The sequence below is a fragment of the Petaurus breviceps genome, unplaced genomic scaffold (genome assembly GCF_028583685.1).
Source record: "Petaurus breviceps papuanus isolate PSGF00001 unplaced genomic scaffold, PetGlider_PUasm1.0 99, whole genome shotgun sequence".
NCBI lineage: Eukaryota > Metazoa > Chordata > Mammalia > Diprotodontia > Petauridae > Petaurus > Petaurus breviceps.
In genome coordinates, this window is record NW_027187465.1 from 772,059 (window position 1) to 842,700 (window position 70,642).

At 49.7% G+C, this 70,642-nt stretch overlaps 2 protein-coding genes across 4 annotated transcripts in view; one reads left to right on the forward strand and one right to left on the reverse strand.

Annotated features, from left to right (window-relative positions):
• Positions 1-1,144: 1,144 nt before the first annotated feature.
• On the reverse strand, positions 1,145-33,379 carry RNF185 (ring finger protein 185). 3 transcript variants are annotated; one of them, XM_069081679.1, is made up of 8 exons: positions 33,051-33,169; positions 13,489-13,578; positions 12,950-13,179; positions 8,368-8,386; positions 6,963-7,075; positions 6,557-6,611; positions 4,889-5,006; positions 1,145-3,506 (listed from the first exon to the last, which is right to left on the reverse strand). In XM_069081679.1, the coding sequence occupies exons 2-8, from the start codon at positions 13,498-13,500 to the stop codon at positions 3,409-3,411; spliced, it is 645 nt and encodes a 214-aa protein (XP_068937780.1). In that variant the 5' UTR covers positions 13,501-13,578; positions 33,051-33,169; the 3' UTR covers positions 1,145-3,408. The 3 variants fall into 3 exon arrangements, with proteins under 3 accessions (XP_068937780.1, XP_068937781.1, XP_068937782.1); XM_069081680.1 differs by lacking the exons at positions 13,489-13,578; positions 33,051-33,169 and adding an exon at positions 33,226-33,379; XM_069081681.1 differs by lacking the exon at positions 13,489-13,578 and having other exon boundaries at positions 33,051-33,213.
• A 35,778-nt stretch (positions 33,380-69,157) lies between these two features.
• PLA2G3 (phospholipase A2 group III) overlaps positions 69,158-70,642 on the forward strand; it is an 8,988-nt gene continuing 7,503 nt past the window's right edge. The window contains exons 1-2 of the mRNA XM_069081906.1: positions 69,158-69,843; positions 70,292-70,424. Coding sequence (XP_068938007.1) covers positions 69,303-69,843; positions 70,292-70,424 — 674 coding nt within the window. The 5' untranslated portion in view covers positions 69,158-69,302. The remainder of the gene's footprint in view (positions 69,844-70,291; positions 70,425-70,642) is intronic.

Consider the following 70,642-nt stretch of genomic DNA (forward strand, 5'->3'; position numbering starts at 1 on the left):
CCCACCATTATACCATGGTGCCTTTTGGTAGGTAACCGGTTGCAGGCCAACCACCCTTTTTGAATCTGTTTCCTTCTCCCCTGAAAGGTTAGATTTCATCTCCTTTGGGTGACATTCTTTGATCTAGTTGTATTCCAAAATTCACATTAGCTTTTGCCATCAGAGGAAAACAAAAACAGGTTCCTCAGTGAACTGCTGTGTCAATAAAAACAGCAAACGTTCACTCTTTTTGCTGGCTTTTCCCCCTTCCCTATAACATACTTAACTCATGAAGACCAAGAGAAGAGGACCATAGACATGGTAGGTGCTTAATAAATGCTCACTGACCGTCACAATAAGGTCAAGGAAGCTGACAGCTGAGGAATTGTAAGGACCAGAAGGGAGGAGCCCACAGGTAGGGAATGAACTGTTGCCTTGACCCCAAGACTTGGTGCTCGTGGGCTGGTTTTAACAGGTTTCTTTGTTTCAAGAGAGGGGTCTTGGGGTATACTTGGGAAGAGGCCTGTATCTAAATGCCAAATGACTGTAAAGTAAAAAGAAATCCCCTCTCCTCCCCCCACCAGTTCAGCTAGATAAGTAAATGTTTGCTAAATTAAGGTTGGCTAAGGAATGAAAGGATGACAGTCAATGCTCTGCTTTGTCTTAAAACCACAGGTGAATGATCAGGTTGGTAAGTTCGTTAAACCCACCAATCACAAGTGGCACCACACCCTGCTCCTGGTTATATGGCCCAAAGGAAGAACCCACTTCTCCTCTCCTATGTAACTCTGGGGTGGGTTTAGCTCCTAGCTAAAGAATACTTAGCAGTGTCTGGAGAACAGGTTTGGGAGCTGTGCTCCCCCTCCAGGCCTGTAAAAGGGGGCAGCTGGACTAGGTGTCTACTCATGCAGGCGCCTAAGGAGGAGCCCAGGAATCTGACCCTTGGCCCCAAGTCAAGGTACTCTTCAGACATAACATGTCAAGGGTAGGGCTGATGATGGAAAACTCCAAGCCTTAAAGTGGGCTCTCGCTGATCTAACTCCGGGCTGGGCTGATATCTGCAGGCAGCTTTCATGTGCCCTATATCACCGAGGGGGACAAAGGTGCTTTCCAGAGGACTCCGCCCTGCTCAGCCCTCTCCCACAGCAAATTCACACCTAGCCACTTTCAATGTAAAACCATTTTTATTTTTCTCCTAAATCAAATCACTTTCACAACAGTGAAAATTAGTAACTGATAAATGTATCTCAAAGTACATAATGTCATTGATGGTGTGTAACTGTGGCCAGGGCACAGTCCTAACTAATACAATGGAATAAAAGGGAGAAACAGGGTGAAGAGCTCCCAAGGAAGAAATGCATTAACTTGGAAAAGAAGCTCAAGTCACTGAATGGCCAGGTGGAGGTGAAGGCGCCTCCAGCCAGGGGCTGAGCCAGCAGGCCCCAAAGTGCTGTAGCAGAGCCTGCCCCGGGGCCAAGGCAGGTGAAGCTTAGCCTGCCTCAAGGAAATGAGAGCCAGGCCCAATTCCGAGAAGCTCCCTCCCTCTGGTGGATTCCAAGAGATTTCTCTTTCTTAATCAAACTGCCCTCCTCCTGCGCCTCTCTGTCACAGGCAGGATGGGGCATGGGACCACTATTGGCCAGTACCCAGTCCTGAAACAGCCCCCTGGGCCAGGTGATTCTTTGGGGGCCTAATCAAAGAACGCGCATCTGAGATTGAGGGGGCTTTCTGATCATACACACGGTGCCAGCCAAGCACCAGGCTCCATGAGCCTTCCCACCACAGACTTGGCCAAGGTGACAGCTCCAAAATACTGGGTCCTGATCATTTCAACACTGGGTTCGTGCTTTGCCAAGTCTGAAGCTGGAGAGGGGAGCTGTGGGGGAGGAGAACGGTTGCAGAGGACATGTTCGTTCCCTTTTCCTGGTCTCTTTGGACTGAAGGCTTGAGCCTGCCCCATCACCAAAGCAGGGAGGGACTGAATTCCTTCCAGAGCCTTCTATCTCCAGAATGAGGAGCTGGGCCAGAGGAAGGCAGACCTCACAAACGGGAAGAGACTCCCCAGAGGAAACCCAGGGCATTTTGGCAGGTGGAGACATAGACACAGAGATATGGACAGATAATTAGACAATTAGTCGTGAGCCATCCAGTGCCCTACCTTCTCACTGATCAGATTCAAAGAAAAAGCACTTTGAAAACAAGAAACCAAACCAATGGTTCTACCCAAGTACCTTTCTTCCCAAGATTCTGAATGAAGAGGTATGAGGAAGGAAGGAAAGCCCACGAATGACCGTAAGGCATCTCTCTTCCTTGCAGAGGCAGCAGGAGTCCCCTAAGCCTGGCAGGCATCAGGAAGCATCTCTTTTAATAGCCTATATGGAAGAGGTTCTAGGGGGACGGGCAGAGCTTGTCGCTTGGGAAGCCCACAGCAACCCGGGCTCTGAACAAGAGCCCCACTCCCTGTTGGGCTGTCTGCAGAATAAGTCCAGCCAGGACTGCTGTGAGTCTCACCACCCGAGGGGCCCGAGGGGCCCACATGGGCTGCTTCTGGGAGAGATGCCAATTGCTGAAGCTTATACTGCATCTGGAAAGAACATTAGTGACTCCAATTTCCCCTCACTTTTAGGTTTGTCTTTAGGGCCCAGGGGAGCCTTCACCATTCCTCCTCCTGCTAGAGAGAAGCCATACAATGCCCAGGAAGTCCATGGGCAGAGCCAGCTATCTCTACCAGGGAAGAAGGTGGCCAAGGCCTCTGCAAGGCCCAAGCCCGCAGGAAGCCAGAGCGTCCAGGCTGCTCAAATGTGCCAAGCTAACAGAGATAGCTTGTGCTGATTCAGACAGCCCTGCTGCCTGCCTGCCCCCGGGCTCATCTGCCGAATCATAAGGAAAAGCAGAGAGGAGGGCAGGCATGGGAGGGGTGGGTTGGGAGCAGAAGGTCAGCTCCCGGGCCCTGGCATTGGGCTGCTGTGTGCACGTCCACACGTGCAGTCAGGAATGGTGTTTGCAGAGTCTAAGGAGTTTCAAAGAATACAGTTTAGTCCTTCCCTTTACTTTTGTGATGAATGTGGATAGTATATGGGGGTTCCTCTCTCCCCAGCCCCTCCCCACCTCAGGTCAGTCCCCCCCAAGCTGGCCAGCTTGGGGTCTCTGAGCTGTTACACTGCTCAGGCAAGGCCTGAGGCCTGAGGCCTGAGGCCCAAGTGGGACCACACTGAGACGTGAACTTGTCAAGCAAATTGAGTTCATTTCACTCCAAAGCTCTGCTCCCGGCAGCCAGGGTCCTCCCTGTGTCTCTGACCTCCCTGATTCCTGGGCCCTGGGATGAGCTCAGGAGCCAGGCAGTGAGGGCTGCAAAGGGGGGTGGGGTGAGGGCTGGTAACCAGGTCAGAGGCACTGCTGCTGCTGACGACCCAAGACACAGACACAGAGTTACGCGATCAAAAGCCAGAACATGATCACCAGGGCCACAAACAGGAAAAGCCGAGACAGGAACTGCTCATCCACATACTGGGGAGTCCCAGGGACAGCTGTGAAAACAGGAAGGAGAGTGAGCGCTCAGCGGAGTCCCTGAGGACAGAGCCCTTCCGCCCCACAGGACCCTGCCGAGGATCTGCTTCCCATCCAGCAGCATCCTGGACGACCTGCTCTCAGGGCCTGCGAGGCCCCTCTGCCACAGAGGGGACAAGGTGCCAGCTGGCTTTGGGTGGAAGACCTTTGGTGATGGGGAGCTCACTACCTGCCAAAGTAGCCTAGTAAGCTCTGGGAGGGTCTAACTACTAGGAAGATTTTCTGAAAGCAAGACCAAAGTGCTTCTTTATAGATACAATGAAACATCAAGAAGCATGTAAGAATTGGGAGAATCCATTTGAGTTGCATGTGAGATGATTTTCCACACCAGCATAAACAAGAGTTGATTAAGTAACGGCTCCTAGAGACGGGCCTGGGAAGGTGACAACAGCCCAGGCATGCCAGTGAGACTTGGGAGAGGCAGCAGCTGTAGGCCGAGACTCCAGGCAGGAAGCCCCATGCTCAGCTCCTGTCTCTGGCACAGGCTGGCTGTGGGACTGGGGGACGTCATTTTCTGCAGCCAGCCACAGGGAGGGAGTGTTCACACCAGGAGATCCCCACCCTGGGGAAGCCACTGGTCTGGGCCAAGGAGCCATCACCACAAGGCTCCTTCCCCAGTGAGGTGGCATGGTCACCCTGGGTGTTCACAGGTAACGCCCAGGGGCCCAGGCTGAGGCAGGAAGGCCGCAAGGCTGGCCTGGGAATGGTTGACTGGCTCCGGACCCCTGTGCCTGTGTGCACCACACTGGCAGGTGATGAAGGCCACCTACTAAAGGAAAGGGGGCTACACCATGAATTGGTGGAAGGATGGGCTCCCGGGGATGGAATCTCAGCACTGAAGGGAGGCCATGGGGCATGGCGTGTGTGCTACTCCCAGCCTGCCTCAAGGAGCACTTCTAAGGTCTCACCGAGGCCAGCTCACAGGAGGCACCACATGGAGCAGGTGGACGCTGGCCTTCAAGGCCTTGGAGTCCCCACCCACCCACCTGAGGCTCATGGTAGGCAGACAGCGTGCAAGCTCAGCTTTCCAAGCTCTGGAAGCAGGGACCTGGGGGTCACATCTGGCCCGTGGTCAGGAACCAGGCCTCCAGCTTCCCTGGGCCTTCGGCTCTGGTCTGCCAATGAGAGGGCCGGGGAGGAGACATGGGCCAGGGGGTAGCAGGAGACTTATTCGTGGGACAAACCCAAGGGGGCAGATGTTTTGTTTGATCCTGCATGTGTTGTGAGGTTTGGGCCAGAGGAGCTCTTGGGCCCCTTGCAGGTCGAGGCCGACTATTCCACCAATCAAAGAAGGTACCTGAACTGGGCAGTGAGTCAGGACGCGGAGGGACAGGCTGCCTACCTGGAGGGGGGCGCCCATCATTTATGTTAAACGCAGTGGCAAAGATCCCAAAAGGAAAGGCTCCGATCCCAAAAGACATCTGGAAGCCGCCATCTCCAAAGCCAAAGCCTTGAAATCCCTGGTAGAAGGAAAGGAAACTAATGAAGAAGATGCGGAGGAGACACAGAGGCCTGGCTCCCGCCATCCAGCCTGCTCCCCTCCTCCAAGCAGCCCTCCAGCTGCCACCCAGTGCCAGCCTCCTGCTGGGCATTACTGGTCTCACTTTACAGAGAAGGGAGCAGGTGCATCCCAGAGGACACCCACAAAACGGGGGTCCTGTGAGAGCTGCCGCCCACATCCACAAGAGGCAGGGCAGACTGCCTGGGCAACGGTCACACGACCACGTTTCAGGGCATCACTGACCTGCTCAAAGGCCTTTACTGTGGCCCTTAATTCCTTTCCCCCATTTTGCTTTGTGTCTACACCCAATAGCGCTTACTGGTCTCTGACCCTGTCTTTGCTCCTGACAGAATGTCGGCTGCCTGAGGGTGGGCACAAGGGCCTGGCACACAGGGGGCCTTGAGAAATGCTTGCTGCCAGGCTGGTCTCTTTTCCCACCCTCTCCTTACCACCTGCCTCCTTCCCTGCACATTAGACAGGACCACGGATGCAGCCAGACATGTGACCCAGTGTCCCTCACGCGGACCTGGGTGCAGTAGACCTTTCTGCGCCTCCTCTGCCTCCCCTCTAGACTGACTCCCTACTGACAGCATTGGGGCATTGTGGATAACTGTGGCTCCCCGGGACTGCTGGTCCAAGGGAGGGAGGCATGTGGCAGGCAGAAGCCTTGGAGGAGCCACGAGCTTTTGGGACCCTTTCCAGCTCTGCCCAAAGATTCACAAGAGGCTGGGGCTCACTGCCACAATGGTGACTGTGGTGGAACTGGGAAAAGCCCTGTGTAGAGCGCTGTTGGTCAGGGGAAATGGGCAGGGGAAGTAATGGAAGGGAACCCCTGAGGGAGAAGAAGAAACACAAAATACAAGAGAATCTGAGATGTTGGAGCAGGCCATGGCCTCAGAAGAGGCTGCCTGTGTGTGTCCATGTTCTTCCCAAAGCCCGGGGGTCTGGGGGGCTCCTACCCAACTGCCCTGGGGAGCTGCCTATCAGCTGATTTAATAAAAGCACAACTCCATGGGGAAGAAGCAGTAGCAGCTCTCCACCCCAGCACGCACAGACACCTCCTTGTCAGAGCCTGCAGGGACCAGGGACCAGGAGGCAGTGCAATGATTTCATCAGGACCCGTGTCCTTGGGTGAGCTTGGCTCAGAGCCGCCGACACACCCCCCTGTGAGCCCTGGTCAGGCCGGACCCAAGGATTTCAGATACTGGTGCCAAGCTTGAGGGCCAGGCCAGGATGGTAGGGGGGCTATACCCTGGAAAGGGCACCCAAGGAGCAGGCACTGGACACGCTGCTCACAAGGCAGGAGAAGCTGAGTGACAGGTGAGGGCTTCCTGGTGCAACAGCCCAGACCGGGCTCTAGACTCAGGCAGTCTGGGCTGGGACAGCCAGAAGGCCCTCTGGGGTCTAGTGCCAATTCTGCCCAGGGTGAGCCCCTCAATCTCTCCAGGCTGGTAACATCTGCCCGAGGTGGAGGCAAGGCTGTGACCATCCTGAGAACCATGTCCTCACCCCTCTGTTTTCGGGCTCTGGTCTCTGTCCTTGAGGGCGGGGAGGCGTCTTCTCCCTGAAGAACAAAAATGGTGCCAAGTTTAGAGAGATTTGAAAGTGGCCAGTGAACACCAGTGTGAATGCTTCATGCCAGCCTTGTTTAAGGGTAATTCTAGCTTCCCCAGATATACTGTAACAACTGAGAGAGAGCCAATGCCTTAGCGTCATGTGTCTGATGAACCACCCCCCCCCCCGCCCCCCCCCCCGGCCCATACAACACAGAGGAATGGCGTGGCCCAGAGCAGGAGCCTGCCTGGGCTGAGAGGCAGCCAGAGTAGAGGGACTTGGCAGCAGCATCCCCGGGGGCAGTCCCACCAGGAGGGAGCTGGCTGTAGGCGGCCACAACAGGGACTGGGGGCGGCCTCACCTGGGATCCTGCTGCCCGGTGCTGCCCCTTCCATACAGAGGGATTACTTTATCTCGACTGATCCCAGCTTTGCAGACGGGACACACCTGCCTGTTTGGTCTGGTCTCCAACCACTAAAAGGAAAAGAGAAAAGACCAGGTGAATGGACTGAGCTGAAACTAACCTACTTGGCTCCTCACCACCTGTGGGACCTTGGGACAGTCAGTGATTACAACTGGCCCAGGGACACATAAGAGCTCAGGAGCGTCCGGCTGCCATCAAAGGACCTCAAAAAAGAAGTGTTCTGCTCAGCTCCAGAGGGTGGGATGAGGCGCGATGGGCAGAAGAGGCAAGCTGCGGCTGGAGGTGAGGAAAAGCTCCCTCACAAGGAGAGGCTGGAGGATGAGCTGTCTCAGGGGCTCTTCTAGCCCTGCAGTCCCCTGACTCTTGCCTCCTTCCCTTTCCACGGGCCCAGCAGCCCCACAAACACCATCTCGTCCCCCTCTTCAGCACAGCGGCTCAGAGCCCTGGCCTCCCCTCGGCAGACTGGAGCCGTCAGGTGCTGCAGCGGCACCCCCTTCCAGAGTCTGGTGGGCCACCCCGAAGGGTGGATGAGGTCGGTGGTCAGAGGTCCTCAGTGTGCTCCCCTGGCAGGGCCTCGGCCGCCTGCACCGCAGGATGGCCTCGATGGCATGGCCGGGACCCTTGTAGAGCTCTAGGAAGGTGTGTTCTTTTTTTGGCTGTAATCACAGTGGAAGCGCCTGTGAACCATCCTGAACATAACCCGTGTCTCCTGTGCTGGCTTTCTGGGCCCTGTCCTGCAGGCTGATCCAAGCTAACGGATTATGGTTGTGACCCTCTATCTCACGGCCACACTGGCTGGAAAGGTGACGTGATGGGAAGGCTCGGACGAGAGGGCCTACTCTGCACATCTCAACTCGCTCCTGAGAGCAGCCCATCAGGAGCAAAGCTCCCCAGCATGCCTGCCACCACAGTGGCCTAACACTCAGCTGCTCCAAACAAACTCTCAATAAACTTCATTCTGACTGCCCATTTCTCCTTTGTAACCTCTTCAAAAAACCCAGTAAGAGCAGAACTTTCCTAGCACACCCAATCCTCACAAACATTCCTGTGCAGCAGTGAGCCTAAGCATCACTGTGCCCATTTGAAAGAGCAGAAAACTGAGTCACCGAGATGTGGAGGCCTGGCCACCAGTGCACCACGAGTTAAGTCACAGACTGGGACCTGAATCCAGGGCCTGCTGCCTCCTGAAAAAAGGTCCCCTTCTCTATTCAATGAGCACCTTCTGACTCACTAGAGGTGCCCAAAGGGGAGATTACCATTTCTGACAGCAGCCTCGGGGACAGTGGGAGCTATTGTGCAAGAAAAGCTGATGAAAGACAAGGTAAAAAGAAATGCGTCTTACCTGATGCAAACACGGCCAACTGCAGGTGTCCCCAGGGTGGGCGGTCCAAGGGAAGGGAGAGGGGACAAACAGAAAAAGAGTGTTGTTAGCAGCAATGCTGGGCTGGCAGGCAAGCGCCCATGTGATGGTGCCCCCACCCTCTAGCCCTGTACCTCCCCTCTCCTCTTTAAAGTCCTCAGCACCACAGAATATAGCACCGCCAAGTCAGCCAGACCCTCACCGCCAGGAAGCAAAGTCAGGAGGGGAACTGGGAGGCCGTTGAGCCTGGCCCATACTGACCAAGACACTCCCCTGCCACCCACCCACGAGTGTCCAAAGGGCCTCCAGCCTGCCAAGGCAAGCCATGCTCCTTTGGGATGGCTCCAATTGTGAGGAAGCTTTTCCTTACAGACCAAACTGCCTTTTCTGTGTAACATCCACTGACTGACAGGCTCTGGTTTTGCCCAGGCCACGCACAACGGTGGGCAGGGCAACCCATTCCCAATACGTTTCCCTGGTTTTCTGCTGCATTCTCCTACAGTGACCATCCCCCTCGGGCCACTTTCTAATCCATCAATAACCTTCTCCAGGAGCAGTGCTCCCAAAGGACTACCCAGGAGGGCAGCAGGCCTAGCGTTTCCTGGGTTCAAGACATGGCGCCTCCTCGTTTAGTGTCATGCTTGGTTGAGGGGTGCCCCGTCCTCTGCTTGCCTCCTCCTGGACCGCAGTCCGCTTAATCCCCCCGGGCCTTGTCACAGCCAAGCAGGCCCATCTGCACCCTGTACTCTGCACCTGCCGTCCCTGGGCCCCTCACGCTGCCACTAGCCAGGCCTCCTCAGCACTGAAGCGCCGTCACACGGCACAAGGATGAGCACAGGCCCCTGAGGCCCTGCAGCAGCACCTCCACCACTTCCTAGTGTTTATATAATGCCTACTGTGCGCCAGGCAATGTGCTTGGTGCTTTACGATCATCATCTCATCTTCAACCTGGGAGGAAGGGGCTGTTATTATTATTCCCATTTTACAGATAAGAAAGCTGAGGCAAACAGAGGTTAAGGGACTTGCCCAGGGTCACACAGCTAGGCAGTATCTGAGATGGGATCCGGACTCCAGGCATGGCGTTCTCCCACAATGCCACTAGCTGCCTCCCTTCCCAGACCTCCTTTCCTCCCCAGCTGACATGACACCACTCATGATTCCTCTTGCGGCTCAGTCCTTCCATCACTCCTCCTGGGATCTCTCATCCCTCTTATTGTAATCCTACCCCCCCGTCACTCCCTCCATCATGGCTTTTCTCCTTCTCATTAAACTAGAAGCTACCTGAAGGCAAGGCCTGGGCCTGGGCCCTTCTCTCTCCCCCAAAGGGAGCCTCAGTCCCACACAAGTACATCTCAGAAGCCTTGGTTCTGTCAGCAGAGGCTTCCCTTCCACCAGGACACAGCCTAACCTTTCCACCTCAGAGCAAAGTTAACAGGTTGGTGAAGCCAAGAAAATGTAAGCCCTGGTGGCCAGGCCTGGCCTACCGTAACTGCTTAAGAAGTGCTCTCTGATTGCTTGGTGGGCACTGAGCCAGTCTGTCCTGGGCCCACCCCAAGTGGGGGCACAAGCTGAAGGAGCCCAAGCTTGACCCCTGGGAGGGGACTATGAAATGCGGGGGAAGTGAAGCGCACAGTGTTACAGAATGTGACAAGTGCAGTGAAGACAGAGGAAGCCCAGGCATGGAGAGGCTGGGAGGGCCGTGGCACGAGGCAGGGCCTCCTCGCTGGGCTCTGGCCTGGCCTTGTCTTGTGTGAAGCCCTGCCTTGCTGTACTGCCAGGAACTACTTGTGAAGAGTGGCACATCTGGGGATGTGGGCTGCTTATGTGGTTTATTCCAGAAGGAAAGGTGAACCGGCTCTATGGACACAGATCCCTGAATGTGAGCATAACAACTGACCACAACTAATCCAACACCCCCTTTTCCCAGATGAAGTGACTTGTCCAAAGTAATGCATCGAGAGGCAGAAACCAAGTCTCCTGTGCCCAACCTGGGGCTCCTCCCAGTCTCCAACCCTGCTAAACCTCTAGTCACAGACTTTCAAAAACAAGAGGATCATGAGAAAGGATTGTGACAAAGCCAAGGAAGAAGTGGACAAGTCAGTTTCTTCATCTGTAAAATGGGGCTAATGCTCCCTAGAGGGCTTCCCTGCCACTGTTGTGGCCTGGGAGGGCAGTTCAAGGGCCCAAGGCAGAAGCGGGAGCTCTCCTGCTTCTGAGTCACCCGCAGCCAAGAGGAGGCCTCTGTTTTCCACCCACTGGGCCAGGGCTGTCATGCAGCCCCAGCACCTGGGCCCCCGGGGGCTGAGTCAGCAAATTCTCCCAAAGACTATTGAAGAGGCCGGAGGCCCCAAAGCACCATGGGTCATCCTCATCCAGAGCCCAGCACAGGCTCATTCCCTGAAGTTGGTGAGGAAAAAGGAAGCCTCAGGATGGAAGGAGAGGACAAGCTGGCTGGCTGAGTCTGCAGCCCAGACCACGTAATGGGTCTCTATCTCTCACTAAAGGGCTTTTCTGGTTTTAAGGCCTCTGGCATCACAGAGTAGCACAAAACTCACAGACCACTATGTAATTACTTCAATTCAAGTTTTAACACCTTGGAATGGACCCTGAAACTGTCCTGCTCCAAAACATCACTTTTCCAAGGCCAGTTTCCTGCTCAAAAAATTTCCATAGCTCCCAGTTTTCTCCACTAGGAAACCAAAGTACCAAGGCAGCCTGCTGGGGTGTCAGGGCCTTCCTACCTACCCAACCTTATCTTCTACCAGTCCTCACTAGATGCCAGCTGAGGTCCAGTCATACTGAGCCCTTCCTTGTACTTCGCGCTGTGCCTGGAGCCCAGGAGGCACTTACAAAATACTTATTTTCCCACTGACAGGCTCACACAAATGGGCTGTGAAGCCTCCCATCTTCACTCAGGTTGTGAATGATGTAAAGCATTTATCATTTACCGTCCATGGGGTCAGAGCACAAAGACAGAAGAAGTCAGGCAGCATCTGCCCTCAGGGAGTTTATACTGTTAGGGGCTGGCCACAACACCAACAGTCAAGTGCCCTCTGATGTTACAGGGAGGGATAATGGGCAGCAGTAACCATGGAGGGCTGCAGTCAGCAGACAGGAAGGTGGACTTCCTGTCACAAAAAACAGCAAAAATATGGAAGCCAGAGATGGACAGGAGAAGGGAGTCTGGTCTAAATGGAAGGAGCAGTGTGAGAGAAATGGGAGAGGCAGAAAGGGGCCTTGAAGGCCAGCCTGAATCATTGTGAGTTTTATTTAATAGGTCATATAGAATCATTGGAAGTTTCTGAGCAGACATAGCTGGATCCATGTGCACGGAAGAGTAATCTGTGTTGAGGCAGATGGGGAGAGGAAAAAGGGCACCCAGAAGCCGGGACACAAGGTGGCTACTGTAGTGTACATGGGCAGTGATGAGAATGGCATTGGGAATAAAGAGGACTCCAGAGCGAGTCCTTTCCTTCCCTACCTGGAAGGCCCTCCCTCACCTCCTTCTAACCCCAGCCCAGGGGGACAGAGGCAATCTGGGACAGCAGGAGAGCGCTGGCCACATCCCTTCCTGTCTTGGGGCCCAGGAGCCAGGGTCTTGATAGCTGCTGGCTACAGGAGTGGTGTGGGCCCTCAGAGCCTAGGCCCCTCTCTAAGGCTGCCCACCAGCCATGGCAAGAGGGAATCTTTACAAATCAAACCAAGCCCAGTCCAAACATCCCCTCTTCCTCCTGACCACGCAGCTCCACTGCTCTCCCTCCCCTTGGATATCCAAGGCCATTTCCAGTCATAGACCCCTACCCTGGTAAAGCAGGAAAGGGGCCTCAGAGGGCATCGAGTCCATGCCCTTCACATGAGGGACGAAGACCTAAAGGCCACAAAGATCACGTGATGCCCACATGACCCCCCCCCCCCCCATGTAGCTAGTCAGCTCAGAGCTTTCCCCACTACCCTTCAGGTCCTTTGCCACAGAATGTATGCAGATTATTCATTCTGGCTTCAGCAAGGGCACATGAACTCTCAGAAATGTCCACTTTCAGGGTCTTCTCTAGCCCCTGGCATGGCTGAGTACACAGCGGGCACCCCCAGGAAACAAGGAGCTGGGAATCCCTCTTCTGACACATCGAGGCTCCTCTCCTGCTGCCTGGGAATCTCTACAGGGACTCAGCTACAAGGGGCAGGCCTGATCTGAAGAGGGCTCTCCTTGGCAGACTGGATGCCCTGACTGCTACTGCAGAAACAAGGCCAGGCCTTAAGAGAAGCAAATGCACTGCTTTAACTGGGCCTTTTTGGAATGCCCAGTAAGGAACCTCCTTGGAAAGGGTCTGAAACAGACCTGCCTGACAGGCATGCCATCCAAAGGGAACCACAGTGCAGCAAGGCTCCAGGCTATTAGCTACTGGCATTTGGAAACATCCTAAGATTTACGAAAGGCTTTGGTCATGCTGGGTCACTGCGGCTGTCCACAACCAGCCCCAAACCAATGCTCAAAAGCTCGTAGTTAGCCCAGGTGGGCCACAGACTTCCCAGACTCCTCCCCCCGGGGTCCAGTGGCAATACTGACCAGAAGAGGTGACCACAGAGGCTGATGACAGCGTCTTTGGCCGTGTCCAAGCAGATGTTGCACTCAAAGGTACTGTCCTGACTGCCATTCTCGCCAGGGCCATTGCTGCTGCTACCACTTGTGCCCCCTGCACTGGAGTTCTCAGGGGATGTTGAGGTTGTGGGCCCTTTGCTGGCCATTTTCAGCCGTCCACAGAGAGTCAAGGCCAAGGCAATCTTCCAGCTGAGCTCCTAAAAGGCAAACAGATTTGGATTGACGTCCAGTTCTGCCCACGTCTTCTCCTGGACCCAGGATATCAACCCGTTGATAGCTAAGTCCTGCCCCACCCAAACATCCTAATACTGAGGTAACAAAAAGCAGAAGACCCAGGCGAGCCAAAAATTTCAGGAAAGGCCCTGGCATTAATGGCTACATCAACCCAAGAGAAAGAGCTGACACTGCTGTAGCATGCCCTTTGTCTCATGTGAGTCCCCCAACAACCTTGTGAGCAAGGGATTCCGACGAGACAGAGAAACCCAAACTCGAAAGCAGTGACTCGCCTGCCCGGTCATTCAGCAAGGAGGGTCTGGACCAAGGTCTGGATCCCATTACTTCTGCCCCACATGGGCAGCCATGTCCGGCGATGAGAGCTGTCCAGGAGAGCAGTCGGGATCTCATGACTGATGCCACATGGCAGAAGAAATCAATAACACCACCCCATCTCCAACCAACCTGGCACAAAAAAGGATGCCTCCCTCCCACCCCACCGGTTACTTCAGGCAAGGCCAAAATTGCCAACTGCTTTACACTTCACAAAATGCTTCCTTCTACATTCCAAAATGCCATTTGCAGGGTCACCACTGGGCCAGAGCCAACACTGGCCTCCCAATTCCAAAGACAGTGTGCTGCTTCACCCAGTACCATCCCCACTCAAAGAACAAACCAACAGAGAGAGCGCGTGCACACACACATGCACCCTCACACACACCCCCTCACACTGACACACATAACCCTCACCCTCTCACACACCCCCTCACACTCACACCCTCACCTCACACATGCACCCTCACACTGACACACACACCCCCTCACACTCACCCTCACCTCACACATGCACCCTCACACACACACACACACACACACTCTTACACTCACTCACCAGTTGAGAACTGGGGCTGGCTTGGGTTTCAGCTCCTACAGCAAGAGGCTGCCCCCGAATCCCAGGTCTTTCCCTCACATTGGTTGATTCAGACCCTGAGAGCTCAGTCAGCAAGCATCCCCTCAGCACAGACAGCAGCACAGTGAGGCGAGGGGAGAGGAGGCTGCCTTGCTCAATGCCTTTTCACTCTGTTACATCATTTTCCACGAGGTCCCAGAAGGGCTGAGAGCAGCAGCTCCGGGGCCATGCGGAGCTTGTTTCTCTACAAGCCACCAATTCATTTCTACCACCCCAAAGCCAAGGACCCATTTGCTTCCTGTGGCCCACTCCCCCACAGGTCCACAAGGCCTGTCTCCCTCATCACACTTTTAGTCACATTCACTCTTCTCAAGAGCCAGGCCATGGGATTCTCTGGCAAGGTCACTCATCCCTCACATAAACCAGCCTCCTTTGTGGGGGCAGCGACATGACCAGGTGGGAAGAAGGTGGAAAAAACAGTGGGGTTTCTCTCCCTGCCCCTCCCCCATTTTTTCTTGTGAAAGGAAGGGTGGAAAATGGTCTTCTTTGAAGCATTTTTTCTCCAGACTTTTGGGGCTTTCCCATTTCCAGGCAGCTTTACCTTCCTTATACAGATTCAGTCAGGAAGCTCCTGACTGTGTCACAATCTCTTGGGTTAGCCTGGGGTCCTGCACACAGCTGGTGTTTACTAAATGCTTACTGAATTGAATACATCTGGGCACATCACTCATTAAGTGTCTGTGTCAAGCCCCAATTTGTCAGCCTTGACTTCAGGCTGCTCCACAGGCCACCCCTTTCCTCCCTCTCCTCCACACGAAGAGCCCACTCTGGGTCTTGACTACTGGGCCTGGAATGCCCTGCCCACTGCATTCCCAACATCCAACTCAAATTCCATCTCTTCTGGGAAGCCTTGCCCATCGCCCTGTGCCAGTGGCTGGTCCTCCCTGGCTCTAAGCTCACTCAGCACCATCTATTCCTGTCTGAGGACACTTATGTATAGACCCCAAACCTTCACTAACCTCTGCATCCCCCCAGGGGCAGCTGCCCCTGCACTAGGTCAATGTCCATCAAGCCAAAGTAATCCATTTTTTTCACTCAGCAAATTCAAGTTGTCCCCAAAGTCTTACTGCAGTCCTAAGCCTCTACTAAAGCTTAAAACGTCATTTGTTGGGTCCCAGCTAACTCTAACACACTGTGAGGGGGACTGTGGGTGACGTGGAAGCCACTGACTAGGAGACTGTCCCCCAGGGGGCGAGAGAAGACGATGGGATATGGATCATTAAAAAACAATGCAGAGTTAGGAAGGGCTTCTGAAGGGGAAGAGGCCCCGTACAGCTGGCAGAACCAAGGAAAGCTTCATGGAAGAAGTGCTCTATGAGGGGGACCTTGGAGAATGAGGACGCCATGAGCTGATGCAGAGAACAGAACCAGGAAGACAGTGTCCACAGTAAAAGCAACGCTGTTCGAGCATCACCCGGGAAGACCTGGCCGTTCTCTGCAATACAACGATCCAAAGGCCTCTGGATGGAAAACACTCGGGTGGACTCGGAGGGCAGAGGCATCTGTCCCTTGTTCTTCTCGCTCCACCACGGGGCTGAGGTGCAAACGGGTTTGGGGACTTCAAGGGATAATGCCTATCAGGTGGCTGGGGAAGGGGCAGAGAGACCTTGGAACAGAAAAAGCAAACAAACCAAAACCCTCGACAGAGGGAGGACAGTAGAGTTTCCTAGGTCAAGAGAGCAGCACCTAAAAAATGAGGGAAGGCCCACTGGGCCCAAGATAACGTCCATGTAGAGGAGGGGGCAGGTTCCGAATCCTCCAATCCAATACACATTTATGAAATGTATGCTGGGTGATGAGGTAAGTGCAGGGCATGTGACCAATAAAAAGAAACACAGGCCCTGCCCTTAAGAAGCTTGCAATCCAATGGGGGGGGGGGGGGAGACACCAGGGGCAGCAGATGCAGAGTGGAGCCAGCTGAAAGTCCAGCTTCTACCTGCCATACAGGAAGGCATTGGGAGGAATTTGGTCTGGCCTTCCAGTCTTCGGGGAGGAGGCTGAGTCAGCAGCTAGATGATGGAATCTACAAAGTTTCTACTTGAAGACAGACACCTTCCCACCTAGACCCAGATCTCTCCCTGTAAATATCCTGTTTACTTTTCTGGGTCCATGTGGTTCTTTCCCCCTCCCCCAGTCCCAAAGGAATCCAGGCTCCTTGAAGGCAGGCCCTGCTCTCTGAATTAACATTCCAAGTGAGCAGGCCAGGCAGAGGGCCTGGGCCAGGGAAGGCCCGGAGTCTGTGGGAACAAAGCCAGGCCCAGAGGTGAGGATGTGGCCCCTTGATGCTTCATCAGGCACCCAGGAAGCAGAAGGCCCTAATACATACATGTGAAGACCCTCCACCCAAGAACTTTAAAGAGAGGAGAGGCTTCCCCCTTCCCAAGTCAGCTGCTAACCCATTAAATGACCTCTGAAATGCACCACTGGCCAGATGCAGTCCAAGCGCCCACGAGGCAAGAAGACACAGGTGGTGCCCTTTACGTGTAAAACCTGGGGCCCAGGCCCTACTCAGAGCAGATTCACAGAATCTGTGAGAACATCACACAACCAAGGGCTTCCAGATGGGTCACTCTGGGACCACCTGAACTTGGAAATCCCTGGAAGAGAAGGGGAGAGGCTCATAAGCATTATAAATTCAGGTGCTAAATAAATTAAGCATTAACAGAAAGTAAGGAACAATGAACTGGGCAGGCTCCTTAGTGCCACAGGTGACCGCACTCCACCAGGCAGGCTGAGAGACTGCTGGAGACAGAAGAGCTCTCCCTGAGGCCCCAGCTCAGGTCTCTTCAATCCTCCTCCATGACCTAAATTAGGGGGCTCTCAGTCAGCTAAAGCGAACATGGAGACCCCTTTGCCACAGAATAGAGTAATAAATGGGGGCTAAGTTCCCAGGCTATCGCACCCACAACACGGCCCAACACCTTGGGCCGTATGGCAATACCATCAGTATGAAGAACTCCTGGGGTGAGAGCTCTTGCAGACCCATGACCCGTCACTCACCACTGCAGCAAAGGGCCCTGGTAGGGGGTAAATGGTTCATGTGTGTCAGCCAGAGGACCTGAGCCAAGACCTTGCTTCCCCCAGAGATCCCGACTGACTAGGAACAAACAGAATCTCAAGTCAGGATTCCAAGTACAAAAGGCCGGGAAATCAGTGAGCAGAGTGGAGAAGGGACCAGAGAAGAGGGAGGGGGGAAGAGCCAAATTTCCTGCCCTTGGGCCAGGCCAGGGCAGAATTTTTTAATGAACCAAGTTGTCTGTGGAATTTTCCCCAGTCCCTTGGAGCATTGCTCTGCTAAGAATCCAATTAATCCTTGGGTCCTTTCATACTGTCCTTTACAAGCACCCTACCATGGCCCCACCTGGGGTGGCCCTGACTCCTCTGAGCCTTTCCCAGGGCTTAATCCTGGTTAAGGCTTGTGAATTTTAAAAAAATATCTATTTTTATAACTGTATTTGACTACAGGTTTCCTTTGTCATCCAATGTATTTTCTTTTATGCATTTGAGCATGATTGAGAGGAGTCCCCAGGTTCCACCAGACTGCTTGCCTGAAGGATATGGGACCCAAATCGGTGAAGAATCTTGCTCTGTCCCACCAGGAAAGACTCAGTGGAGCCAATTTCATCACTTATAGGAGGAAACTCTCTTGGTTTCCTCTCATGCAAAATGAGGGAAATGACACAGCTGTCCCATAACCCTAGGAACTTCTCAGGCCCACTCAGCCTCTAAAGCTCCAAGTTTTCCCTTGACAACAGGCTGTGGATTCTGGGGGTGCACTAACACAGTGGGGCTGTGACAGAGGCTACTTCCATGGGGGTCACTGCCAGCAGGACCTTGGGACTTGCGACAGAGGTCTTGCATAACCATTCTACACGGTGGTTAGGTTGTTATTTACACCGTTGGGATGGAAGTCTCTGCTCCATGACTCAGACTACAAAGGGCACTCATTTCAAGTCAGGGCCTGAGGCCAAAGCCTGCTTTCTAGCTATGTGACTGGCTAAGTCCGGGCCTCAGTTTCCTTGGTAAAACTGAAGGGCGACAGCTCTGCTCTTAAGATGCTCTCCCAAGCCTCCCACCCTGGGAAGGGCTGGTGTGCACATTCTTGGGCAGTGTGAGCTGGGAAAAGGGCCTGAATCTGCAGGCAGGAAATCTTATGTCAGGACTCACTAGGGCACCGATCAGCGATGGGACCCCAGGCCACAAGTCACTCCATGCCTCCTCCAGCACAACTCCCTCTACCTCACTGCAAAGTGGCACTAAAACCCACCCTACTCCCACCCCCACATTGCCTTGGCCAGTGGTGATCCAAGGGCTGAGGGAGGCCTACCATCCAGGGATGGGCAAGCAAGCACTCAGGAGAAGAAAGGACTATCACATGCCTGTCTGGATGAATAGGATTCCTTATATCCACATGAGGAAGCCAGAAGAAATGCATGTGTTTTTAGATGCTGCTGCTGGCAAACCCAGAGATGCCCCACCCTGCCCAAAAGGGTGAGAGTCAGGCCTGGCGGACCCACCTGATCATCCTAAACCTACCCATTTACCTTTGGGTCAGTCTGGCAAATCAGCCCCAATCATGCAAGCTGTGGTCAAGAAAGCCAAAGCAAGGGGCGGCCAGGTGGCTCAGCGAGTAAGAGCACTGGCTCCACTGTTGGGATGACCTGGATCAAATCCGGGCTCAGATACTCAGCACCACATCCAGAAATAATAACTGGCCATGTAACCTTGAGCAAGTTACTTAACCCCAATTGCTTAAAAAAAAAAAAAAAAGCCAAAGCACTGTGATCCAATGTATGTGCACCCTTCAATGCAACTCCCTCCACTCTGTCACGTGCGCGTGCGCACGCACACACACACACACACACACACAGCCCTTGGCAGACTGTCTTCAAAAGCTGTCATGGCTTCATCCCCCCTGGAGGTGAGTGGTAGAACCTAAATATACTGGTCAGGAGCCAGCAGAAGGAGGGGCACTGCTGGGACTCTTACCAGGTTCCTTCCTTTGACAAGTTCAGGCCACCAGGAGTCTGTGGAGGCTGGAAGGCCCGACAAGAATGGCTCAGGAAGGTGCCAACAGAGATCAGGCCTTGGAACCTGCAAGACGGCAGGGTCTAAGCACCGCCTCTACTGTCTCTGAGCTGGGACACTGAGCTTCTCAGAGATCTATTAATAGTAGAGAAGGTGCTAACCTGGATTAGGAGGGAGTGTGTCCTCATCTGGGAGGTCCTAAAGCAATGAAATCCCAGGGCCAAACTCTATCCACGACTACACTGCACTGTAAGGGCTTTCTTCCTAAGAGGCTTGGGAGGCAGTTATAGTACAATATCAATATTTAGTGCCAATAGTTTTAAAGATGCAAAAACTCAGGCTAAGAGGTGAAGTTACAGAAACGTTATCTATGAAGGCACTTGCCCACAAAGTGTCTGAGGATGGATTTGAACTCAGCTGCCCAGACTCCAAGTCCTTTACTTCTCCATTATAACACAAGCTTCTCACACAATGGGAAATTCCCCCTCCTTTCTCCCATGGTCCCTCACTTTGGGCAAAGACTAAGGGATCATCTTTGGGTGGGGGAGGGAGAGAGTGAGGAAGAGGGGAGGGGAGAAAAAAGAGAGGGAGGGAGGGGAAGGAAGGAGAGAGAAGGAGGGAGAAGGAGGGAAAGGGAAAAGGAGAGGGAGGAAAAGAGAGACAGACAAACAGACAGACAGACAGACACCAAGGATGGAAAGGGCCTGTCCAGGGAGGTAAGAACAAGAACCTTGGTCTCTTGATTCCCTGTCTGGGTCTCTTCCCCTCAGGAGATGCTGCTTATCCATCTTGGGTATTTTTTCCTTTTAGCTGCTCAGTGGGAGCCTCCCCTCCCTAAACTGTTTTCAGAAAGTCCAATATTAGTCAGAAGCAGCATCTGCATCAGGACTGGCTGCCCACTGGCCAAGGATCTGGGAGAGGGCAGAGTTCTAATACAGGTCAGATTCCATGACCTCTGAGGTCCTGAGGTTCTCTACGGTACAAAATAGCCACCCCACCAAAGATGACATATTTTAACTATTGCAGTTGCATTAAATAAAAACAGATATATTTACCTGACACCTTCAATAAATGAACAAAAAAATAAGAAAAAGCACAAATACTTGGGTTTGCTACAAATCAAGCCTTTACAGAAAGTACAAGGGAAGACAATGCTTCCAATGACCAGCCACAAGCCCACAGCTGGGCAAATGCCCATCCCAGACGAGGAGCACTTCCAATTAATTTTGTTTCTGTCCCTACCTGGGACTTCCTTGGTGTGAGGATGTCTGGGGTGGGGTCTTCTGCTCTGGAAGGTAGGGTCTTACAGAGTTACCTGAGGGACTGCAAGGTAAAGCGCTTTCCCTTCTGTGGTCACATGGCTAATATGTGTCTGAGGCAGGACTAGAGCCCAAGTCTCCCTGGTTCAAGGTCAGTTCATCGATCACTCTTCCATGCTACCTCACCAGGAAAATTGATAAAGCTCTTCAAATTGTTCAAAACCAAACTCAATTTTGGTGGAAGTGACTTCATCTGCCAGGTTTCAGCTTCCTGGCAAAGGAAGGGGCTGGACTAGATAAGATTCCTTTCAGGGCTGACATTCAATGATTCTGTGAACATTCTCTAGGCCTGTCAAGAACTCCATTATCACATAGCAGTTCTGGAATTTTCAAGGAGAGCATAACGCCGGTACTGGAAGGGACCCCAGAGGCCACACAGGACCTCAGAGATTGCCTCTAGCCATGTCTGATGCTTCATCCCTATCAGTAATTTTTTCTCCTTGATAAGTATTTGGGGGATGGGGGTGAGAGAAAGGTAAGAGGGACAGGGGCAGCTAGGTAATGCAGTGAATACAGCACCGTCCCTGGAGTCAGGAGGACCTGAGTTCAAATCCGGCCTCAGATACTTAAAACACACACACACACACACACACACACACACACACACACAAAAACTAGCCGTGTGACCTTGGGCAAGTCACTTAACCCCAATTGCCTTCCAAAAAGCAAATTAAAAAAAAAAAAGAGAGAAAGGTAAGAGGGGTTGGCGATTCTCCCCAACGGTGGCTAACACCTGCTACAGTCAGGGTAAGGTTAGAACTTCCCTGGGGGCCAGTAGAAGGAGGAAAGTGGCAAGTGACACGGGGGCAGGCCTGCATGCAGTGGGGATGTGCTGTGCCATAATGGGTGGGGGGCAGGTGTAGCTGTATTATCAAGAAGCCCCAGGATCTACTCTATCAGGAAGGGTGGGGTGAAAGTCATCTACCCTCAAACCAGTTGGGGTCAATCCACACCCTCTTTGGGTCAAGTCATGGCTACCGCCCTTGGAGATCACTAATTTAGATCAACTGCCCTTTTCAGGTACGGAAAATGCCTGAGCAAGTTTATGCAACACGTGCCAAGTCACAAGACCAATAAAGAGAACCTGATTTGGCCAAGCCAACCAGCTTGCCATAGAAGTGACAAGCAGTGTCCCCTCTGGGGTCCTCAGTTTCCTCCTTTGTAAAGTGTGAAGACTGGCCTCAGAGATCTCAAAGGTCCCACCCCATCCATCTCTACATTACAGAGCTGGAAAGGATCTCAGAGGACACCTTGGCCAGTCTAGACCCAAACATGAATCTTCTCTACCACACACCCTACAAGGGGTCATTCAACCTTTGTGGGAGGATGGATCCCCAAGGAAACCTACCACCTTCCTCTTGGGAAGACCCATCCCCCTTTGGGATGGATTTAATTGTTAGAAAGCTGACCACCAGCCCAAATATGCCCCTCTGCCTCTCCACCAAGGCTCGTGGGGCCAAACAGAACATGTGACAGTCCTTCAAAGACTTAGGGCAGTACCTGTCATATATCTGACCCTCTACCCCAATCCTCACTTTGCCAGGCTAAATATCCCAAGTTCCTTGAGCCAATCTTTTCATAACATGGGATTGGTGCCTTCACCGTCTGGGCTGCTCTCTGCTCAACATCCCCTAGCTCATCAATGAGGAAGGGAGGGAGGACAGTTGCCGCTGACCAGGGCCTACAGAGATACTCACTCGACAGGCCCAGACACCTTTCTCAGCTGCCATCTCCCATTGTAGGCTCATGTTGCTGTGTAGCCAATTAAAAGTCCAAGATGTTTTCCAGATGACTGATTTATCGCCACGCTTCCCCTATCCAGTACTTGGGAGCCAATTTTTGGAGGCCCAGCGGAGGGCTCTGCATTTACTCCTCTCACTAGATCCCATCTCCACTCTGGCCTCCTAAGGTCTTTCTGGGCCCTGACCAGTAGCCAGTTAGACAGCATTCTTCCTCACTTTAGGTCTCCTAAAAGTGGCTAAGCCTGTGCCGTTTACACTTTATCTGCTGGATCTATGGCGTCTACACCTTTGCTGGAGTGGTTGATAAAAACGTCCAATGCCACCCAGCCAAACCTTCCTGGAACAGGTGGCTGGAGCCCACACCGTCCTGCTCATTTTGTCAGAAGAACATCCCTGGAACAGGCGGCTGGAGCCCACACCGTCCTGCTCATCTTGTCAGAAGACCAGCACAAGAGACTCAGGCTTCACTACAATTTAGGCAAACAACACTTACAGCGTCTCCAGCTAGACCAGCTTAGTGACCCAGGCACCCAAGGAAGTGAGGAGAGCATGGAAGGTTGGGTTCTGGACAACACCAGCCTGGCCCAACACCCCACCTGCCTTTTCTTGAGGTTCACTTCCCTTAATTGTCTAGAACTGTTCTCGGAACTGACTTCATGCTCATTGGACAACAGCCGGCAGACTCCATCCACTCAATTCCTTTTTCTGGAAATGGAGACAGTTGCTTATTTCTCCAGGCTGGCTGGCTGGCAGTCCTCCACCAATCCCCCGCCAGCTCCACATTACTGATCCAAGATCACTAAGCTCAGTCCAGCAGTCACACCTGCTGGGTCTCCCAGTCCTCCAGCACCCGATTCATCTGGTCTAGGTAGTCAAGCCTGCAAGGGCATCTCTGGGCTCCTACTCACCTTGAACACTACGCCTCCCTCCAAACTTTGTGGGCCCTGCCCTGTCCGGTTCTCTTGGCCCAGAACTCAGAAGCAAAGGCCTGACTAGCCTTGCCTTGTCTCTGATCTCAGCTCCCAGCAGACCTAGCCTTTTCTTGGAGCCGCCACTCTTCCAGCACAGCTTCTGAAAACCCTTCTTCGTAGGCCCCAGCTCGTTTGGCTCCTTCCCACTCTTCATCTGACGCTTAGAGAACCAGGCTATACTTGGGTACTTATGCTTTTATTTGGCCTTCTAGCCACGTTAAGCACCCTTTAAAAGTCTAGGTTGGGTGGTAAATTCCTCATGCACCCACATTGGTCTTTTTGGATAATGCCCCCTTTTCTTCTGTATCAGAACTGTTTCTGTTGGTGTCTTCAGGATTTCATTCTGGACAATTTCTATCCATCCTAAACTGACTTTCCTATAGAACTTTAGGCCGGCGGATCCCTACCGATCCTTTCTCTGCAGCTTCTAAAATCTATTTTCCCCAAATCTAGGAGGCATGCCAGATTACTCATCTTTCTTTTCCTTCTCTATCACAGATTCTGAGATAGAATGGTCACTTCCTACCAAAGTTCAATGAAATTCAATCAGCATTTACCGTGTTTCCCCAATAATAAGACCTATCCCAAAAATAAGCCCTCCCCTTACTGTGTAAGATTCCTCTAAAATAAGCCCTCCCCCGAAAATAAGCCCTATTGAGATTGCTACTGTAGTGAAGGTGATCCCCTACACTACACGCTACATTACAGTACCCTCTGTATGCACCGTCTGCCCCCCCCCCGGGTGAAACGCACGCCGCGCTCCGAGCTGCATCCAATCAGAGCTGCAGCAGTGAGCGCGTTATCCTGTTCTTCCCCAGTGATTTGCTTATTGAATAAAGGTACATTTTTTTGTTCACATTTACCTGTTTATTAAAATTGCTGTCAATGTTCATTAAAATAAGCCCCTCCCCTGAAAATAAGCCCTCTGGTGTTTTTCTGTCCAAAAAAATTAATAAGACAGTGTCTTATTATTGGGGAAACACGGTATTAAATGCTTACAATGAGGGATACAAGGACACAGGAGAAGTCTACATTCTTTTGGAAGGAAGACAACACACAGAGATAAGTCAATGAAAAATAAGTGCAAAGAATTTTGAGAGTATGGAGAGACCTGACAGGTAGAGGATCAAAAGAGGTCTCACTGAGGGAACAACCCTTGAAGGGAGCTGGAGGTTCCAAGAAGCTAAGGGGCGGGGGAGGGAAAGAAATTCCAACACAGGAGACACACAGACTGTACAAAGGCATGGCAAGGTCCTTATCATTTCCACCCTTGTAAACCATTTGTTCCTTACTGGTGAGAATCAGATCCAGAGAAGAATTTCCCCTGTCAATTCTAATTCTTTTTGAAAGATGAAACTGTCATTAAGGAGTATCAGGAAATCATTAGCTGCTGTTCTGAGCAGACAGTAATCTAATTCTAGCCTGCCCATCGTTCCTCGATGGTCCTCTTCTGGTCCATGTGGTCTCAGACCAGGTATCTTCTTCCAGAACTATGTTCTAGGCACGCGGCTCATCCCCACAAATATCAGTGATACCGCTAATGTCAAATATTCCTTTGCATGGCAGGGTCTCTAGCTCATCTTGCTTGTAACCCAGATGTTGGGCATTTTTGTAGGGACACCTGAGGCCACAGATCTTATTACTGACTCCTTTCTTGATTTCTCTCCTGGGAAATTCAAGAAATCTCTCCTGCTCTTCACCCTCCTGACCTGCAGTCACTCCCCATGTCTATGATACATACATATCTTGGTGCAGAAGTTCTCCTTCCTGTTTTTTAGTTTAAAGTCTTTTTGACTAGATTTTTTCAAGACCCAATGACACAATAAAGGAAGTACTGATGACAGACGAATGTGGGGATGAAAAGCATACTGCAGAAAATGTCCAAGAGGTCAGAAGTTGCAGATGGGGTCACCTTTCTAATCCATTTCCTTTCTTCACATTTCTTATCACATCAATGGTACCACCCAAGGTGCAGGGTCCTTATGATATGCAGCCAGGAAGATGAGCAAACTTGAAACTCAATTGTGTGTGTGTGTATGTGAATTAATAGAGGCATATCTGGAAGCCTATAGTGCACTCTCCCTCCAATGTATCAGCACAACAAGGAGGCAAACCTGGGCTCTGAAAGTCTAGGCTGGGGTGGTGAACTTGCGGCCTTAAGGACACATGTAGGAGTCCTCATGAGCAGCCCTTTGACTGAATCCAAACTTCACAGAACAGAACCTGAGTTTGGATTTAGTTAAAGGGCCACACTTGATGACCTAGAGGGCCTCGAGGCCACAGGTTCTCCATCCCTAGTCTAGGTCATTAGGTTGCAGGCTCTGGTAGATGGAAAGCTTTGAGAAGAGGCCAGAGACAGGATCATCCAAAGTCATAAGCACAGAATCACAGAGTCTGGAGAGCTGGAAGGACCCTCAATAGCCATCTTGTCCAAACCACATACAAAAGCAATCTCCACTGTTAACTGCCTCAAACTCTCAGGGTACCCTCTATTTGGCCTCGAAGAAATACAAAGAATCCTCAAAGTGGTCTTTCTATTACAATGGCACTCCTCTCATCCCAACCCTCGCTGCACCCTCTTCCTCAGATACTATGCAACTATTTCTATCATATGACCAAACACATACTTAGATCCACCACTTTTTATCTCCCCAGGCCCCAACACACACACACACACACACACACACACACACCTCCCACTCCCCAAACTGTAAACTCATACCTCCTTCTAAAGGGCTGAAGAAAAAAAAAAAAGCAAAGGCCTAGTCTAACCTTGCTTGAAGACTGTTCCAAAGAGGTAGAAACCACCAGGTTCCAAGGCAGCCCAATTCCCCTTTCTGGACAGCATTCACTGTTAGAAAGGTTTTTCAGACAAGCTAAGATCAGTCTGCTGGTGATGAACTTTCAGTCTGATAAGCATTTTTAGTAACATTTACTGTGTGTGTTACCCTGGGTAAGTCACTTCACCTACCTGTCTGTTTCCTCAACTGTGAAATGGGGATAACAACAGTGCCTATCTCACAGGGCTGTTGTCAGTTATTGTGAGATATGTGTAAGGCACTTGGCACTGTGGCTGTCACAGAGCGGGCACTATGCAGTTGTTTATTCCCTTCCTTTCCCTGAGTGCCTACCTTTATGGCCCAGTCACTGAGTGAGACAAAACACAATCTGTGCCTCTGTGTGCTGATGTTTCTGGGGGTGGGAGGGGATGAGAGATGGATACACAACATGTACACAGATTAATAGATACCATATGCAGAGTAAATAAAAGTAATTTGGGAGGGTCAGGATGGAACATAGAGGGGGATTTATGGCTGGGAGACAACAAGAAAGGTCTCCAGAAGGAGGTGGTGCCTGCACTGCACTTTGAAGGCAGTGAGAAGACCCAGTATTCTATGAAGTGGGCATTAAGAGGGATATAGGCCACAGCAATTTATGAAACTACCTACCAGGACACTGATGGTCAAGAGCTGGGTCACTGAAAGAGTAAAAATATGAACGAAAATCCCAGATCCTTGAAACACTGACCATCTATTTCCTCAAAGGGCTGCCTCTACATTATTTTTTAAATGCTAATTTCTCCACCATTAAACTGAGGCTAACCCATCTAGCACATGGATAATAGCAGGTATTTCCCAGTTTTTTTAAATGATGGCAAAGGCAAAGATGTGCTATAGTCAGACAGGCCGCCACATGACAAGCGCATTTTCCATTCTGAGAATCTGAGGTAATGCGCTTGGCAGGATGCAAAGCTGTGAGTTCACTACCACTAACTTCTCTCCTAAGTGTGTCCGTGTCTGCGTTTGTGCCTTCTTGCCCTCCGAGGGGCAGGAGTTCCACAAAGGCAGTCATGTCCTAGCTAAGCTTTTGTGCCTCTTCCAGAACATGGCAGAATGTTCTGCGCACGCCAGGCGCTTAGAAAACGCTGGCTGGTGGTTGTCCTTCGTTCTCGGGGAGGGCCAAAATGATGTCACTTTGCCAGAGTCAAGATTCAACGTGTCTGACTGTGACTGATCAGACCAGGACAAGCTTCGGAAGGCTCTCCCACAGGCTGGGCACAGACAGCCCATGGGAACATTTGGGGGGATTCTCTAAATGTGCACATCCTGTGTTTCCTTTGAGCTATTTCAGTTCTGCTCTGAGGTGGGTATACCATGCCGAGTGGTCCAAAAGATATCACCCATACCAATAAACGTCAACTGAACGGTGAATGTAAGTGATTCAGGGGCTCTATGTAGGATGGATTTATAAGCAGGATGGCTACTTGAAGACTTTAAAATGTTTAGAAAATTAAATACTAGAAGCACTTTTCAGCAGAAGATAATAACAATTTACGGCATAGTTGAATGTTATAGGTCAAAACAAATGTTTGCTGAATGAATGAATGAATCAAAACACTTAAGAGACTTCAGTGAATTTCAGGGCCGGAAAGAATCTTTGAATGGGATTAGTGTTGTCAGCTAAACTTAAGTCTGAAGATGAAATGGCTGGCTCCAATGCCATCATTGGGTGAGAACTGAGCCAGACCTGTGAACAAAAGTCTCTATTTAAAATATGACACCAACACAATGATTTCAGGAAATATGCGTGGCATGGTTCTGCCCTTGCTTCCAGCCCATTAACTTCTCTCCTAAAAGGAATTAAGACTTCCAAGTTCAAAGCAAAGTGTCTTCCTGTACATGGAGGGCATCAAATGATTGGGCTCCACCCAAAACTCCTGTATCACAAGGAATTCTTCTCCAATGATATCAAACTGTCACCTAGGACTTGATCAATGTAAACTTCCTAATATATAGACCAAGAAAAGAGACCAAAGGCTGAAGTGGAATGCTTATAACTACTTTGGGGTCTGTCCAATCAGCCAGGTCGAAATTCTCCTTACTATATTACCAATTCAACTTACATGTCTCCATCTTTTCCCCAATAACATGAGGGATCTTCCTAAAATCTAGGTAAACTCTACCAGGGTCATTCTCCTCATCTTCGAGGTGGATCAGAAAAGCATGCTGGGTTAGTTTAGCGTGACCTAGTCTCGCTGGTCCTTTGGGATCACTCCCAACTCTTCCAGCTGTTCCCCAACCCTTTGGTAATTCATTTTAGAATTGTGCCAGGAATGAGTCAAACTCAAGGACTTCTTACTTTCTCTCCTTGACACTGGCCCTTCCTGAGGCTCTGGCCCTATTTGTATTCTCATCACTGGCAGCAGTTCAGCACTCATACATCATTCCTTCTGGTCTGCTGGCATGGAGCTCATTTGGGCTGATAACATGAACTCCCCAAGGCTGTCTAGGTGAGTTTCCATATTGACCTCTCTTTAAACAACTTCTCCTTTTATATCTCTGTAGATCTGCTTTTCTTTTTACCTTCAGAATTTCCTGTTTGGGAGTTTGCCATCTTTCCCAGGATAACTTCTTTTATAGAACTTTGGTCCAAGGAATAAATAAATGACAAGTCTCTGTAAGCACTTCTGGGCCCAAAGCACTCTGAATATAAATAAAAAATAAATTCAGCCTCAGCTGTCCAAGAACTCACATTTTACTAAAGGGAGACAACACAGCCATGAAGAGTCAGCTACAGGACAGACCCAAAGCCCCAGGGGTCCTTGGGATGCAACGGGAGGCCAGATAGCAAGTCCTGGGCTCTATAGGTCCAATGGGGAGGCCCAGGGGTCTAGGTTGCAAGTAACTCAGTTTTGCTGGAGCAGAGAGAGATGTGTTAAAACAGTCCCTCCCTAAATCCAGAGTGTATTTCCCATGCCTGGCGAGCCTTCCTTTCTCTACTCAAAAATTCTAAAATGGAGTGTAGACATTGCTGCAGGTTTCCCACCACACCCAGGCTTGTGATTAGTAGGTTCTCTGAAGGACCCCCTCCCCTGGCCGATCTAGTTCCCAGCAGGTGGTTTTATGTATGTATGACCTGGCACCGCCCTCCAACTGGGCAGGCTGCCTTTCATCCCTTGCAGCTCCTGCCCTTGCTCTCTTTTAATCCTCCACCTACCACTGACATCATCATTCGACATGTCATCAGCCTTGGTGCTCTACGTGCCAGCAGTCCTTCTAAAGCCTTCACTGAAGGAGGGGGCCTAGGCCAGCCAGCCTTCACTCCCCACCCAGATGGACTTCAAACTTTGGACTTCTCCATCCTGCCCTGCAATGGGTACTTTCTCTGCAACCCACTTCCTATGGCGGATTTTCTTCCTCTAAGTTCCTGAGGGCAGACACTATCATTCTTTTTTGTCTCTGATCCCCCACACTTGGCATAGTGCCCTGGGACATAGTAGGAGCTTAGTAAATGCCTACTGACTGACCATGATGTAGGCGTTCTTTTGCATCCCAACACTAAGGGGCCCCAATGGAGCAGGCAGGTTGCTAACCTTGGCCACACCAATGACTAGCCTCCCTCCTCTTCCTTTGGATGACACCTTTTATGAGAAAGTCCTCGTTGGTAACATGCTGCACAGCCTGCTATGATCGCCATGTGGTCTTCCACTGCTCTTTGGGTGAACTACACCTTGAATTCCCTGGAGACTGTGGTATAAACATGAGTCACAGTCTTAGAGCATTACTACTGCTGGTGGAAGGCTGGGCCTTTGCTTCAGGGAGATGTTTGGGGTAGCTGGAAACGCTGAGAAGTTTCCCAAACTTAATCCTACCTACTCTCAGTGTCCTTTTCCATCATGGACCCCATTCACTGCATATGCCCAAAATGCTCCTGAATCAGCCCTATAGGCGTTCACCCGAATGAATATCATTGTTCTGCTTCGTTTTTCCACCATAGACAGTGAGGTCAAATGGTTTTGACGGATTAGGGACCTCCTGTAAAAGGTTTTGTAATGATCTGAGGCTCAATGTAGAAAACACAATGTTGCTCAAAACAAAAGCAAGGGGACACTTCTTCCATGGGGATTCTGTGCTGACGATGGCCACCCTGCACCTCCTGGTTTTTATGCCTCGCTTGAGAGCACTAAGGGGAAGATTAAACAAAGTTATTTCTGTTGTTGGATCTCTCGGAATCTGCTGTGTTTTAATCTAGGCTGGGATACACCTTGTTGGTTGCTCTCCTCAGGTTTTTTTTTTTTAATAGTCCACACATAATACCTACAGAGAAACCCTGTATTCTCTGACTCAACTGTGTAAAGACGTCATCTTCTCCAGAATATTCTTTGCAAATGCCTACTCGTTCTCATCTATGTCAAGGATTCTACATCCCAGCTACATCATGAAAGCCCCTAATATGTGTTATGTATAGATTATTCTCAGGAAGATTTCTGTAGACAGGGGCTAGTAGGCATGTGGTCAGTAACTGATAATCTTTTCTTTTTCTTTTGGAGGGCAATTGGGGCTAAGTGACTTGCCCAAGGTCACACGGCTAGGTTTTTTTTTGTGTTAAGTGTCTGAGGCTGCATTTGAACTCAGGTCCTCCTGACTCCAGGGCTGGTGTTCTATTCACTGCACCACCTAGCCGCCCTAACTGATAATCTTTTCAATCATTGTTTTTGGGGTAGTAATATCTATTTATCCCCAAGTATTTGGTATTCTCCCAGCTTTCAGATATGCTGAGAATACTTCAATGCCCACAAAAATGTTGCCTCTGTGTGGATGGACCTTCTCTGTGTCCATCTGGTCCAGCTTCCTGTTGATTATCATTAGCTTGATATCTGTTTCCTCATCCAACACATCAAGGGCTGTGATATTCAGAGTGTAAACTGAGAAGAGGGGCAGCTAGTTGAGTGATCCTGGGCAAATCACTTAACTGTCTGCCTCAGTTTGTAAAATGGAGAGAATAAGAGCCCTCCTTCCCTGGGTGGTTTTGAGGATGAAATGAGATAATGATTAGAAAGTGCCTGGCACATAGGAGTAGGACAGAAATGTTAGCTACTATTATGATCATTATCATCTACAAATGCAGGGGCTCCATGGTTTGTTAAAGAGACCTTTGTATTTGTCTTCTCTTTGCTCTTCTCCCAGTTTCATCCTTCAAGATGTGAGGTTGAGTAACTTTAGTTTCTCTATCTGTTCATCTCCCCCAGGCTTCTCCATTTCTGGTTTCCAGATTTCTTTACATGTTCTTTTTTTTTTCTTTTTGGAGGGCAATTGTGGTTAAGTGACTTGCCCAAGGTCACATGGCTAGTTTTTGTGTTAAGTGTCTGAGGCCAGATCCGAACCCAGGTCCTCCTGACTCCAGGGCTGATGCTTTATTCACTGCGCCACCTAAACGTCCCTCTTTACATATACTTCTAATGAACAATGCTATTCCACTCCAGCCCTCATTTGTCTACATTATTCCTTCTGAATATGGCACATCCTTCTAGACCTACTTGGTGAGTCTTTTCCCATCAAATATCAGTGGTCAAACTTGTCTCCTTCCTTTAGGATTTCTCCTTTTCTTTGTTACCCCTGAGAATCCTTAACCCTGACATAAAAAAAAAAAAATCTCTGCACCCTGAATGCCTAGTACAATGCTGTTCACCTAAAAAGAATTTAGTAATAAGTTATCACTTCTTACTTGCACACTTATAATGCTCTAGTCTCTTGGGTTCCTTCCTCTTCTCTCCAATCCATCATTCACACAGATCCCAAAATACTCTTTCTAATGCTCAGGTGTGACCATACCGATCCTTTGTTCAAAAGCCTTCGTTGTCCTCAATTTTCTTTAGGAAAAAATTAATTTAAAGGTGACGTTGAGACAAATGACAAAAGGGTCCTTGATCTCAAAGCACAGGGTGGATCAGAGACAACACCACACACACGGATAAGCAGATACAGAAATACAGGAAAGTCAACGCAAAGTACTCTGGGGTGGCAGGAGGGCACGGGACTGGGACAGCTCTGAGCAGCCTGTGCCCAAGAGGGCTGGGGCCGGCCAGGAGCTGGCCCCGGCACGGGAGCCTGCTGGATCCCCCGGCCCAGCCCCGGGACCTGCTCCCTGCTCTTCGGGCTCAGCCCAGGCCACCTGAGCCTGCTCCCCCTGGCGCTCCCCCCCCCCACGTGGGGTTCCCGAGACCTCTGCCCCTGCCCTGGGCACCCCGATGATCTGCATGGCGCCGCCACCGCCGCCCTTCCAAGCAGAACTGAGCCGGGCAGGAGCCCCCGCTCCGCCCTGATGCTGGCTGACCACGGACCCTTCCACGCTTGGCCTCGCGCCTCACCCACGGGTGCTCTGCACACACGTGTTTTCATGCCACCTCCTCCGAGGCGCATAAGAACCCCTGCAGAGGCTGTGCAGGGGCTTTCACGTCCACTCTACGGATGGGCAGAGCTGGGCTCGGGGACGGAGGTCCCCGTTGCTCCAGCTCAGTCGCAGGAACAGGACCCACGGGGAGGCCGGCGTGGCGGCCACGGCTGACCATCCCGGGCCGGCCCCTGCATTGGCGCGGCCATACGGGAAGGTGATCAGGTATCACCGGGATCGCCAAAGGTGTCCCAACCACGGGATCGCACAGCGCCTGCGCAGTCACATGGGGGCCACAAGCTCCCGGGCGCACACGTCAACTCTGAACCCGCCAACAAGCTTCGTACGGCGCATGCGCAGACAGAGGCAAAGGGTTCGAGACCCAGGGTTCTCCGCGCTTACTGACTTAGAGCGCATGCGCAGGAGAGAGAAACGTGTACAAGAACAGACGTGGTCACTCGAAGTAACCAGTGCCCCCTGATCTGGAGCGCATGCGCAGTCTCGTGTTAAGGCTTTCTGGCCACCACCTTTTAGCACACCTGCGCACTGCGAGGCGATGGGGGGCGTGCCGTGGGCCCAGACAGTCCACGAAGAACGACGCCCCCCAACCTCTTATGACACATGCCCAGTAGCAGGGTGAGGGCCCATACATACCGAAGTCAGACCTCTACCGTCCCTTCCCTGCCACGGCGTCTGCGCAGCCGCAACCAGGACCCTGAGAGGAGGGCTCGGCCCGCTCCCTCCCTGCCCCCCAATCCAAGGCGAGACCCGCACCCTCAGTGAGTGCGGGCAGCCCCGGAGCGCCGCGGGCCACGGGCCGCCGAGGTACCTCAGCGCGCGCTCGCTAGCTCGCTCCGTCCACCGCCCGTCACGGCGGTCAGGCTCCGGCTGCGGCGGCTCTGCAGCCTCCTCCGCAGGATGCCGTCACCTGACGCAGGGGCTGGGGCCTCAGCTACTGCATTTCCGCCGGAAGGGAGCGGCGGGCACCGTGGGCGGGGACACCTTTGACCTGACGACCGAGGTTCCGCCTGCGAGCCAGGCACTGGGATGCGGAAGGGGGAAGGGCAAAGCGCGGAGGGTCGGGGTGGACTTGTAATAATAGAATGTCAGGGCTGGGAGGGGCCGGAGAGCCGGAACGGGCCTTAGAGTGAGGAATGTGGGGGGGAGGGGCCTCAGAGCCGGGAATGTGGGGGGAGGGGCCTCAGAGCCAGAACCAAGGTTAAAATTAGATTCAGAAAGACTTCCAGTACCAGCTTGAGGAATCCGCATTTGATCCTAGAGGTCACAGGGCGCTGTCCGAGGCTTTTGAGCAGGGGTGTGACGCGGTCACACGTGTCTTAGGAAGATGACTTCCGCGGCCTTGTGGCAGGTGGCCGCAGCCGCCTGCAAGTCCGGGAGGCGGCCTGGGCAGTCTTCCCTCTTTCTTGGTGATCTGTGCCATGAGTCTGGGGGGGTGAGAGGCAGAGGCCCCCAGAAGAGCCCGGGTGGCCCAGACCTGCGTGGGCAGTGGATTCTGACTGGCCCAGAAGCACGGAGGGCACTGAGCCATTCATCAGGGGCGAAGGCGGCCTCAGCCCCCTGGGGATGGGAAGCTGGGGGCTGAGTTGAGAGATTTCAGACTGGGGGAAGCCGGTGAAAAAGCATGGAGTGGGGAGTGTCTTCCGTGAGGAACAGCAAGAAAGGCGCGAACAAGCCTTTATTGGGCCCCTGTGTGCCAGGCACTGTCCTCAGCCGGTTACAACGATCTCATTTGATCTTTAAGCCCTTGGGAGATGCGTGCTGCAATTATTGTCATTTTACATTTGAGGGAACTAAAAGAAACAGGGTTAAGTGACTGTCCCAGGGCCCCACAGCTAGTAAGTGTATGAGGCTGGATTTGAACTTGGTCCTTCCTGACCCCAGGCCAGTGCTCTGTCCACTGTGGCACCCCCCTTGCTGCCTCTAGGCCAGTGTTGCTGGGGCACACAACTCCCAGTTCAGGAACTGAAGCTAAAAAGATGAGTAAAAAAAAAACCACCACAAACCAGTATAAAAAAATATTGCCAGTCTAATTCTGTAATGACTGCAAGCGGGCTCAGAGGAAAGATGGATATCCCACAAGGCCTCCATGAGTACCTACAAGAAATGAAATGAGATTTTAAAGTGAAATAAAAACTCTAGTCTAGTGGAAAGATCCCACCTTCCCTATTACTGTTGAGTCCCCCAAGGTCATGGTCTAGGGGTCACCCCAGACTCTTTACTCCCTCTCACCTCTCCCCTCACATCCAATATGGTGCCAAGACTTGTCAATTTAACCCCTGAAGCACCTCTCCCTAATCTTCCCCCTTCTCCCCTCTGACACCTCCCCTATGCTGGTGAATTATTCCCATAATTGCTTGGACATCTGTCTGCCTCTAGCCTCTCCCCGCTCCAGTCCATCCTTCATTCAGCTAAAATGATTTTCCTAAAGCACAAGTCTGATCATGTCACTCTTCTGGAACTCAAGCTCCAAGGGTGTAATGGTAATGGTCATTTGAAGATCTTCCCTGCCCCCTAAATAGGCCAAATGTAATCACATGGAGCCTGTAGTGGGAAGAATTTGCTGGAGGGTGGAGCAGAGCCCACAGGAAGCTGGGAGTCAGAGCAGCTAGACAGTGGGAGAGAGGACAGCTAGGCTTGTGTTTGTAAGAAGGCTAAAGGATGGTGTGGCTCTCGGTTTGGGGATTTGGTTTTCTGGTGTCTGAATAATGTTTTGCTTCTGTCTTATACGTGGAGAATCTGCTATATTTTGCAATTGAGAACTATGCCAGCATACTCATAATCACCATCAGAGCTATGAATATTGCATTTGCACTATAAGGGGCTCCCCATTGTCTCCAGGAACAAAGACCAAATGCTGTCTGACACTCAAAGTCCTTCATAACCTGGTTCCCTCCTACCTTTCTAGTCTTCTTATACCTTAATCCTGGACAGGACACTGGCCTTTTGGTTCCATTTCTTAGCTCTGGGCTGTCCTCCATACCTGGAATGCTCTCCTTCCTCATCTCTACCCACTGATTTCCCTGGCTTCTTTTAAGTCCCAACTAAAACCCTGTCTTCTACATGAAGCCTTCCCCAAGCCCTTTTAATTCTAGTTAATTATTTCCTATTTATCCTGTATATTGTTTGCTTTGTATAAATTTGTATGTACACTGTCCTCCCCCGTTAGATTTTACGTTTCCTGAGGGTAGGGACTCTCTCGACTCTTTTTGTATCCTCAGTGCTCAGCACAGTTCCTGGCACATAGTAGACGCTTGATAAATGTTTATTGATTGAAGCAAAAGAAAAAAAAAGTAATGAACCTAACTCAAGAAATGGTTTCCCCAAAAACTAGAGAATAGACTCCCTAAAAATGAGAATGGACCAAGAAATCAAGGACTTTGTGAAACAGAAAGAAATATTAGAAAAAAATCAAGATTGAAAAGGTTTAAAAAATGTAAGATGTCTGATTAGAAAAAAAAGACAACTGACCTCAAAAAGATCAAGGAGAGATCATTTAAGTCATTATCTTTTATAAAAAAACCATTATTAAAATAAAAAATTAAGCCCTGGAGATTTTATTTCAAGAAATCACAAAAGAAAACTTCTAAAATGTTTTAGAACCATAAAGCAAAGTAAGTAAAGATAGAAAGAATCCATGGAGCACTTCCTGAAAGGGACCCAAAAGGAAAGAATCCCAGAAATGTCCTCGTCGATACCTAGAACTCCCACATCAAAGAAAAATTGCTCCAAGCTCCCAGAGAGAAGCTCAGGGAATGAGTCAGGATCATACAGGACCTGGAGATCATATAAATGAATGGAGGTCATATAATTGAATGAAATGAATGGAGATCATATAATTCAATATTCCAAAAAGCAGAAGAAGGCAGCTTAGAACCAAGAATAACTTTCCCTGCAAAGCTGAGTATAAGTCTACAGGGAGAGAAAAAATGGAGCTTTCACAGAATGGAGCAGTTCTGTCAAAGTCAAATAGAAAGGAATTCCCCACTGAGTCACACAAATTGAAGCCACAAATGAACATTATCTACATTGTATTTTTATTCATTTTGTTAAACATTTCCCAATAAAATACAATCCAGTTTAGGCATCATTTGGGAGTTTTGCAGGCCTATTGGCCACAAATCAGACACCTCTAGAATAGAGGACTCTTAAGTGTTTCTGATAAAAAGAACCACACAGGGAATTAAAATGGAAATCAACAAGCATTTATTAAGCAATTACCATGTGCCAGGCACTGCTAGGCACTGAAAATAAAAATACAAGAAAAAGGGAGGTACAGTTATCCTTTCCCCATCACAGTTTCAATGCGGGTTGGCATAAGAAATTAAATGGGAATTTTAGGGGAGTTTTGTGGAAGCCACAGATGTTCCCAGAAAAAGTTTAGAAACTCAGAAATAAAATATATGAATAGTATTGCATATCAACATATTGTATCTTTTAATACCACAATAATTCAGACTTCTAGGGGCAGCCAGGTGGCTCAGCAAGTGGGAGCACTGGCTCCAGTGTTGGGATGACCTGGAGATCGAATCCTGGGTTCAACCACTCAGTACCACACCCAGAAATAACTGGCTGTGTAACCTTGAGCAAGTTACTTAACCCCGATTGCTTAAAAAAAAAATAATAATTCAGACTGTGGTATGAGAGGAGGGCGAAAATCTTTATGTGGATTTTCTGGATCCAGGGGCACTGTGTCAGCAGAAGGGATAACTGTATCCCCTGCTTTCAAGGAGCTTACATTCTGATTTTGAGAGAAGACAGCAGATCAAAGCAAGCTGAAAATGAGGGTGGAGCAGATGGTGTCCAAATCCAGAGCACTGGGAGTGGAGCTGGACCAGGAGTGAGGCAGTGGGCACAGCTGGCCAGGGCACTTCTCAAGATGCAGGGTCTGGGAGGAATCCATCAGTGGGAGGAGGGGGCTCAGAGAGGCAGCAGGGTCTTCCAGAGGGTCTCCCAACTCTCCACAGGACTCTCCACCCTGCAAGCTCACTGCACCCCTGGACTTTACATGTTGGAAATACCCTCTGCCCCTTCAGAGGTTCAAAAGAGAGAATACATGTTGTTTCTCCCTGTCTTTCTGAAATGTTCAACCTTTTCATGTCAACTGATTCTTTCCTTGACTGCCTTCAAATGTTCCCTCATCCTTAGAACATCTTCCCTTGATCCTACCACCGCTCTGGGCTATAGTCTTGTATTTCTCCTTTTCTCAGACCAACTCCTTGGACACTTTTTCCGCCCTTGCTGCCACTTCCCTCTCTCTCCTCTCACTGCTCAACCCTTTGCAGTCTGGCTTCCAACCTCATCTCTCAACTGAAACTAAAAGTTTTCAATCAAAGTTATCAGTGGTTTTAAAGCTGCCAAATCTGATAGTCTTTTCTGATCCCTAATCCTTCTTGACCTATCTGCTGCGTTTGTCATTGGGGATTGCCTTCTCCCTAATATTCTCTGCAACTTGGGTTTTGTGACACTGCTCTCTCCTGGCCCTTACATCTGTTTGACCCCTCCTTCTCAGTCTTCTCCATTGGCTCACCTTCCATATCTCCATCATGCTGCCCAACTGTGGGTGCCCCCTAGTATTCTTTCCTGGGCTCTCTTCTCTGCATTCTTCTTCTTTTTTTTTTTACAACTTCATTGGCTTCCATGGGTTGAATTCTCTCCGCAGATGACTCACAGGTCTCTACATCTAATCTCTTATTGTCCATTGGACTCTTCAAATTGGACATCCCAAAGACATCTTCAACTTGCCATGTCCAAATGAACTCATGATCTTTTCCCCAAACTCTTCCTTATTTCTATTGAAGGTGCCACCAGCCTTCCAATATCCTAGGTTCAGAATTCCGAAATTAGCCTCCCTCTCCTTCACCCCATATATCCAATTAGTTGCTAAATCTTTGCTTTTCAACCTTCACAGCAAATCTCAGATACCGTGCCTTCTCTCCAGTCACACAGCCACCATCTTAGTTCAGACCCTCATCACTTTTTACCTAGAGTTCTAGCAACAGCCTCCTATTATACTCCCTGCCCTGCATCTCCCCCTCTCCCCTCCCCCTTTCCCTCCTCTTTCTTGTTTCCTTCCTCCCCTCCTCCTCCCTGCCTTTCTTCCTTTCTGTCTCTGTATCTGTCTCTCTCTTTCCTCCATATACTCCCTGTCTCCTGGGGTTCAGGCTGATACTTAGCCCCCTTTGGAAGGTCACTTTTCAGGGCTGGGACTCTGGGACTTTGCGGTGTATAATAGTCACACTGGGAGAAGGTTCTGAGAAGGCATCAGAAGCCTCATGGGCTCTGGGCTTCTCTGAACTAGGTCACACAGGTCTCAAGCAGGAGGTTTGCCAGGCTGCTTGTCTAGAAGTTTCTCATTTGCTGTGAGAGCCACTAGATGGTGAAACGAATGGTGGTGAAGCATTCTGCCCCCTCCTTGTGAATTCGTGACCAAAAAGTGCTGGGTAAAGAGGTCTTTAGGTTTGTCCCTAAAAAGATGCCCAAGATAGGGTGGGGGGAGGTGAAAATTTGGACCTTTTATGGGAGTGACCAAGTATTAAAGTTGTACCTTTTAAATATTTACTTTTGATTTAGCTTCAGTAAATGCATGTAACTTCTGTGCCTATTGAGTAAATTCAGAGCAGTCACACTGAGGAAGGGAAACAATATGGAACCGCTGGGTGACAGGACACTAGCCAGTTCACCCAGGAGCTGCTAGATACTCATAGTTCTTATTGGGATCTCAGGAAGGTATGTAGGGAAGTGTGGACCCTAGTGTTTCAGGACTGGGGAGGACCAGAGGATTGGTGCATACAACGAATGAGTGAGCTCATAGCTTCCTCTTATCGCGCCTCCTAGTGGCAGGGCCACATGTGGCACCCAGGGCAGCTGCTCCCACCATGTTCCTCAGTCCTAGGTAGACCATTGTCCCTGAGCGGGGAGTGGGAATCAAAGTCAGGCTCTCCAACCTTACGTGTGCAGACTTTATTCTTTTCTCCCACAGCATTAGCCCTTTTGAACCCTACAGTACCTTCCAGTTTTCCATGATCTTTCAGAGATTGCTGATATTGGATCAGCAGCCATACCTGCTGGTTCTTTCAGTCTCCAAAGATGTAACTTTAATCTGGGCTTGGTGCCTCGAACTCATCAAGAGCAAATGTCCTCTAACTATCTCCTTACTTAGCTTGACTATTGATTTCCTATTAGCCAATTTTGTTCTCTCCAACTCAAAGATCATTTTTGGCAGAGAAAATAGGAGTGAACTAATGAATGAGTGACTTTTCCTTCTTTCCACTGTTTGATATCATTAGTCTGTCCATCCTAAGGACCAACACACTGGTGCCAGGGAGTGGTGAAAATGCTCCTGACTCCCCGTTGCCATTTACAGACTTTTGTTCTACCTCCATCACTCAGTGCCCCTCTCCTCAATGGGGTTCACAATCATACAAAGTCATCATTTCAATCCTGTTACCTCTACTGGCTCCCAGATGATTTCCCTTGCTTTCTCGGATATAGGCCAGATACTAGTTTCCCCCATAGACTTAGAAGACTCATGAGTTTCCATTGATAAAGACCTAAAACGTGATCCAATGACTCATACTCTTCTTCCCAGGAGAGTTGATATGTTAACACTTAAGAGTAAGTTGATGTAATGGGAATGCAAATTTGGAAGATCTTCCCTGCCCCTAGGCTAAAGTGCACCTGGAGACTGGGGTGGGAGGCTTGTTTTTCAGTAGATACTTTTTGATTGGCCAGTGGGTCAATAAGGTTGTTACATTCTCTGAGCCAGGAGAAGGCTATATAAGCCCTGATGTGTAGCTTTGTTTTGTGACTCACTTTGAGAAGTGTTCTGTGATTTGATCTGAATTCTGGGAAGCCGTTGTTGAGAGTCCCCCGGCTTTGAAAAACCCAGATGTGGAAACCCAGATGTTGACTGGGTATGGATGTAATGGTTGGACAGTTTGGAAATCTGTCTACTTGATCTGTTTCTGTCTTGATAATTCTGCCTGTATGCTTTGAAGTTCGGGGTGCTGACCTTTTTCCCCTGAACAAGGTAAACGATATATGTCTGACTGATTAAAGTAAGCTTGTTAACCCATTTTGAGTTGCTTTCCTTTAACAAAGCAGATCCAAGAACCTGTGGTAGCTGCAAACCCTGAGGATGCTTGGGGTGCTTGCTGCTACAGTTGACAGCCAAAACATCCAAATATGAAACATTTTCTAGGACTGCATCATCATCCAAACAAGTCCCTCAAGGTCAGTGCCTTCCTGCAAGCCAGGTCATGGCATGGGCCAATCCTCCTGTCTGATAGGGGTCATCTTCTCTAAGAAGGATTTAATTGCAGAAAACTCCTGCTGAGAGTCAGGAACTTCTGACCTCATGAAGTCTGACTGATGAGGTCACCAGCCTCTAAGGTTGAAAAGTTCATCTCAGGATTGCTGGGTCACCTATACTCAGGGAAAGAAATACAAGCAGAATAAGCAGCTGGGGCCTTGGGTGTAGAGGTGGTGCATGTTCCTGCTGCCATAGCTCCTGGGAGGGTGGAGGGGCCACTTTCCCTACCATAGGAAGCCCAAGAGATCCTCCAGAGACTGGGATGGCAGCCTGAGGGGTTGGGGGAGGTCTCCTGTTCCCCTAGTAGTTTGAGCCCCTACTGGCTATGTTCCCCCTTTATAGCACCCCAGCTCCATTTAATCACTTACCTTTTTCCAAAGGGACATTTATATCCAAGATAGAGTAAGAACAAACATATAAACATTTCCCCTAACACCTTAGAGGTATAATCTCTTCTCTACTACTCAGATGAGGGAGGTGGTAGTGGAATTAAGCTCATAATTTAGTTCACTTCCTGTATAATATTGGTCCCCCCAAAGTCCTATCCAAATGAGGCATAATTGATGGGTGAATTCTTCTTCTGGGCTGGGGTCCCAAAGGCCTCTCCCAGCAACCTCTTCCTTCACACACTTGGGTCATGATGTTCCACTGGTTGTGAAACTGGGCCTAGATTTTGACTCTCAGATTCCTGTGGCTCACTCTCCTAAGCAAAGTCAGAGACTCCACTCCCTTCACCAAGAAGGGACAAAAGTGAACCAAGGACTAGGGCCTATATATGGCCTCAGAGGGGAGAAAGCTTTAAGGCCCTTGCCCTTACCACATGGTCTCTCACCAGATGCCACGAGCCAAAGATTCACTGAGCCCCTGACCAAGAGGGGAATGACTCTGAAGCCAATCAGAGAGTCCCTCTTTCACCATGTGGTTAGCTAATCATCATGATTCTTTTTTTTTTTAATTTTTGGATGGCATTTGGGGTTAAGTGACTTGCTCAGGGTCACACGGCTAGTTTTTGTGTTAAGTGTCTGAGGCTGGATTTGAACTCAGGTCCTCCTGACTCCAGGGCCAGTACTCTATTCACTGTGCCACCTAGCCACCCTTAATCATCATGATTCTTTTGGAATCTTTTGGAATATCAGCTACCTGCCATCTTCTACCCTAGGAGAGATTGTATCATTTGAGCAAGCTAGTGGGGTCTACATATGCACCAGACCCCCATTATATCTGCAGATGGGAATAGAGGACAAGGGCAAAAGTTGTCTTTGCCATGATTTTCCTGAGTAGGAAGCTGTTTCTGGTTCAGTGGCCTAGACGCTTTGACAGAGCCCCCTTCCCCCTGTGACTGTCAGGGGCACCAAGGGATTGCTGAATCACCACAAAACTTGGGAGCTCACGATGATCACAAAGGGGGAGCTTATCTCTGCTCCGGGTGTGTTGTGTGGGTCTGCTTTCCCCTAGTTCTACTCACCCCTACTTACAGTTTTGCTGTTCTCAGCAAATTTACTGAGCTATATTTGGCCACATCCCCAATTCGGGAAAGTTCTTTAGGGATTTTGGCAAGCTCAAGTGTTGTCTTTTTGAGCCCCTTGCTTTAAAAATTCTTAGCAAAGCACATGTGGCACAATTCTTAATTGTCTCCTAAATGCCAAGTAAAGAGTTTCAAATAGTTAATTCAGCATAGTTCTTAGATAATCCCCAAATTAGCAATCCTTTGTGAAAGCCAGGCCTACCACAGCTGGTGGGACTAGAGACTGCAATCCCTCCAAATAGAAGAGGAGGCAGATTCAGCAAACAAATGGCATTTGGCAAGTTTATCATAGATCCCTACCTGCCTGGCACTTAGGTCTGTCCCAACCCAAGCAATGAGGAAAGAGCAACCATTAAAACTGAACTAGAATTAACAACAAATAGCCCCACCCCACCTACCCCCCAAGGTGGGGGGAAGGGGAAAAAATTTCTCAAAGGAAATTTCTCGTGCCAAATGGATTCCCAATGGGGAGTTCTCCAGACAGGGATTTGGGATCTGGTATGGACCAATTCGCCTCACCAAAAGGTATTGGACCGTCTACAGTGAAAAGTCCTACGTCCACAGAGAGCACAGCCTTGGAAGTCCAGAGAACAACCTGTCCCTGCATCAGCTGCCAATACACAGTCCCAGTAATACATAGGACACGCCAAGCACAAGACTGGAGTCTCCCAACAATAGGGCAAGCAGGTTTATCTCAAAAAGGAAGCAAGCTCTGATAGCCCGCAAACACATGTGGAGCTCCTTAAAAGGAATTAAGCAACTTGGAGTTGGCTGGAATCAGCTTCTCCAATGCCACATAAGTGTAGAGGGAAGCTCCAAGGGAGAAACTACCTCCAGAGTTCAGAGAACTGTGGGTCTGCACTCCGGAAATGATCACAAGCCCCCACTGGTGAGCTTATTTTTAATAGTCAGACAGGAGATGCAGTTAACTTAAAGCAAAGGCTTTAAGCTTGTGTAAAGATCAGAACTGCATACCCCACAAATACACAGTAGCAGTGGGAATAATAGTCATGAGGCACACACACACGGGGAACACATATGACTGGCACTGCAGTACCCCAACAACCTTTCCCTTCTCATAGTGTTCTCATTCTCCTCCCCTCTGGGTGCTGTTTCTCTTCTGAGGAGGCCATTCAAGTGGACTGAATCTACTCTTCTCCACAGCCAGATTCCCAACTTTCAGGGTTAAGGGCCCCTCAGACCCATTGTTACCTGGGGGTCAGGCTCCTTAAAATGTGATTCTCCCGATTCCCCCCTCCAAATACAGAGTCTCTTATTAGGCTTCGAGATACCATGGCTAGAATGGGGGATGCGGGACAGATAAATCTCTTCCATTGCCTGTTAGTAACTGAGAGGTCATGTTCCACAAAGGTGCCTCACCCCAACTATGTGTCCAGACTGGCAAGCTTGCTTTTTTAAAGGGTTGCCACAAGTGTGCCTAAGCCTTAATCAGCCAGTAATAAGCTGGTCCTCCAATTACATTTGGGACAATTCCTTCATGGTTCAGGGGTAACAGGACACATGAACACGTCATGCCTTTGTTACCTGTACCCATCTATGATTTCATTAAGCAGGCTGCTGGGGGTGAGGGAGGGGGCAGTGGGGGGAGGGCCAGAATCTGGTAAGGGACCAAGCCCTGCTTCCTTCTACTGTGTGTGTGTGTGTGTGTGTGTGTGTGTGTGTGTGTGTGTAGATAGAGGTACAGTTTCAAAAGACTTTTAGTAGTGACTCCCAAAAAGCAAAATTTCAGAAAACAGAAAACCACACAATGCAGAGATAGCCTTCTATAATTAAATATATATGTATATGTGTGTATCCCTTCCTTTCCTCGTAGTATATATGCTTTCATCTTATTTTGAACATTTAAGGGAAAGTTTCTATGTACAGATAAATGACATTTTTTTAAAAAAGACATCTATAATGATATTTCTCCACCATTCTATCCTTGAGGGCATCTAGGTAGCACAGTGAATAAAGCGCTGGACCTGGAGTCAGGAGTACCTGAGTTTAAATGTGGCCCTCAGACACTAGCTGTGTGACTATGAGCTAGTCACTTCACCCCGTTTGCTTCAGTTTCCTCATCTGTAAAATGGACTGGAGAACGAAATGGCAAACTGGTCCAGTTTTTCTGCTATGAAAACCCCAAATGGGGTCACAGAGTCAAACACAACTGAAATGGCTCAGCAACCAATTTCTGTCCTTCACCGGCAGTCACTACAAGGCCACTCTGTAGCTTCAACTATAAAATATGCTATAATGTTATTAGAAAGTTCCTTACCCAGCATAACAATATTTTAAGACTATCTTTTACTTCTCTGTTATCTGCTGGAAACAAAGAGCCTCCAAGTGTTTTGTAACCGTAGTTGGAACACTTGATATTGAGGAAAAAAACCTCCATCTGAATATCTAAATTATTGGGTTTTTTTTTTTTTTTTTTTGCTTTTTGGAGGGCACTTGGGGTTAAGCAACTTGCCCAAGGTCACATGGCTAGCTTTGTGTGTGTGTGTGTGTGTGTGTGTGTGTGTGTGTGTGGGTGGGTGTTATGTGTCTGAGGCCGGAACCGAACTCTGGTCCTCCCGACTCCGGGGCTGCACCTCACTCACTGCACCACCTAGCCACCCCTGAATATCTAAATTATTATGAGGTGTCAGTCACAAATTTAGATATTCCCAGAAGGGAGGTGAAGCTCCAACCTTGACATGTTAAATTGACTCCTCCCTCAATTGGATAATTTAGAAAAAGAACTGATTTGTTTAGCACAGTTAAAAAAGTCGTACTTGCAGGACTCCTGAATGCCAGCAATACCAGTTGACTGATGACAGAGATTGCAACAGATGTGGTAAGGATTTAAGTCCCCAAAAGAGCACATTCCAGACAGCCAGTAGAGCATTAAGATAAAATTCAGTGATTCAAATAGAATTCTGATAAAGGTACATTGAAAGGAATCACAGGTGGCTTCATCCAGCTGCTTTCATTTGACAAGTCATTATTACACTAAGTTTAAATGCACCCTTAAACACTTCCTAGCTGTGTGACCCTGGTTGAGTCATTTAACCCTATTTGCCTCCTTTTCCTCATCTATAAAATAAGCTGGAAAAGGAAATGGCAAACCACTCCAGTATCTTGGCCAAGAAAACCCCAAAAGGAGTCCAGAAGAATTGGATGTGACTGAAAAAGACCAAAAAAAATCTATTAAAAAAGTCAATAATATAGAGTCTGACTTTAATCACACCAAGATGTTTATGTCAGTTCGCTGTCAGAAGACGTTGTTGGCAGGCTGGCATTCCTTCTGTTTAAGATCTTTGAGTGAGCCAGCTCCTAGCACTGTCTGGATCGAGTGACCTACATACAGCAAGGGAAGGGAAGGGTCCAGTCATTTCTTGCCTGAAGGGAGCTCTGTGGTGAAGACTCTACATCCTCAGGGATAGTTGGAGGCATCTTGAGACAACCTCCAGCTTTCTAGGCCACAGGGCAGCAGCTATCTTGTACAATGGCAACCGAAAGCCATCCACCACTCTGAGAGTCTGATCCATGTTCCCACTGGTAGTTGCTGAACAGGAGGTTTATCTGGATCAAAAATAGATACCATACAAACTGTCACAGACATGTCCTCACTGTCCCACTCATCTGAGGCTCCTGTGCCCAGCCTGAAGGCACCATCTTGTTGGTGATCATCAGTGATGGCGAAAGGCAGCTTCTCTGGGGGTTCATCTCTGCTGTGAGCCTTGATATCCCTGTTCCAGGCGAGATGACCATGGGTGGAATCTGTGGAAATGGCAATCATTTTAACATTTCACTTGGCAGATTCTGGTGTCAGCTTTGCAACTCAGCCCAGCTCTGCTGTTCAAACTGGGGTAAAGTCCTGAGGGTTGTAGAAGAAAATGCTCCATGAGTCTCCTAAAAAGTTGTGGAAGCAGATGTGACTGACCATGGTGTTCACCTCGATGCTGGGGGCTGGCTCTCTGAGCAACAGCCTGGTCATGGTGGTGGTGGAGAGGAGAAGCCTACTATATCTTAATTACCGAGTCTGATAGACTCTTCTTTCTGTGTCCATCCTTTTCAGCTTTTTTTTTTGGGGGGGGGCACAGCATTTGACACTACTAAACACCTTTTCTGCCTAGATATCCTCTCCTCTGGGCTTTCATGACATTGTTCCCTCTTAGCTCTCCTGCTATGTGCCTGATCACTACTCAGTCTCCTTTGCTTGTTCATAACCCTAGCCCTAATTGTGGACATATCCAAGACTCTGTCCTGGATCCTCTTCTCTTCCTTTTATGCATTCTCATCAGCAACCATGGGTTAACTATCATCTCTGTGAAGGTGATGATCTCACCAGCTTTAGTCCTTCTCCTGAGTTCTAGTCATACATCACCAATTGCCTACTGCACAGTTCAAAAATAGATATTCCAAGACGTCTTGAACTCAACATGTCTAAAACTGAACTCATCATCTTCACCCTAAAATCATCTCCATTCCAAACTTTCTTATGTCTGTCAAAGGCACCGCCATCCTTCTAAAAGCCTAGATCTGCAATGTTGGAGTCATCTTCAACTTTTCCCTCTCCCCCACTAATCCAATCAGTCACTAAATCTTGTTTAAGAGCAGAACAGTGCTACCAAGATGGATATTTCTAGCCTTGATGGTGACTTTGTGAGTTCGTGAGGTTGGAAGGTCTTAGTCCAAGTGCTAATTGGTTAGTTGGGAGGTACATTGTACTGTGCTTCTCAGAGAAGATGCCTGCTGTGAGAATGATACATATAAAGGGATTAATCATACCATGGCATGCCAGGAGATATGGATTTGTGAGTTGTGTAGACAATACGTGTCTGAAGAGAGGTGAGCGGCTTCTCTTAGTCTTTTGGGTACCCATGCATGCTCTATTTATGGGTCCCTGTGAGTCTTTTGTGCTAGGTTCTCATTTATACTTTAACTATCAAGGAACACTAATGAATCTTCTGTATTTTTAAAATCTTTTTTATTTTTTGCTTTTTGGAGGGGCAGTTGGGGTTAAGTGACTTGCCCAACGTCACAGGCTAGTTAAGTGTTAAGTATCTGAGGCCGTATTTGAACTCAGGTCCTCCTGACTCCAGGGCCAGTGCTCTATTCACCATGCCACCTAGCCGCCCCCTAATCTTCTCTATTTTAAGCATTTCTTTTGTGGTAGGGGGAATAAATAGCCATTCTAAACCTGATCAATTTTGTAAATAGATTAATTTTTCCATGAGGTAGCCTGCTTATCCCTTATGTGGAAACTCTAGACTGAAGCCAGACCTGAGCTTGGAGAGATTGCCTAGCTTTTGCAGAGGCAAAGAATTGGAAACCAAGGGGATTTTCATAAAATGGGGAATGACTGAACATGTTATGATATGTAACTGTGATGGAAAAGCGTTTTGCTGTAAGAAATGATGAGGGGAGGGGCGGCCAGGTAGCACAGCAAGTAAGAGCACCGGCTCCCGTGTTGAGAAGACCTGGAGATCGAATCCCGGGCTCAGACACTTAGCACCCACCCAGAAACACCTGGCCGTGTAACCTTGAGCAAGTTACTTAACCCCATTTGCTTAAAAAAAAAAAAAGAAATGATGAGGGGAATCATTTTAGAAAAACTTAGACTTATGAACGGGTACAAACTGAAGTGAGCAGAACCAGGAGAACGATTTATACAATGACAACAATATTGTAAAAATGAGCAGTCTTGAAAGAGTAAGTCTGATTAACACAATAACCAACCACAATTTCAGAGCATTTATGATGAAATAGGCTACCAGCTTCTAGAAAGAGGGCTGATAGATGCAGAGTACAGGTTGAAGTATATTTTCTTCTCTTTCTTTTCTTCCATTCTTAGAAATGGCTAAAGTGGGGATTTATTTTGTATAGATATACATCTTTGTAATAGATTTTGTTTTTCTTGCCTTCCCAATGAGCAGAGAAGGGAAACAAGGAAGGAGAGAATTCAGAAGTGGAAATAAAATTGAATCTTAGAAGGAAAGAGACTGTCCTTGGGGTTCAGTAGGGGTGGGGTTAATGAAGCAGAGAATTCCAGAAGTCTGATCCCCTCCCTTTGGAGCAAGGTTCCCCAAGGGTGTGAACTTAGGCTGTATGAGACCCAGAGCCAGGGCTCCTCCTAGGAAGAGCAAACATTCGCCATGGGCCTATGGGTTTTACACACATAATATAAAGGGGTATAAAAGTATGGGGATCAGATATGACAGAAAGCCATATGGCAGGTGAAGCTTTCATGGTCTTGCCTCACTCTCCTCAGGACTATTACCAGCTGCCTAATTGGTCTCTCAGCCTTCAGGATAATCCCTCTCCAGTTCCTCCTTCACACAGCTGACAAACTGATTTTCCTAAAGCACAAATATGTTCTTTTTATTCCCCTAATAAGTAAACACCAATAGCTTCTTATTGTCTCCAGACTCAAATATAAATCCCTCTATCTGTCTTTGTCTAGCACAGTGCCTGACAAGAACTTCTTCAGTGCTTGGGGTTTGAATGAGAGTACCCAGAGGAGGGGACACTGGGCATGGTTAGCTCTCAGCAAAGACTGGGGGTGGGTGTTGGGGATGGGGACAGGCTAGTTGTATTTAAAGATTAAAAAAAAATTTTTTTTGGCTTTTTGGAGGGCAATTTGGGGTTAAATGACTTGCCCAAGGTCACATGGCTAGTTTTTGTGTTAAGTGTCTGAGGCCGGATTTGAACTTAGGTCCTCCTGACTCCAGGGCCGGTGCTCTACTCACTGAGGCACCTAGCCACCCCTGTATTTAAAGATTTGAAGGGTCCTCATTAGCTTTGGTCAGCTTGGTCCCTGGGGTCAGAACCAGGAGTAACAGGGCAAAGTCAGGAAGAGCTGAAATTAGGCTTAATGAAAGGAAAAACTTGCTAAAACTCAGAGCTGTCCCCAAGTGGAAGAGGTGCCCTGAGAGATAATGGGTTTTCCTTCCCATAAGTCTTTAAGCAGAGATTGGAGGCTCACTCCTCAGGGTTGGGGCCATTCCATAAAGCATAGGTTGGACTAGCTGGCCTGTGAGGGCCCTTCCAGCTTGGAGGACCTACAAGGAGGATTCTGTGATTTGGACCCACAAACTCACAGGTCTGCTAAGGCTGATGGGGGCTGGGATCTGTCCCTGGGATCTATAGGTGGAGGGTGTGCCCACAATGATGAAATCTGTTCACTGGTGCCTCTGCTCCCTGGAGGCAGAAGGGTGTCATCAGAAGGGTGTCATCAGCCGGGTTATTGCAAGAGCCTCCTAAGTCAGGAGCCTGCTGGCACAGCGGCCCCAGTGATTCTCCTGAAGTGCAGATCTGACCTGGTGACTGCCCTGCTCAGTCACTCCCTTTTGTTCCTCGAATCAACGAGAAAGCCTTCTGTTTTCCACCTGGCCCCGACTTATCCAGCCTCATCGGACATTCCTGCCCCTCCCCCACTGGAAACCCAGCTGAACTAGCACCTCTGTTTCTCACCCATGTCCCTGCAGTCATTTCCCATCCCTGTGCCTTTATACTGGGATGACGCCCATGCCATCGCCTAGCCTCTGCTATAAGCCTCCCAGCCCCTTTACTTCCTTCAGGGCCGTCTTCTCCCCAAAGCCTTTTTCTGGCCCCCTCAGTTGTGAGAGCCCAACTCCCTTTTATTGATCTGCTTTGCATTTCTTCTTTTTCATGTTTATTCACATTTTAATAAAATAATCTCATCGATATTTCAATATCTATTCTACATACAGTTCTGTATGTGTTTTCTGTTAGAATAGAGGCTCACTGAAGGCAGGGAATAGCTCACTTTGCCTTTGTATCCCCAATGCCTGGCATGTAGTTTGGGCTTAATAAAGGCTTGCTGATTGGTTGAAAGAGCTTCACCACCGAGAGGTGGCAGTTCCCAGGCAAAGCCACAAGGGGGTGAAGTGACCTTCCCACCCCTCCACCCCACTGCCAGGTGCTTATTCATTCAACAATTATAGTGTCTACTGCATACCAGGCAAGGTGCTGGTGGCTGTCATAGAAAGACAAAGATGGAACAGTCCTCATAATGAAGAATCTTTTGGGGGGTGTCTGAGAGAATTCCTGGCACATCCAGGAAAGTAAGCTTCTTTACAACTTTAGAGTTCACCTAGTCAACCTTCCTCATTTTATGTTTAAAAATACTTTATTTCCCCCCTAATTACAGGCTAGAACAATTTTTAAAAAAATTTGAGTTCCAAATTCTATCCGTGTCTCCCTTCTTCTCCTCTCCCCTACCTGAGACAGAAGCAATCTGATACATATGCAATTATGGAAAATATTTCCATATTAGCCATTTTGTATAAGAAGACTCTTAACAAGAAAGAAAAAAGAAAGAGAAAGAAAGAAAAGGAAGGAAGGTAGGAAGGAAGGAGGGAAGAAAAGAAGGAAGGAAGGGAGGGAGGAAGGGAGGATGGAAGGAGGGAAGGAAGGAAGGGAGGAAGGAAGGAAGGAGGGAGGGAAGGAAGGAAGGAGGGAAGGAAGGAAGGAAGGAAGGAAGGAAGGAGGGAGGGAGGGAGGGAGGGAAGGAGGGAGGGAAGGAAGGGAGGGAGGGAGGGAGGAAGGAAGGAAGGAAGGAAGGAAGAGAGGAAGGAAGGAAGAGAGGAAGGAAGGAAGGGAGGGAGGAAGGAAGGAAGAAAGGAAGGAAGGAAGGAAGGAAGGAAGGAAGGAAGGAAGGGAGGGAGGGAGGAAGGAAGGGACGAAGGGAGGGAGGAAGGAAGGAAGAGAGGAAGGAAGGAAGGAAGGAGGGAAGGAAAGAAGGAAGGAAGAGCATGCTTCAGCCGGTATTCAGACAACATGAGCCCCTTCTCTGGAGGCAGACAGCATGCTTCATCATGAGTCCTTTGGGATTGTCTTGGGTCACTGTACTGCTGAGAATAGCCGAGTCATTCACAGTTCTTCATCATCCAATGCTGCTGTTACCGTGTACCATGTTCTCCTGGTTCTTCTCACTTCACTCCCCTTATTTTATGAAGAAACAGTGCCACGTTAGTGGGTTAGCCTGAGCCATGTATGATTTATTTCCTCTTAAGACTGAAGTAAATTACACATCCCTTTCAATTCACATTTATGGAGCTAAAATCTGCTTTGTTCTGATGAATAGAGAGGAAGTGTGGTGTAATGGAAAATGTGCCGGGTGTGGAGCTAGGAAGATGGATCCTGGCTTAGTCACTTCCTAGCCGTGTGATCTTGGGCTAGCGATGTGTTGATGTCCCCAGTGGCCGCTTCCCACTTGCTGGAGACCCTTCATGCCAACAAGGAATCAAAGAGAGTTACCCTTCCATCCCCTTCTGTGTCCTGGCCTGGCCTGCCTGCAGGGATGGAAGAGAAATGCTGCTCCATCACCTTTCCCCACTGGTCCCCAGCCTGAGCTACCTAACACCTCGAGTGGATGTCACCCGGAAGCTGAATCCCTGCTACTGTTAACAGCCATGCTGAGCCCAACAGGCATGATTCTCGCAGCCAGTCATAGTCTTCCCCATCCCAGTGATCCTGAAGCCTGGCTGCCATTATACAAACCCTCTTCTCCATCCCCTTCTGCTCCCTCCTTCCTTCCCCCCCTCCCACCCTCCACACCCTCTACTGCACTCTCTCTGTTAGTTAAGAAGCCTATTGATAAATCAGTCGACCAGAACTGAGAGTGACCTGGGCCTCTGCACCTCCTTGAATCATTCACTTGGGAGATTTAGCCCCAGTCTGAGTAATTTGCACAAAAAGGAGTTATCTGGGGATGAGATAGTGATTCTGGAGAATCTGGAAGCATAGAGGAAGAAGCTGGGTCTTACAGAGCTAAGGCAAGAGCCAGTCACCCAGAAGCAATCAGAGAAGGAAAAGGGAAAGTTAGAATTGAACCGTGACCCAGAAGCCTGGGCCTGCGCCCCCCCAGCACCCCACCTAGTCAGGATCTGGTCTTTCTCCATCTCCCTGTCTGTTCATTCAATAGTCAAACATCTCCAGTAACCTGAATTTAGCTTCAGCCACAAAGAGGCCAGAGATTTCAGCAGAAAGAAATAGAAATGTAAATTTAGGCAGCAAGCCCGACCTCTGCCTTGGGGTTAGGAATTTTCCTAACCGGGGGCCTGGAGTGACTATCACTGAACTCATCACTTCTCATCTAAAAGGCACTTCCTAAAGCCACAGAGGAGGCTCCTACCTGGGGTTTAGAGGCAGGGGACCTGCTTAGCTCAAAAAGAGAGCCGTCTGAGGGCAGGATGAAATGAGATCTAGAAAATATTTGGATAATCGTAGAGCGACCCAGAAACCTTAATTTTTAATTACTTGTGTTCTTTTCATTGTATTTATCTGGAGTTGGCATTAAGGATAAACCTCAATGAGGCCTTCACTTTTTTGTGGAGGACATGACCTGGGTGGCTTCTCCACAAGGGGGCAGCAGAGGCTAGTCCAAGCTTAGCCAAGCTCCATGGGTGAGACAGTGACCAAAGCCCTTTTCCCAGGATCCTGGTTCCTCCAGGGAACAGGGGGGAAAGACCTTTGACCCCACTTCTTTAGAACCAGGCCCCAAGGGAAGGGGATAGGAGAAGATTATGCTCCCCAGTTCACATGAGTATAAAGGACAGAGGACCCTGGACTTGGAGTCTTCCCATTTCTGACTAATATTTCTAATTAACAATTCCCTAATTTTTAAAACAACCAACAGTCAACAAATGGAAATTAAGTGCCAATCACCACACCAATAAAAGCCAAAAAAAGTTCCTGCCTTCAAGAAGCTCATATTTTTCCCCCTTTTCTTTTTGGCCATCAGGAATAAGTGACTTGCCCAGGGCCACACAGCTAGTAAGTGTCTGAGGTTGGATTTGAACTCAGGTCTTCCTAACTCTAGGATCAGTGCTTTACCCACTATACCACCTAGCTGTTCCAAAGAGCGCCTCTTCTAAAGGGAGAGCTTAAGGGGGTTAGTAAAACTTGCCTGGCTTAGTTCACAGCTATGGAGAGCAGAGGAGAACAAAAGATATATTATATTTGAGCTAGAAGAGAAGGAGGAGATCATGTTACCCAAACCTCCAAATTTACAGAAGAGGGAGGGAGGGTTTGTCACATAGGTTCAAATTCCAACTGTTCCATTTACTACCTGTGTGACCTTGGGTAAGTCTCTTCTTGCTGGGCCTCAGTTTCCTTATTTTTAAAATATTAGATGAGATGGCCTCTGAGGTCCTTGCCAGTTCTAATCTCTGCTATTAGAACTGGAAGGGGCATTAGAAGAGAGAACATCGAATGTCAGAAGGGCCTCTGAGAATTCAGAATGTTGGAGTTGGGAGAGACCTTGAGTCCGTTGACCACTGAGCTGCCAGGAGTGACGGGTACTAGGCGGGGCATATGTACGAATATAAATGAATATAACAACACGAATATAAAGAAGGAAACAACTCCCACTTGCAAGGAGTTTATATTCTAATGGAAGAAGCAATACAGTCACACACACAGAATAAAGTGTATATATGTATTCTGTATACATATACTTTTTATATATTCTATATATTTTATATATAACATACTCCATGTAGAATAAATATAAAGTATATGTCATATATGTATACACATACATATATGACATATACCTTATATTTTATATATGAAGTATCTAGAATATGTATATAAAGCATATATGCATATATGTACTTTATTCTGTACATGTTGTCCATATTGTCTCTCCCATTAATACATATGTGTGTGAATGTGTATATATATACTCATACATATATGTACATATATAAAACACAGCATACACAGAATAAAGAATTTGGAAGAGATATGGGATTGAGAGATAAAGTCTCAGTTCTGGACTTGATGAGTTTGACAAATACAGTAGGCAGATGGTGATGTGAGACTGGAGCTCAGGAGAGAGACGGGCTAGATATATGGATCTGGGAGCCACCAGATGGTTAAACCTATAGGGGCTGAGGAGGTTACTGAGGGCCTAGTTATCTAACCTTAAATTTGAGCCTACTCTCTGCTTGTGTAAACAGAGGGATAGTGCTCCCCAAGGTTGGGAGGTGACACTTGGCACTTCATACAAATTATTCTTACTGTACCTGCTTAGTAAATGCCCTTTGGCCCTCTGGATCTTCATCCAGCAAAGGAGAATGAGGAGTGGTCAGGCAAGTGGCACATCAGAAGAGAATGGTGTTTTGGAAAGTCCAGGAGGAGAGGGCAGCCATCAGTATCAAAAGCAGAACATAGGATGAGAAGAGTGCAGATTGAGAAAAGACCATCAGATTTGAAAATTAAGAGAGGATTAGTGATGTAGAAAGGACAGTTTCAGTTGAGGGAGGTCAGAAGCCATATTTCAAAAGGTTGAGGAGTAAATGGGAGGAGAAGAAGTAGAAGCAGCTAAAGAGAAGGTTTTTTTCAAGGAGCTGGGCCATGAAAGGGAAGACAGATGATACAAGATGGTAGAGTCTAGGGAAGGTTTTTTAACGATGATGAAGACTCAGGCATGGCTGAAGGTAGCAGGACAGAAATCAGAAGATAGGGAGAGGATGAAGATTTGAGACAGGAAATGATTGAAGACTGAATCTGCTGAAGATGGAAGGGGATGGGTCCAAGGGCATATTTATTTAGAAGGGCCACATTGGGAAGGAGAAGGGTCATCCCTTTGTCAGGGACTCGGGGAAATGGAAGAGAGCGGGAGATCATGGTGAGAGGTTTTGAGATGAAGATAAAGGAAGAAGGTCATGTCAAATGTCTTTAATTTTCTCAGTGAAAGAACGAGTAAGACCCTCCTGTGAGACAGTAGAGGGAGGATGGGGTGTGAGGAGACAAGAGGAGGCTCAGGGCAGCCTCTGTGCAGAGTGAGATAGATTCAACTAGGGAAGACTGAAAGGTCTGCCTTGCTGTGGGGAGGGCCCACTTGGGGTTGAGTAACTTGACTTTGTGACGTCCCCAGCACTTGTGTGCCTTCTTCTAACTCCATTCAGCAGTTCCTGAGGAGGAGCACGGGAGGCAGATGGAGGGGTTAGTCGAAGACGGTTTGGCAAGAGAAGAGTGTCACTGGGACAAAGGGGAAGGGATGGGATTGAGATGGCTAAGGATGGAAAGAGGGAAATGTGAAGCATTAGAAAACAATGCTAATTATCATTACCATCATCTGATGCATTGGGAGATTCCTGGAATAAACTTGAGGTGGAACCAAAGAGAAAATGGCCCCTTTGGGCAATTGGACCTGGGCCATGGGAGTCTAGAACCTTGGGGAGGGGAGAGGAAAGGAGAAGTTATGGGCAGACTGTAAATTTCCTTCCCTGTGTAAATGTCAGGTCCCCTCAGTAGAATGTGGTCTCCTTAAGGCGGCAACTAATTTTTTTTTTTTAATTTTTGCATCTCTGGAATTTAACACCGTTCCTGACATATAGCAGGCATTTAATAAATGCTTGTTGGATTGAATTGAATCTCTATGGCATCTTAAGGGTTACCAAAATGACTCATAGGCAGTCTGAAAATTATAGAGATAACCTCATCCCCATTTAACAGATGAACATCAAAAAGAGACCGTCCGTCTTGGAGGGGTCCTAGACCATAGTGTGAGGGCTGGGAATGGCCTCACCATATCTCCCCACCTACAGTCTCTCCCCACTAATACCCATCCAGTGCTTCCAAAGTTATTTTCCTGAAGCTCAGATCTGGCCATGGGCTCCCTGGTGCTTCTAGGATTAAAAATAATAAATCGTAGAGCTGGGAGGGCCCAAAGAACATCAGCTCATTGTTTTGACATGAAAAGGCCCCTGGAGGCCTCTGGCAATGTGGCTACTGGCCCCTAACTTAATACAAGCACCGCACCCCTCTGCAGATTCCTCATCTGTAAATCAAGGCTATTGGACATGGTGACCCCCCCACTTCCAACCTGAGTGCCAACTCCCCAAGCCCCCAGGTTCTGCTGTAAACACAAGCCCAACAGCCTTGTCTTCTTTGGGGGAAGTTAAGTGACTGGTCTGCAGGTTCCACAGGGAGAAAGAATAGAGCCAGAATGGAAACTCAGGGATTCTGACTCCAATTCCAGAACTTTTCTTCAGTGTCAGAACTGGGAGGGCCCTTAGAACAGGGGATGTCAGAGCTGGGAGGGGCCTGAGAACAGGGGATGTCAGGGCTGGGAGGAACCTTAGAACAGGGGATGTCAGGGTTGGGAGGGGGCTGAGAACAGGGGATGTCAGGGCTGGGGGGGGCCTGAGAAGAGGGGATGTCAGAGCTGGAGAGGCCTTAGTCACTCCCTTAGAGTTACACAGCTAGGATGTGGTCAAGGCCTTCATGTGAGACCAGTGATTAGATGGCAGTCCCACTCAGCAAACTCTTCCCAGAGGGTCCTAGTCTTTATCTCTTCATCTCTGAACTTTCTCCCTCCCTCCCTCCCTTCCTTCCTTCCTTCCTTCCTTCCTTCCTTCCTTCCTTCCTTCCTTCTTTCCTTCCTTCCTTCCTTCCTTCCTTCCTTCCTTCCTTCCTCCCTCCCTCTCTCCTTCCCTCCCTCTCTTCCCTGTGCCCCACATGCACAAGCTTCCTCTCTTTTATACCCTGTGATAGGCCCACTGGGGCAGTGAGGATAGAGTTGACCTCTAAGTCAGGGAGGTGGAGGTTCATGACTCACCTCTGACCCATCCTGGTTGTGTGACCCTGGACAAGTCCCTTCCCTCTCTGTGCCCCAGAGGAGGTGCCAACCAGCATGGATAGAGGGAATTCTCTATACTGGGATTTATTAACCACAGTTCTAGGCCCTCTCCCTATCCTTCTTCCCCTTGAGTCCCAGACCATTCACTGGTGCTACTGCCCAGGGCCCCACATGTGACCCTGGACAAGTAACCTCTCAGGCTTCCTAGAGGTTTCAGGGGAGGTGTTTACCTACACAAATGGAAGGGATTCCTTCACCTTGGAGTTCCCCAAAGAAATTACAAGTCTGGTCCTTGTCCCCATTCCTATCCCTGTCTCTTCCTAGGATATACTGGCAGATGATGGATGAGACCATGCCTGGCTCACTGATGGGCCCTCACCACTACTCCCTCCTTACCTGTATGTCTCCCCTTAACTCCCACCTTAACAAGTGGGCCTCAGAGACTATTTGGATCTCCCAGAAATCCAGGCATCCTGAGTCTCTTAAATGTGTGAACATTAAATTGGAACACTAATGCATTGTTGGTGGAGTTGTGAACTGATTCAACCATTCTGGAGAACAATTTGGAACTGTGCCCAAAGGGCTATAAAACTGTGCATATAGGGTGGCTAGGTGGTGTGGTGAATAGAGCACCAGCTCTGGAGTCAGGAGTACCTGAGTTCAGATCCGGCCTCAGACACTTAACACAAAAACTAGCCGTGTGACCTTGGGCAAGTCACTTAACTCCAACTGCCCTCCAAAAAGCAAAACAAAAACAAAAACTGTGCATATACATTGATCCAGCAATACCACTTCTAGGGCTGTATCCCAAAGAGAACATAAAAATGGGAAAAGGACCCACATGTATATATATATATATATATATATATATATACACATACATACATACATACATACATACATACATATTGTAGCTCTTTTTGTGGTGGCCAAGAATTGGAAATTGAGGGAATTCCCATCAGTTGGGGAATGGCTGAACAAGTTGTGGTGTATGATTGTAATGGAATATGATTGCGCTGTAAGAATGATGAGCAGGTGGACTTCAGGAAAACCTGGGAAGACTTACATGAATTGATGCTGAGTGAAGTGAGCAGAACCAGGAGAACATTGTATACAGCAACAGCCACACTGTGTGATGACTGACCTTGATTAGACTTAGCTCTTCTCAACAATGAAATGATCTTACACAATTCCAGAAGACTCATAATGGAAAATGCTATCCACACCAAAGAAAATACTATGGAGTCTGAATGCAGATTGAAGCAGACTATTTTCTCTTTTTTTTTCTTTCTTGTGAGTTTTCCCTTTTGTTCTAATTCTTCTTTCACAACATGACTAATGTGGAAATACATTTAATATGATTGTATCAGATTTAATCTGATAGCCTATATCAGATTGCTTGCTGTCTTGGGGATGGGAAGGAGGGAGAAAAAAAATCTGGAACTCAAAATCTTGTAAAAGTAAATGTTGAAAACTATCTTTACATGTAATTGGAAAAAATAAGATACTATTAAGTATATGTGTGTGTTGGGGGGGGGGAGGAATTGTGTGTTCATCTCTATTACCCTAGAGCATGGTGATGTGTAGAAATGGGCTCAGGTCTCTGAGGAAATTGGGTGAAGGGCAACCTTCTTTCCCTCACTTGGCCTCAGCTCTAGGGTCCCTTCCAGCTCCAAACTTGGGTTCCTAATTTTCTGGAAATTTAAATTGACTTGAGATGAGGATACAGGACAAGGGTGCAGGAAGGGCAGACTGCCCTGCTCTGCCCTTCTAAGGGTGCCCTTCCAAGCCTTCTCTGTGGGTTTCTTGTCCGGCAGACCTGGAAGCCCTCCGCCTCTACCTCTCCCTTTTGGGACTCATTCAGTGATTTTCTCTTGGGAATTTAATTGCGGGCATTAGATCTCTCATTCCAAGTTTGCACTCACTGGCCAAGCCCAACTTTAACTGGGCTAGAGCTCAGGTGCTGTGAAGTGAGGGAGAAGTTGGAAAGGTTCAGGAGCTGGGGAGAAAGTCAAAGCCAAAGGGAGTAGGGGAGGCAGGCTTTCCCTACTTGCCTTTCTATCACGAACCCTGTATTCCAGCCAAATTGGCCTATTCTGCTTTCTGTTTGAATGAATGCTCTCCTTCCTCACTTCAGCCTCTTAAAATCCCTAGTTTTCTTAATTCAGGTGCTACTTCCACCTTTCTTCCCCAGTCATTAGTGCCCTCTCCCTCCTGAAATGATTTTGTATTTCTTTGTGTACAAAATACCGGGCACTGTTCTCCTCCTAAAGCTACCAGAGGCACAGTCAGGGGAGTGCTGAGCTTGCCAGGGCATTTTAAGGTAAGGGGGATTGCCTAAAATCTTTCTAAACATAACTGCAAGCAGGACATTTAGAAACAACAGAGATTAAAATGACATTCCAGTAAAGTTAATGTGTGTACAGTGCTATCCCAACCAGACTATCAAGGAGATACATTACAAAATTAGAAAAAATAAGAAAACATTAATTTGGAAGAATATAGATCTAGAAACTCAAGGCAAATAATGGAGAAAAAAGAAGAGAAATAGAACAGGCAGTTTTCAGAGAAAAAATCCAAACCATCAATGGCCATATTAAAAAAAAAAGTTCCTAATCACTAATAATTAGAGAAATGGAAAATTCGAGCAACTCTGAGGCTCCACCTCATACCCCTCAGAATGGCAAAGTTGACAAAAATCGACAGGTGCTGGAGGGGCTGTGGGAAACTAGGTACAGCGATGCATTGTTGGATGGAGCTGTAGACTGGTCCGGCCATTCTGGATGCATTTTGGAATTATGCCCCCAAAGTTACTGTGTAACTTTGTGGCTACCCTTTGATCCAGGGATACCTTTCTTAGGTCTATACCCCCAAAGAGATCAAAGAAGGAAGATAAGGATCCACATGGACAAAAATATTTATAGCGGGATTTCTAGCCCCAGGAGGTAAAGACTAATAAAGGTCACCCAGCTTGGGGTTATGAGATGAAAGCCCTAGAGGTGTGAGAGACCTAAGAGGCCATGCCACCCAACCCCCTTCATTTTACAAATGAGGAAACTGAGGCCCAGGGAAAGGCATGGCCACGTGCCCCACAGTCATGAAATTAAACTCATGGAATTAGATCTTGATTGAGCTCAGAGGGCTCTCAGACACCACTGGGTTGGCTCCTCCATTTTACAGCTGACTTGAGGCTGTCTTGGGGAGGTCGGGTGGCTGCCCAGGGGGCTGGCCGTCGAAGGAGGCTTCTCCAGGCTAGAAGAGTCCCGTTTTCTAGCTGGTTTCCTAGCTCCTCTTTGCCTGAGGAGTGGGAGGGAAACCAATTACGTTTATCAGAGGGATCTCTCCCCTCCCCAGGAAGCATCTCAGCTGCCCAGACGTGGAAGGAAGATGGAGTCGGGACACCCAGTGAGGGCTTCGTGCTGCAACGTGCCAAGCCCCGGGAGCTCCCCCACGTGAGGCTCCTTGGGCACATCCCTGGCTGGACCCAACATGGGCTGTCCTCCTTCAGAAGTATCAGGAGCAGCCAGAACCAACAAGTGCCTATTTCATGGGGTTGTGGGAAGAAATGACCTCCCAAAAACATGCAGAGTGACCACAGCTACCTGGGGTCTGAGGGCCTGGCTTCAAACTAGGACTGACCACCTGTGTGACCTCGGACAAGCCTTTAGCCCTGTTACTGAAGGGCTTGGTCCCTTCCCGAAGCTCTCATTCAGATGTCCTTTGTTCTGTGGCCACACCCACTCAGCACCATGGCCAGATGGTCCCCCTAACCCTGTGCCCCTACAGCCCTCCAAAGCTGTATATCCAGACCTCAATTCCTGTTCCTTTCAAAGGTCTTCAAGGTCTGCAAGGGGACAATGGTCAGTAGCAGGGTCCCCGGGGGGGAGGGGGGAGGGGTGGGACCACCTGTTACTCCAGCTGTCAGTCTGAGAGGCCTGTGTAGTCAGAGACCTCCCTCCTGCCCCCAGGATCCCTCAGCACCAGCTTTTGTGGTTCCAGGACCTAGGTGTGAGCTGGGCCCAGCCCTCTGACCCCAAAGATTTCTCCTCACCCCTAGGGAATAACAGTGTTCTCCAGGGGTCTTACAGAGGGTCAAAAAGCACTGGAGTCAGAGAAAACAAAAAGTGGGGCCTTTAAATCCCATCTACCGCCCCCTCGAAGGGCTCCCTGGGGGGAGAGCGATGTGGGTCAGTGGGAAGAGGCACAGGGCCTGGGTTCAAATCTCATCTCGGACAAGTACCCAGTTATTGTTTATCCTTCTGGGAGAGGACCTTGACGTCAGGGAGGTGAGGCCCTGAAGTGCAAGTGAATCGGATTTAAGTGAGGGAGGGCTGTGCAAGGTCACCAGCCTCACTCTCTCCTCCGGAGCCATCGGGGCCAGTGGCAAATTGCCCTTATCCAAACTAACTGAGTAGCCTTGGGTTCATCCTATAAAGTGAGGAGGTTGGACTGAATGCCCCCTGGGGCCACCTTCCAGCCCCAGCTTCCTCTCTTGGGGCCTCAGCTTCCTTTTCTGTAAAATAAGAGGGCGACGGGACGACGTCATGGGAACACAGCTCCGGGGCTACTAATGCTCTTGGAAAGCAGCCTTTAGAGCTGTGACCCTCGGGTCTGCTCCTCACTAGCGTTGGGATCTTTCTCTGAGCCTCCGTTTCCCTGTTGGCCAAAGGGAGGTTTGAACTAGAAACCCTTCTGGCTCCAGACCTATGGTCAGTTAATGTTCTCTCCACCCCAAAATTAATTTGTTTAAATTTTTTCTAAATATTTACTTAGTCGATATGGAAATAGGCTTTGTATGACTTCGGGATTATAGCTGATAGCATCTTGCCTGCCTTCTCAAAGGATGGGGAGGGGTGGGAGGAAGGGAGAGAACTGGGAACTCAACATTTTAGCAAATGAATGTTAAAATTAATGAAAGAGAGAAAAATAAAATTTAAAGACACCCTCTTATGTGCGTGCCTGCATTCTCCCCACTAGAATGTCACCTCCTTGAAGGCAGACACTTTTAGGCATTTCTCTCGGTGTCTTCACCAGGCACAAAGTAGGGAGCTGGGGAATCGAGTGGGGTGACCCCTCCTCTCAGACTGAATTTCCCTGGGCCACCCCCGAATCCTTACACCACTTTCTCTTTTGTAATCTTCCCCCTCCTCCCCCTCTGGGCTCATGCTCCCAATCTGAGTCTCCTCCTAATCTCTCCCCTCCCCTCAGTTTGCCCAAACACTTTCCCCAGTGAGACCTCACCTAAGCCTCACGTCGCCAGTCCCAGGAGGTAAGCGGGGCTTCCCCTCACTTGGGGCAAGGGGCTCCTCTTGGAGGGGCCATTCGCCCAAGTACTTTCTCACAGGATTGTCTAGGGGAAAGAACAAAAGCAAACACATATTAAGCGCCTATTGTACAGCAAATACCCGTTGCCCATAATCCCAATCGAGGGCCAGCTAAGTGGTGTAGGGCTGGAGAGGGAGGCTAGACATGGGGAAGATTCATCTTCCTGCGTTCATATTTGGTCTCAGGCATTTACCTAGCTGTGTGACCTGAGCAAGTCATTTAACCCTGTTGGCTTCCATTTTCTCACCTGTAAGATGAGCTGGAGGAAATGGCCTTTACTCCATATATCCTATACATTTTACTCCATACTCTAGGATCTCTGCCAAGAAAACCCCAAATGCGGTCTTGAGGAGTTGGACAGGACAGACAAGTGTGTGTGGCCATTTGAAGGGACTGGAAGGGCAGAATTTAGGGGTGGTGGGTGGAGGGCTAGATCTGGTGGGAGCCTGGTGGGCACAAGTGTCTTTACTTGTCTAAGACTCAGTTTCCTCAACTGTAAAATGGGGATAAAGGCACCAGCAATGAGGCCTTACGAGGCTTAAGTGAGATTATGCTGGTAAAGGGGTTGGCCAGCCCAAAGTTACCAGAGAGATGTCTGTCATTTATTGGAATTCCCAGTAAAGGAGCTCCTTCTGCCAGGGCAGATGGGCACCTTCTTTGTAATGGAGAATCTGAGGGAGTTGCCACCCAGTTCTATGTGGGAGGGACAGGGCTTGAACTCAGGTCTTTTTGGCTTGTAAAGCTGCCCCCCTCCCCACTTCCCAGTCTTCTACCCTTTCCCTCCCTCCAAGTGCTCTGTGACCCAGCAACAAAATACCCCACCTCTCACTTCAGGGCATTTCCCCTGGCTGTGCCCCCTGCCAGGAGCACACTCCCTCCTCATCCCCTCATCCTCTGGCTTTCTTTGAGGCCCAGCTAAAAGGCCACCTTCTGCTTTTCCCAATCTCCCTTAACACCAGTGCCTTTATCTCGTCTATAGCTTATCTGTCCAGAGCTGTTTGCTCTCGGTCTCTCCTCTTCCCTCCCTCCCAGACGAATTAATATTTGTAAAACCCTTACCACACGTCAGAAGCACAGCATGAATGAATCCATTGACTAACTGATGACTGCTCCAGACTCCAAGCGTCCACAGGGCTCCGGGCGGCCTCCCAGTTAGAATCTCACAGGTGAGTCATTAACAGTGAGTGCAGAGTCAGTCAGCACTTGACTGCCGCTCAGTGACCTTGGGCCAGTCACTTCCCCTAAATCTGAGGCTTGAGAGTTCGAACACACACACACACACACTCACACATTCACACACAGGTTCACACACACACACTCACACATTCACACACAGGTTCACACACACACACAAACCCCTGACAGAACATGAACCTGACTGAATCAAATTCCACTTCTACACCCCCTCCTCCATAAACTCCCGTGGTTCCCTATTACCTGCAGGGCCACACAGGAAATCCTCTGTCTTTTAAAGCCATTCAGAGCTTGGCCCCCACTGATCTGGCCACCCTCCTCTCCCTCCACTCCACAGGGCTCCCAGACTGTCCTCCCCCACGCTAGGATCACTTCCCTTCTTAGGGCTCAGTCCCTGGTTTCCTTAGAGACTCAGCTCAAGCCCATCTTCTGCAGGACCTTTCTCAAGGCCCCCTCCCCAGGGGCTAGGGCCTCACCAACCCCTCATCCCCCTCCCCCAGTGATTTTGCATTTGCTTGTATGCAGGATGCATTTTAGAGAATGTAAACCTCTACAGGGCAGGGGCTGTTTCTTCTTCTTCCTTTGAAGCATCCAGCGCAACAGCTGCCACGGTGTAGTAGACACTAGATAAATGCTTGTGGATGGATCTATAAAATCAGTCGTGTCTGACTCTTTGTGACCACATTTGGGGTTCTCTTGGCAGAGATACTGGAGTGGTTCACCATTTCCTTCTCCAGCTCATTTTATAGATGAGAAAACTCAGGCAGGCAGGGTTAAGTGACTTGCCCAGGGTCACACTGTTAGTGCCTGAGTTTGCCATTTCCTTCTCCAGCTCATTTTACAGATGAGGAAACTGAGGCAGGCAGGGTTAAGTGACTTGCCCAGGGTCACACAGCTAGTAAGTAGCTGAGGCTGGATTTGAACTCAGAAAGATGAGTCTTCCCTGCTTTAAGTGCAGTGCTCTGTGCATCATGGCGCCCCCAGCTCCCCATAGGGGAATAGGACTAGCAGTTAATTAGTGCCCCCTCCATTGTATGGATAAGAAAACTGAGCTCTGGAGAGGGGAGAAAGACTCTCTCAAGGTAATGAAATGAGTCTGTGGAGGAGGCAGACCTCTGATCCAGATCCTCAGATAACGTGTCTACACATGTGTCTAGAAACTACCTGCCCATTCTCTCCACCCTGTCCCAGTTAGGTCACAGAGCCAAGCATGGTGGGAATCCCTGTGACTAATTCACAAAAAGCTGCCCAGGATAGAGTGTTCCCTCTTCAGCTTCCCCACAGATGGGGGACCACCGGGGAGGGGGAACAGACAGCCATGGGCCAGTGCTGAGCCCAAACCTCCCTCTGCAATCAGCTTTCACCCACTCAGCCCTGGCCACTGGGGCCAAGCCATCCAAACCTTACCCCTTCCTTCTAATGCTGGAAGATGTTCTTGGTCCTGCAATAAACAATTCCAGTCATTTCAAGTGATCCTCACTGGGCACTAACCGAGCCTTCGTCCCCTTGCTTCCGGTGACCTCAGCAGCTCCCATGAAGTCAGCTCTCCCTCCATGCAGATGGTCCCTGGATCTACATGCATAGCCCTGACCTCTCTCCTGATCTTCAGGCCTGGGTCTCCAACTGGATACACACAGGCCTTTGAAACCCAGCCTGTCTATGGTGGAAGCCCTCCCCTACTCCTAACTCTTGATGCCTGTTGAGGGAGCCACCATCTTTCCAGTGTCCAGACCTGGGAGTCATTCTCTGTCCTTCCCTGCTCTTTCCTTCATATCCAATCAGCTGCCAAGTCTTGTTGATTCTACTGGGTACAAGCAGCACATCCGCTTGTCCTTGCCCTCTTGCAGCCTTGATCTTAGCTTTCATCACCTTTTGGTTGGTGTACTGCAATGGCCTCCTCACTCAATGGGTCTGCCTCACTGGTCTCTCCCCTCTCCATCCATCCTCCTCTCAGTCACCAAAAGAATATTTCGAAAGCACAAGTTTCACCATGCCATTCTCCTGCTCAAAAACCTTCTATGGCTTTCTGGATAAAACACGTCTTCTGTTTGGCATTGAAAGCCCTTTGCCATCCAGCTCCCACCTCATTTTGCACATTGATCCCATATGACTTCCCTGATGATTAAATGGTCCCCCAGGCCTCTGTCTGGGCCCTGACAGGTCTCAGCCTGTGCCCTCTCTGGCTCATACTTCTGGTGAGAGCTGAATAGGGCCTCAGAAGCCCTCAAAGCCAATCTCTTCTTTTTACAGCTGAGGTCAGCAGTGAGTGACTGAGTCAGGATTCAGGTCTTCTGACTCTGAAACCCTAAAACCAAGCTGATCAGAACTGGAAGGACCAACCAACAGGTCACTTGAGGCCCAGAGGGCAGAAGGTATTTGCCTTATGTCACATGGTAAATGAGTGCCACACTCATCTGACTGGAACCCAGGCCTCCTGATTCCCTTTTTACTGGGCTGTGCTCTTGTCTGGCTTTCCCTCCCTCCCTGTGTCCCTCCTCATCACTCCTGACTCCTTCCCCAAGGAAGGCCTCACTCACACGAGGCATCCTGGTCCAGCAGAACCACATTCATCTGGTTACCCAAGGCCAGCCTGGAAAGGATTCTATTTTTGGCTCTGGAGCAGCAAACCTGGGCCTAATCCTGGTCTCATCCACCAAGTCCCTTTGTGCCTCGCCAAGTAACCTGCCCTTTCCCTCTGTCTGGGGGAATTTTGGCCACCTCCTCCAGAAAGCCCCCCTGACTCCCTAGCCTAATCTCCTCTGAACTGAGACGAAGCCCATTTTTCCCATGCTTTGGGTGCCTCTCAAGGACTGCTCCATTGTATTGGACTGTAAATTAAATGTTAGCATAGAAGGACCTGATAATGGCTGATGAGCAGTCACAGACTGGTTTCTCTTTGGAATTTCCCCTTTCTAAACCTCTTACACAAGGGACCTGCTCATGAATTCCTAAGGTGGGGAGCTTCCTTTGGTCTGAGCTGCAGGCTGCCCCCCCCCCCCCCCCCCCCCCCCCCCCCCCCCCCGGGTTCCCCCCTTTTCCCCCCCCCTCCCCCCCCCCCCCCGGCAAACCCCCCCCCCCCCCCCCCCGCCGCCCCCCCCCCCCCCCCCCGCCCTGGCCCCTCAGATCTCTGGGTTTCCTCCTTTTCTCCCCCCTTCTCTCTCTCCACAGTGAAAAGCTACCTGCCCCCACCAGGGAGTGCCCCAGGCTCCCTCTCCTGGGTCAGGCCAGGCAAGGCCTGGGCTTGGCTGATTCCCAGGCTGCCCATAGCTTTTGGCCTAAGCCCTTGGCCCCTGGGGACCAGATGCTCTTCCAGTCCATTTGACATCTTTCTTCATTGTCTCAAGCTTGACCCGGTGCCTCAGAGATCAAAATGGGGGGTGGGGAAGAGGAGAGATACTGGCCTACCCTTACCTTCTGGAGGGGAGGCTGATGGGGGGAGGCTCAGGGCTGAGGAGGGGAAGGCTCTCTTCTCTGCCCTCCTACCCACTCAGCACCAAGGAGATGAGGTCTCCATTCCCCATCCCCAGTCCCAGCCTCTTCCTTACTGAAACCTCCTTGTCTTCTGATAAGAGTTAATAAGGGTGAGGCTGTGCCAGGGGGCAGGAGGAGGAGGGCAGAGAGCTGAGGCATTATTATTAATTATTCACAGTGTTTATAGTCTCATAGCTTTAAAGTAAAAAGTGACCTCAGAGCTCATCTTAGGCCAATCTCCTCTTTTTACGGAGGAGGAAACTGAGTCACAGAGAGGGGAAAAGACATGGCCAAGGTCACAAAGGGTATATGGCCAAGATTCAAACCCAGATCAAAGGATCAGAGAAACAGAGTTATAAAGAACTGCAGAAATCAAGGAGTCCCGCATATTCGCAGTGCAGGAAACTGAGGCCCAGAGATGAGGAGGCAACGGAACCCATATCCTCAAGTTTTGGATTCTGCTTCCTGGGGATGCCTCACAATTCTGGAGGTGAGGGTCTGGCAGGTGCTTCCATGCAGCCCCCTGCAAAGCACCCCTACTTTACAGATGAGGAAACTGAGGCCTGCACTGCACAGAGTCACATGGAAAGCAAAGGCAGAATCAGAACCAGGACTCAGGCTTCCTGGCCCTAGGTCCAGGGTTACACTGAAGGCTCCAGGTGAGGTCCCTGGAGATGGAGACACAAGACCTTCCTGTCCCCCCAATTCCCTTCCCCTCCTCCAAGGAGGCTTGGTCTCCTCATCAGCTTCAGGGGTCAGCCCTCTGCCCCCCCCCCCCCACAGCTGCCAGGGTGACTGGGTGACCTTGGGCTGGTGGGAGGGAGAACAGGGGAAGGAACAGCTGCCAGCTACCAATAGCTTCCATCCCCATGGCCTCTCCCCAAACTCCACATTCATTTTCCTCCTAAGAAGGCTGGTGCTGTTTTTTTTTTCTCCCCCTTTTACAGAACAAAAATGGAGGCTCAGGCTGAGTCAGCAATATCAGAATCAGAATTGTGGCCCAGAGGAAAGGGTCCTGAGCCTTGAGGTAAGTCACTTCCCCTGTCTGGGCCTCAGTTTCCCTTTCTGTAAAATGAGGGGGTTGGACTCAGTGGCCTCTGAATTCATGTGTGTCTGTGAATATGTGTAGGATTTTATTTGGGTATTTTCCTCATCTGGAAAAGGAGTCATTTGAATTGTACGCACACACACACATACATCATAGCACCCTTGGTCCAGAGCTGAAATGCCTCACAGGCCATCTAGTCAAACTCCCCCATTTTACAAAGGAGGAGTCTGAGGCTCAGAGAGGTGGTTGACTAGTCCAGGGTCATGTGGATAGGGTTGCAGGCCTGATTTGAACTCGGCTCTTTTGGACTACCAGCCCAGCATTCAATCCCTTAGTGGCCTATCTCCAGGGCTTACTTGATGTGTGGCTGTGGACAAGTCCCTTGCTCCCCCTTTCAGGGCCTCTGGAGCTTTCCCTGTCCAAAGCACTAGCCTGGGCCCAGAGCCCAGGGGCCCTGTTCCAAATGCAGGGCTCCTCCGTCACTGTGGACGGCGTCCCTGCACTGGCCAACTCCCAAGGCCTAACCCAGTAACTGAATGACAAAGCCAGGGGGAGGCTGTATGGAAGGCACTTTGGCTCAGTCCCAGAGTTCTAGGCCCAAGACCCAGGTCAGAGGGTGGGGTGAGGAGAGAATAGGCCAAGTGTAGCCCCGGACAGCTGGCACTGCAGTCTGGCCCTTGGCACCCTAAGATTTACCAAGACCTGGGATGGATGCTTCTGAGACAGCGCCAGGGCATTGGGGACACTTCCAGGACTTACCCCCACATAGGTTGGGACCGTGAACCCTGGTGGCCCAAACCCTTCCTTGGCCCTGCACCTCATTACTAGCCAATTTCCTCCGTGGCCCAGTGCCAGCCCATGTGTGACAGGTGGCGCAGTGCCAGCCCCTTCCCTGGCATGGGAGCCCTGCCCAACACCTTGCAATAAAGGCCTCCTCTTTCCTCCTAGAAGGAACTAGGTAGCTTTCCAGTGCTCCCAGCTCTAGGTGAAAGGGAAGCTTGGGGACCTCCTTGTTTTACAAAAGAAAAGCAGGCTAAGCATCGGAGAGCAGAAATGGCATTCCAGCCTCCCTCTCCCCACTTCCAAGTCCCGGCTTTCAGGTAACAGGCAGAACCTCCCAGGGTGGGTGGGGCGTGGGGCCAGGTGGCTTTAAAGGCTCCGAGCCAATCAGAGGCTTCCCTGGGGCCCAGCGTTGCTGGTGGATTCAGTTACAGAACAGAGATCACCCCATATGCTCCATCCTCCTGGAAGGCTGGGGCTGGAGCCTGCCTGCCTGCCCCTCCATTCATTGGTCCAGAAGCCGCTTCTCTCTCAAGCCCAGCTTCACTTCTGCTGCTGGACAGCATCGTGGGACCCTCCTCGAGTGGGCTGAAGGGGACCAGGGTCTGGGGGCGAGGGGAGCTGATATGGGACACCCAGCCTGGTTCCTGTGGGCACTGGTCCCCCTGGGGGCAGCGCTGGCAAAGGAAGGGGCGGTGCCAAATTTCAGCTGGAGCAGCACCTTCTGTCACTTGGCAGTGCCCAGGACGGTGCCCGCCTCTCCCCTGCAGTCGCTGAGTTTCCTGAGCCGGGGCCCACATGGGTTGGCTCTCTTCCATGCCAGTTGGGATGAGCAGGGGCACCTGCTGGAGTGTGCCTTTTGGGAGGGAGCTGCCATTGTTCTGTCTTACCAGGCTGCGTGCGCTCAGGAGAGGGGCAGCATTTTTGCGCACACCCCCAATCCTCTGCTGCAGCGGGCTGTGGAAGCCCTCCAGGGGCGGCAGGACGCCTGTGGCAGGACAGAGGAGGAACCACCGAACACCGGGAGGGAGGGGTTCAAAGGACGAGCCGAAGGGGAGGAAGGGCTCCAGGCAGCCTCCAGCCACCGGCGTGTGAGGAGGGGCTGGACCATTCCTGGGACTCTCTGGTGCGGAGTCGGGGACTCTGCGGCGAACTCCACAGACCTGGGTAAGTCACCAGGGCTCATCACGGGGGTCTCCAAGAAGAGGGGCAGGCTGCCCAGCTGAAAGGCCCGACTTCAAGGAGATTCTTACTTGGGCTGGGCTGAGTGTCCAGGAGGCAAGGACGCAGTAGTGGGAAGGTGGATTGATTGAAAGTCGGACGATCCGGGTTCAAATAGCGGACAGATCGCGTTACCCATCGGAACCTGTTTCCTCTTCGGGAAAATGAGAGGGTTGGGTTCGGGGGCCAGCCCCAAATCACTTCCTACTGTGCGCGGACGATGGAAAAGAAAGCTCTCGTAATCTGGCGGCCAGGTCCAAGGCGGTCCAAGGCCTCGGGACGGGGGTTGTGAGCGGAGGCCAGAGCGGGAAGCGCTTGCTCGTCTGGCCCCTAGACCAGTGCGGGGAGATGGGGCGTCCTCCTTGTGCCTGCCAAGCCTGATCTCACCCCACAGGGATCTTCCAGGGGCCAGACCTCTGCTGCCGGGACCACGACCTCTGCGCTCACAACATCGCACCCTTCCAGTATAACTATGGCATTCGGAACTATCGATTCCACACCATCTCCCATTGTGACTGTGATTCCAGGTGAGTGGACGGACAGGGTCGTCCCCACTCAGGAGATACTCCTGGACCGGAGCCAATGGAAGAAACAGAGCCAGGGGACCAGGGTTCAAATCTTAGCTTCAATACTGTTCCATTCGTGTGATCTTGGATCGGTCCTGTGATTTCTCTCGGACTCAGCTGGCTCTACATAGATTCTATTCCTGGGGGTGGGAAGGGAATCCCAGTAGAGGGGGACCACA

What these genes read in the sequence shown, in the direction of transcription:
- RNF185 (XM_069081679.1), bottom strand. An exon ending in ACCGGGCAGCAGGATCCCAG is followed by an intron (nt 6,612 to 6,962) that starts GTGAGGCCGCCC and finishes TTTGTTCTTCAG; the next exon opens with GGAGAAGACGCCTCCCCGCC. An exon ending in TGATGGGCGCCCCCCTCCAG is followed by an intron (nt 3,507 to 4,888) that starts GTAGGCAGCCTG and finishes CTGTTTTCACAG; the next exon opens with CTGTCCCTGGGACTCCCCAG.